We start from the raw sequence: 71,632 nt of genomic DNA, 5'->3' as shown, positions 1-71,632 counted from the left end.
ACAGAGGGATTCCTCACTCTCCCCTCCTGTGGGGGGCACAGGACACATCATAAATAGCACCATGACCATCACAACAGCCCAGTGGTCAGTGGTGACGTCACGGTGATGGCGGGAGCCTGGGTCTCCGTCTGCTCTGATGCTGAGGGCGTGTCTGAGGCTAGTTGGCCAGGGCTTCTCACTCCCATCCTACAGAACCGGACCCGCCCAGCACCCTGCTAGTGATGGCGCTGAGCTAAAAGGCAGGGCCCTTTGTCATCCCTCCAAGACTGTCCCCTCCTGACTGTCCCCCACCCCAGGTCCCTGTGCAGAGCCTCAGCCACAGAGACGACCTCCATTCCTCCAGCCCAGGGGTTTCGATAACCTGCTCAGGGCTGCCCCCTGTGGTGGATAAAACGCCGATCCCCAAACTGGGAGCACTTACAAGCCAACAGCAGGATTTGGTGTCCATAAATGACCATTACAACAACATTGTAGGAGGGACCTTCAAGATGGTGAAGGAGTAAGACGTGGAGATCACCTTCCTCCCCACAGATACACCAGAAATACATCTACACGTGGAACAACTCCTACAGAACACCTACTGAACGCTGGCAGAAGACCTCAGACCTCCCAAAAGGCAAGAAACCCCCCCACGTACCTGGGTAGGGAAAAAGAAAAAAGAATAAACAGAGACAAAAGGATAAGGACGGGACCTGCACCACTGGGAGGGAGCCGTGAAGGAGGAGAGGTTTCCACACACTAGAAGCCCCTTCGCGGGCGGAGACTGCGGGTGGCGGAGGGGAGAGCTTCGGAGCCGCGGAGGGGAGCACAGCCACAGGGGTGCAGAGGGCAAAGCGGAGAGATTCCCGCACAGAGGATCGGTGCCGACCGGCACTCACCGCCCGAGAGGCTTGTCTGCTCACCCACCCGGGCAGGCGGGGCCGGGAGCTGAGGCTCGGGCTTCGGTTGGAGCGCAGGGAGAGGACTGGGGTTGGCGGCATGAACACAGCCTGCAGGGGTTTAGTGCGCCACGGCCAGCCGGGAGGGAGTCCGGGGAAAACTCTGGAGCTGCTGAAGAGGCAAGAGACTTTTTCTTACCTCTTTGTTTCCTGGTGCGTGAGGAGAGGGGATTGAGAGCGCTGCTTAAAGGAGCTCCAGAGACGGGCGCGAGCCGCAGCTAACAGCGCGGAGCCCAGAGACGGGCAGGAGACGCTAAGGCTGCTGCTGCCGTCACCAAGAAGCCTGTGTGCGAGCACAGGTCACTATCCACACCCCACTTCCGGGGAGCCTGTGCAGCCCGCCACTGCCAGGGTCCCGGGATCCAGGGACAACTTTCCCAGGAGAACGCACGGCGCGCCTCAGGCTGGTGCAACGTCACGCTGGCCTCTGCCTCCGCAGGCCCGCCCCGCATCCGTACCCCTCCCTCCCCCCGGCCTGAGTGAGCCAGAGCCCCCGAATCAGCGGCTCCTTTAACCCCGTCCTGTCTGGGTGATGAACAGATGCCAGAGGGTGACCTACATGCAGAGGCGGGGCCAAATCCAAAGCTGAACCCCAGGAGCTGTGCAAACAAAGAAGAGAAAGGGAAATCTCTCCCAGCAGCCTCAGGAGCAGTGGATTAAATCTCCACAATCAACTTGATGCACCCTGCATCTGTGGAATACCTGAAAAGACACCGAATCATCCCAAAATTGAGGCAATGGACTTCTGGAGCAACTGTAGACTTGGGGTTTGCTGTCTGCGACTGACTTGTTTCTGATTTTATGTTTATCTTAGTATAGTTTTTAACACTTGTTATCATTGGTGGATTTGTTTATTGGTTTGGTTATGCTCTTCTTTTTTTAAATTACTTTTTTATTTTAATTATTTTATTTTATTTCATTTATTTATTTATTTTTAATTAATTTTTTCTTTCTTTTTCTCTCCCTTTTCTTCCGAGCCATGTGGTGGACAGGGTCTAGGTGCTCCAGCCTGGTGTCAGGCCTGAGCATCTGAGTTGGGAGAGCCGAGTTCAGGACATTGGACCACCAGAGACCTCCTGGCCCCATGTAATATCAATTGGCGAGAGCTCTCCCAGAGATCGCCATCTCAAAACTAAGACCCAGCTTCACCCAATGTCCAGCAAGCTCCAGTGCTGGATGCCCCATGCCAAACAACTAGTAAGACAGGAACACAACCCCACCCATTCGCAGAGAGGCTGCCTAAAATCATACTAGGTTCCCAGACACCCCAAAACACACCACTGGATGCAGTCCTGCCCACAAGAAAAACAAGATCCAGCCCCACCCATCAGAACACAGGCACCAGTCCCCTCCACCAGGAAGCCTACACAAGCCACTGAACCAACCTCACCCACTGGGGGCAGACACCAAAAACAACAGGAACTACGAACCTGCAGCCTATGAAAAGGAGACTCCAAACACAGTAAGTTAAGCAAAATGAGACGACAGAGGAATACGCAGCAGATGAAGGAGTAAGGTAAAAACCCACCAGAGCAAACAAATGAAGAGGAAATAGGCAGTCTACCTGAAAAAAATTCAGAATAATGATAGTAAAGATGATCCAAAATCTTGGAAACAGACTGGAGAAAATACAAGAAACGTTTAACAAGGACCTATAAGAACTAAAGAGCAAACAAACTGATGAACAACACAATAAATGAAATATAAATATAAATTCTCTAAAAGAAATCAATAGCAGAATAACTGAGGCAGAAGAACAGATAAATGACCTGGAAGATAAAATAGTGGAAATAACTACTGCAGAGCAGAATAAAGAAAAAAGAATGAAAAGAATTGAAGAGAGTCTCAGAGATCTTCGGGACAACATTAAATGCACCAACATTCGAATTATACGGGTTCCAGAAGAAGAAGAAGAGAAAAAGAAAGGGTCTGAGAAAGTATTTGAAGAGATTATAGTTGAAAACTTCCTTATTGTGGGAAAGGAAATAATCAAGTCCAAGAAGCGTAGAGAGTCCCATACAGGGTAAATCCAAGAAGAAACATGCCAAGACAAATATTAATCAAAGTATCAATAATTAGATACAAAGAAAAAATATTCAAAGCAGCAAGGGAAAAGCAACAAATAACATACAAGGGAATCCCCATAACGTTAACAGCTGATCTTTCAGCAGAAACTCTGCAAGCCAGAAAGGAGTGGCAGGACATATTTAAAGTGATGAAAGGGAAAAACCTACAACCAAGATTACTCGACCCAGCAAGGATCTCATTCAGATTTGACAGAGAAATTAAAACCTTTACAGACAAGCAAAAGTTAAGAGAATTCAGCACCACCAAACCAGCTTTACAACAAATGCTAAAGGAACTTCTCTAGGCAGGAAACACAAGAGAAGGAAAAGACCTACAATAACAAACCCAAAACAATTAAGAAAATGGTAATAGGAACATATCGATAATTACCTTAAATGTAAATGGATTAAATGCTCCAACCAAAAGACATAGACTGGCTGAATGGATACAAAAACAAGACCCATATATATGCTGTCTACAAGAGATCCACTTCAGACCTAGGGACACATACAGACTGAAAGTGAGGGGATGGAAAAAGATATTCCATGCAAATGGAAATCAAAAGAAAGCTGGAGTAGCAATTCTCATATCAGACAAAATGGAGTTTAAAATAAAGACTATTATAAGAGACAAAGAAGGACACTACATAATGATCAAGGGATCAATCCAAGAAGAAGATATAACAATTGTAAATATTTATGCACCCAACATAGGAGCACCTCAATACATAAGGCAAATACTAACAGCCATAAAAGTGGAAATCGACAGTAACACAAGAATAGTAGGGGACTTTAACACCCCACTTTCACCAATGGACAGATCATCCAAAATGAAAATAAATAAGGAAACACAAGCTTTAAATGACACATTAAACAAAATGGACTTGATATTTATAGGACATTCTATCCAAAAACAACAGAATACACTTTCTTCTCAAGTGCTCATGGAACATTCACCAGGATAGATCATATCTTGGGTCACAAATCAACCCTTAGTAAATTTAAGAAAATTGAAATCGTTTCAATTATCTTTTCTGACCACAATGCGATGACACTAGATATCAATTACAGGAAAAAAACTGTGAGAAATACAAACACATGGAGGCTAAACAATACACTACTAAATAACCAAGAAACCACTGAAGACATCAAAGAAGAAATCAAAAAATACCTAGAAACAAGTGACAATGAAAACACGAAGACCCAAAACGTATGGAATGCAGCAAAAGCAGTTTTAAGAGGGTTTTAAGAGTTTTAAGAGTTTCAAGAAAAATCTCAAACAACCTAACCTTACACCTAAAGTAATTAGAGAAAGAAGAACAAAAAACTCCCAAAGTTAGCAGAAGGAAAGAAATCATAAACAGCAGATCAGAAATAAATGAAAAAGAAATGAAGGAAACAATAGCAAAGATCAATAAAACTAAAAGCTGTTTCTTTCAGAAGATAAACAAAATTGATAAACCACTAGCCAGACTCATCAAGAAAAAAAGGGAGAAGACTCAAATCAACACAATTAGAAATCAAAAAGGAGAAGTAACAACTGACACTGCAGAAGTACAAAGAATCATGAGAGATTACTACAAGCAACTATATGCCAATAAAATGGACAACCTGGAAGAAATGGACAAATTCTTAGGAAAGCACAACCTTCTGAGACTGAACCAGGAAGAAACAGAAAATATAAACCGACAAATCACAAGCCCTGAAATTGAAACTGTGATGAAAAATCTTCCAACAAACAAAAGCCCAGGACAAGAAGGCTTCACAGGTGAATTCTATCAAACATTTAAAGAAGAGCTAACACCTATCCTTCTCAAACTCTTCCAAAATATAGCAGAGGGAGGAACACTCCCAAACTCATTCTACGAAGCCACCATCACCCTGATACCAAAACCAGACAAAGATGTCACAGAGAAAGAAAACTACAGGCCAATATCACTGATGAACATAGATGCAAAATCCTCAACAAGATACTAGCAAACAGAATCCAACAGCACATTTAAACGATCATACGCCATGATCAAGTGGGGTTTATCTCAGGAATGCAAGGATTCTTCAATATAGGCAAATCAATCAATGTGATACACCATATTAACAAACTGAAGGATAAAAACCAGATGATAATCTCAATAGATGCAGAAAAAGCTTTTGACAAAATTCAACACCTATTTATGATAAAAACTCTCCAGAAAGTAGGCACAGAGGAACCTTAATAAAGGTCATATATGACAAACCCACAGCCAACATCATTCTCAACAGTGAAAAACTGAAACCATTTCCTCTAAAATGAGGAACAAGACAAGGATGTCCACTCTCACCACTATTATTCAACATAGCTTTGGAAGTTTTAGCCCCAGCAATCAGAGAAGAAAAAGAAATAAAAGGAATCCAAAACAGAAAAGAAAAAGTAAAGCTGTCACTGTTTGCAGATGACATGATACTATACATAGAGAATCCTAATGATGCTACCAGAAAACTACTAGAGCTAATCAATGAATTTGGTAAAGTAGCAGGATACAAGATTAATGCACAGAAATCTCTTGCATTTGTATACACTAATGATGAAAAGTCTGAAAGAGAAATTAAGGAAACACTCCCATTTACCATTGCAACAAAAAGAATAAAATACATAGGAATAAACCTACCTAAGGAGGTAAAAGACCTGTATGCAGAAAACTATAAGACACTGATGAAAGAAATTAAAGATGATACAAATAGATGGAGAGATACACCATGTTCTTGGATTGGAAGAATCAAATTGTGAAAATGACTATACTACCCAAAGCAATCCCTATCAAACTACCAATGGCATTTTTCACAGAACTAGAACAAAAACTTTCACAATTTGTATGGAGACACAAAAGACCCTGAATAGCCAAAGCAATATTGAGAAAGAAAAACAGAGCTGAAGGAATCAGGCTCCCTGACTTCAGACTATACTACAAAGCTACAGTAATCAAGACAGTATGGTACTGGCACAAAACCAGAAATATAGATCAATGGAACAGGATAGAAAGCCCAGAGATAAACCCACGCACATATGGTCACCTTATCTTTGATAAAGGAGGCAAGAAATGGAGAAAAGACAGCCTCTTCAATAAGTGGTGCTGGGAAAACTGGACAGCTACATGTAAAAGAATTAAATTAAGAACACTCCCTAACAAACACCTTATGAAAAATAAACTCAAAATGCATTAAAGACCTAAATGTAAGGCCAGACACCATCAAACTCTTAGAGGAAAACATAGGAAGAACACTCTTTGATGTAAATCACAGCAAGATCCTTTTTGACCCACCTCCTAGAGTAATGGAAATAAACACAAAAATAAACAAATGGGACCTAATGAAACTTCAAAGCTTTTGCATAGCAAAGGAAACCATAAACAAGATGAAAAGACAACCCTCAGAATGGGAGAAAATATTTGCCAATGAAGCAACTGACAAAGGATTAATCTCCAAAATATACGAGCAGCTCATGCAGCTCAATAACAAAAAACCAAAAACCCAATCCAAAAATGAGCAGAAGATCTAAACAGACATTTCTCCAAAGAAGATATACAGATTGCCAACAAACACATGAAAGGATGCTCAACATCACTAATCATTAGAGAAATGCAAATACAAAACTACAATGAGGTATCACCTCACATCACCGGTCAGCATGGTCATCATCAAAAATTCTACAAACAATAAATGCTGAAGAGGGTGTGGAGACAAGGGAACACTTTTGCACCGTTGATGGGAATGTAAATTGACACAGCCACTATGGAGAACAGTACGGAGGTTCCTTAAAAAACTAAAAATGGAACTACCATATGACCCAGAAATCCCACTACTGGGCATATAGCCTGAGAAAACCATAATTCAAAAAGAATCATGTACCACAATGTTCACTGCAGCACTATTTACAATAGCCAGGATATGGAAGCAACCTAAGTGTCCATCAACGTAAGAATGGATAAAGAAGATGTGGCACATATATAAAATGGAATATATATTACTCAGCCATGAAAAGAAATGAAATTGAGTTATTTGCAGTGAGGTGGATGGACCTAGAGTCTGTCATACAGAGTGAAGTAAGTCAGAAAGAGAAAAACAAATACTATATGCTAACACATATATATGGAATCTTTAAAAAAAAGAAGGTTCTGAAGAACCTAGGGACAGGACGGGAATAAAGACGCAGACGTAGAGAATGGACTTGAGGACACGGAGTGGGGGAAGGGTAAACTGAGACAAAGTAAGAGAGTGGTATGGACATATATACACTACGAAATGTGAAATAGATAGCTAGTGGGAAGCAGCCGCATAGCACAGGGAGATCAGCTCAGTGCTTTGTGACCACCTAGAGGGGTGGGATAGGGAGGGTGGGAGGGAGATGCAAGAGGGAGGGGATATGGGGAAAAATGTATACGTATAGCTGATTCACTTTGTTATACAGCAGGAACTAACTCACCATTGTAAAGCAATTATACTCCAATAAAGATGTTTAAAAAATTGTAAATCAACTATATTTCAGTAAAAATTTCTTAAAAAAAGAAAAAAACACAAAACAAGGTGTGACCATTCTAAAAGCAGAACGTGGTACAAGAAGTGGGCCATGGGGACTGGGAGGGGAGCGACAACTTCTGGGTTCCTGGAGATGGCATCGTTTGAGAAAGACCGTGAGAGACGGCCGGGCAGGTGAAGACGTGGAAAGAGCATTCTGGGTGGAGGGGGCAGTGTGGGCAGAGCCCAAGGTGGCAGGTGGCCCTGCTGCATGGAGGGCAGAGCAGACCAAGAGCCCCAAGGGAGCAGATGGAAGGCGCTGGTTAGGTTGCTGGGAGGGTGAGGAGGGGCTGCAGGCAGCATGGGGGTGGAGTAGGGCACCCTGCTGTGGTCACAGGACCCGAGCAGCCTCAGGAGGAAGGACCAGAGCCCCCACCTCTGCTACTCACTCTCCTGCCTCTCCATCCACCTGGACTCACGTTGGCTGCTGTCCGTCGGGGACGCAGCATCTGCTCCTGGCTCAGGAGTCACAAGGGCCGCCCTTCCTGCAGGGCCCTCGCTCACCTGCTGTGCGTACTTCACCTCGGAGGAAAACCTCCACTCCCCTGATCAAATGGGGTTGAGGTGCGACAGGATCCCAGGCACTTAGCAAAGAAGGGAAAGCGGGCTTCATGTGGTCCTGTGAAATTAACCTTTGAAAGGGCTTTGGGAGACTGGAAACCCCGACTCAGTTCTTGTACTTGGCACTTTGATTATTTTGACCCTGTGACCATATCTTGAGAACAGACGTGCCTGTGAGACACCAGGTTCGAGTATTTTCATGGCTTACTAATCTAATGCCATTGATCATACCATGTGTTTCATGGACTGTGAAGAAATTAACTATTCCAAAGCTGAGATAAACCTTAATGTGATAGATTTAGTGATGATTTTTGGATACTTCTTTATGACTTTCTTTCATTAAAGATTGACATGATACGTATTGAAGGAAGTCCAGACACAGCAGGGTGACTGGATACACTCACATGTATCTATGTATATATCCAAGGGCCAACACCGTAGTCCTGAAATACTACTTCTCACTAAAAAGAACCGGAGCTCCGTAGAGAAACAGCTGATCTGGACCTGGACGTTTACCAGATGACCCGAGGACATTTCATCACACCACTAATGATGGAGCCAAGTTAAGGAGGCGTCCACTGACCAAAGAAGGGACAATTTGATCCTCCAAATATCATAACTGCAATGGATCGAAACACAACACATATGTTTAAATCCATGAGCTTTCAATGAAACTAAAAAGAATTAAATGGTACCACTGGAGGATGCTCATGAATAATTCATTATTTTGAAAATTCGTAAACAAAGGGAGGATATCAAATATTTATCCCACCTTTCCAATATAGAATATACCCTGGGCAGCCAGATACGATATGAGGAAATTCCCTCTTTATAGAATTAGAATAGGACCACGTTCCAACCCTAAGTGTATTAGTGTATCTTGACACGGAGCAGTGGCAGCCGCTACCATTACAAAGATGGACAGTCAGACATTCCCTGTCTTCTGACCTGACAGGTAGAAGAGGCACCCAGGAAGTGGTCTTGCCTTCACCCAGTAGACCGGAATCTGATCGCAGCCCCAGATCTGGTTACAATTTATAGGAAACACAGGAGTGTGTTGGACTAAACCACTGGAATGCAACTGGGAAAACCTCCGAAGTGGGAAACCCTGCAGATCAATGACTGTTTCCTAAACAAATAATAAGAAAAAAAGAAAGAAGAAATGCAGTGAGACAAACTGATTGAAATAGACTGAAGACACATCTCAACCAATCACAACATGGGGAGCCTTATTCTGATCCTGGCTCGAGCAAGTTTTATTTTTTAAACGGAAAAAATATATTTATTTTTGACCTCCATAAGTCAGATATATGACATTAAATGAGACAATTAGAAATTGTCAACCATGGCTAGGTATTTTATGATATTAAGGAATTATTGTTACATTTTTAGGTGTGACGGTATGGAATCGTCATTTTAAGAAAAATGATTCCTTAAATGTTAAAGACCCACACCTGGAATCTTTACACATGAAAATATGTGACATTTGAGGTTTGCTTGCGGACAGGAGGTGGGAGGATGGGAGGGATAGGCAAGACCCTCATGAACTGCCAATTGTTGAAGTTGGGTTGTGGGTATATGAGGGTCATTATACTATTCTGTCCACAGTTACATGTTGACGTAATTTAAAAAATAAAACATGTACACATATGTGTACAATCTCAGATTCTTAGAAAATGAAATCACTACTATTGCTGAAAAACTAAAGATTTTCTACTTGCAGCGTTTCCACGTGTACACACACCACACACGCGCGCGTAACTGTATGTCCCTGCCGACGTCCTGAGGCTGTGTACTCGAGGACAGCTGTCCTAACTGCTTTCCCTGCTGAACAAGATAATGCGTTCTGGAACCATGAAGTGAACTGAAAATTATGCTGTAAAGTTTAGGAAACTTTCAGAGGTTACATTTGACAAACTGGGATCTTGCCTTTAACAATGACAGGAAGCTGCACAGAAATACCACGTTTCAGCTGGTGTGGGTCTTTATCTTATCTTGACAGATTATTGCTGGTTAGATTGTAGTGCTGACTTAAAGGCAGGACTCTTCAAGGGAGTCAGAAATTAAGGCTTCACCAAATGGTAATAAAGCTATTAAAAATGCAAACAGAAAACAGCGACACTGTACAGGTTAGACAGCTAATCTAAACTAGCAGTTTAAAAAGCAGAGCAATTACACTTTTATTTAAATGCAAGGAATATGAGCAGGAAGAGAATGAGCAGCCTTGTTTAAATGCATTCTTTTGAATATTTATTAGAAATAATACATGTAGTTAAGCCACTTATCTGATTTCAGTGAATAAGTAAAATGCAAAAGATCAATTTTCATAATTATACCAAAGAAGTCTGTCTTTCATAAAAATCTCATTAATAACACCATTATTACTGAAAAAATATCTCGGTATTATTATTGTTATTCTAATTATCAGCAAAATGCTACTGATAATGTTGTCATAAAATTCCCTTTTAGTATCCTATTAAGAGAGAGAGTCTAAGTAGTGGTTTAAGTTAAATCTAGACCCTAAGTGGCATTATGAAAATCTTCTTTGTGTATTTGGTTAAAATACATTGTGTATAATTACAGAAATTACCACGAGTTTGGCAAACAGGACTGTATGTTCACTTATGTCTGTGTAGGGCGCATGGTCCCTGAGCCCACGGATCCCACACACAGGCCTCCCAGATGCCTCCAACTTGGAGAGAAGATGGGGCTGTTCTTGGAAGTCATGACATTGAGCATCTTTTCGTGAAACAGTCTTGCTTATTAACCAAGATCGAATATTATCCTGGAGAGTTCACGTATTATTTCTACTTTCGTTCCTTACCGATAATCCACCTGTGCTTACTGAACAGCCACCTTTAGCAGCAGCTCTTGCTTTTCCTAGTTTGAGAATCCATTGCGACTTTGGCCTGGATGTCGGGGAAACGACTCCACTCCTCTGGGCCTCCGTTTCCATCTCAGGGAAGCGGTACCCTAGAAGCAGGACCTCCACGACGCTTCGATTCCTGACTGTTTAGCTCAACGTCAAACAATGGTTGCCTGAATCTTTGGCAAATATTACTGCAACAAAAAAGACAAAACAAAACAAAAAGCATCTCGAGACTTCTCTTTGTGTAGTGAGCTCTATTAAGAAAAAAAGGATTTGAAGCAAAATTAACTCTGCAGTTATTGTTGGGACTTTGTTTCTAGTTCCAAAAAAAAAAAAAAGATTCAGCAAACTCAAGTGTCTTTGTTTAAGCTGCGTGTTTTCCTCCTAACCTAACCTATTCAACCCAATAATCTCATACACAGGCGATAGATAGCCCCGAAAATGTGCAGGACTGCCTGCATTGTGGAAGTTAAATTTCTCTTCTTACTAGACTTATGAAGACGTGAGCAAGGCCTTTTTGAAAATGATACAGATGACTGAATAAACAAACCAAATAAACCCTCTTTTTAAACTTGAAGTATAGTTGACTTACAATGTTGTGTTAGTTGCAGGTGTACAGCAAAGTGATCCAGTTATATATACATATATATTTATTTTTTTCAGATTCTCTTCCCTTATAGGTTATTATAAAATGTTGAACAGAGTTCCCTGTGCTGTACAGTAGAACCTTGTGGTTTATCTATTTTATATATAGTAACGTGTATCTGCTAATCCCAAATTCCTAATTTATCCCTCCCCGCCTTTCCCCTTTGGTAACCATAAGTTTGTTTTCTATGTCTGTGGTAAACCCTCTTATTTTAATACCTGTTTGCGAGCATATCTGAATATCTTTGTGCTGCTGCGACTAAAGGTTGTGAATACTTAAAGCATTTAAATGGTAAGCCCTACTTAGCAAATTAATGATAACGTAGCTCTTTGAACTGGAAGAAGTAATGCTTTTTTGAAGATGTAAATGAGTGGAAGAAGCCACAATAAAATAAAAAGCTTGCTTTTACCTTTAGCTCAAAATTGAAAACCTAAAGAAATTTTGGAAAACGAAATCACGAGGCCAATCCGTGGCCTGCCTCTCGTGATCATCCCAGGATTATCTCCATCCTTAAGCAGAAGGTGCCCTTGGCCAATGGCTGTGACACCTCCACGCCCCTCTCCAAGGAAGAAGCCCCAGCTCTGCTGCCAGACGGATGCCAGGGCCATCCTCGGGGCACAAGCTGCCCCAGGAGGTGGGCCAGGGGCTTCCCTCATTTCAGTGGGACGGGAGGTTTCAGGTGTAATTCCACACCGTGGAGGGCAACCTGCGCCACCCAGACAGCCCCCCTCTGGCATCCCCAAAGGACGCCTCTGGCCACTGCCTGTGCACCTCCAAGAACAGACCTGCTGGCAGTTGGGGTAGAACGTTCTACCCTAAACCAAGTGAAGTTGCATCTTAACTCTTACCTAGGGATTGTAGCTCAGCCCTTCCAAGCTATAAAAATTCCACCTTTGTTCCTACATGAGGGACTCGAAACCTCTGAAGACGGTTATTAGGATGCTCAAGGTTTTCTGTTTCTTGTGCTAAACTCCCCAGTTGCAGCTCCCGTCTTTGATGTGATCTGGTCTGATGTTCTCACCACATTCACTGCCCTGCTCTGCAAAGATTCAACTCGTCCCAGTGCCTTTCAGTTTGATCCCATTCAACTGAGTCTCTGCTGTGTACCAGACACAGTGCACAGTGATGGACTGACCGAGATGGGGGGGGAGAAGGAGAAGAGGGGAAGGAAGGGAGGGAGGGAGGGAGGGAGGGAGGGAGGGAGGGAGGGAGGAAGGAAGGGAGGGAGGAAGGAAGGGAGGGAGGGAGGGAGGGAGGGAGGGAGGGAGGAAGGGAGGAAGGGAGGGAGGGAGGGAGGGAGGGAGGGAGGGAGGGAGGGAGGAAGGGAGGGAGGGAGGGAGGGAGGGAGGGAGGGAGGAAGGGAGGGAGGGAGGGAGGGAGGGAGGGAGGGAGGGAGGGAGGGAGGAAGGGAGGAAGGGAGGGAGGGAGGGAGGAAGGAAGGAAGGAAGGAAGGAAGGAAAGGAGGGAGGAAGGAAGGAAGGAAGGGAGGGAGGAAGGAAGGAAGGGAGGAAGGAAGGGAGGGAGGGAGGAAGGAAGGGAGGAAGGGAGGGAGGGAGGGAAGAAGGAAGGGAGGGAGGGAGGGAGGGAGGAAGGGAGGAAGGAAGGGAGGGAGGGAGGGAGGGAGGAAGGGAGGGAGGGAGGGAGGGAGGGAGGAAGGGAGGGAGGAAGGAAGGAAGGAAGGAAGGAAGGAAGGAAGGAAGGAAGGGAGGAAGGAAGGGAGGGAGGGAGGAAGGAAGGGAGGGAGGGAGGGAGGAAGGGAGGGAGGAAGGGAGGGAGGGAGGGAGGAAGGGAGGAAGGAAGGGAGGGAGGGAGGGAGGGAGGGAGGGAGGGAGGGAGGAAGGAAGGGAGGGAGGGAGGGAGGGAGGGAGGGAGGAAGGGAGGGAGGGAGGGAGGAAGGGAGGAAGGGAGGGAGGGAGGGAGGGAGGAAGGAAGGAAGGAAGGAAGGAAAGGAGGGAGGAAGGAAGGAAGGAAGGGAGGGAGGAAGGAAGGAAGGGAGGAAGGAAGGGAGGGAGGGAGGAAGGAAGGGAGGAAGGGAGGGAGGGAGGGAAGAAGGAAGGGAGGGAGGGAGGGAGGGAGGAAGGGAGGAAGGAAGGGAGGGAGGAAGGGAGGAAGGAAGGGAGGGAGGGAGGAAGGAAGGGAGGGAGGGAGGGAGGAAGGGAGGAAGGGAGGGAGGAAGGGAGGGAGGAAGGGAGGGAGGGAGGGAGGGAGGGAGGGAGGAAGGGAGGGAGGGAGGGAGGAAGGGAGGGAGGGAGGGAGGGAGGGAGGAAGGGAGGGAGGGAGGGAGGGAGGAAGGGAGGGAGGGAGGGAGGGAGGAAGGGAGGGAGGGAGGGAGGGAGGGAGGAAGGGAGGGAGGGAGGAAGGAAGGAAGGGAGGAAGGAAGGGAGGGAGGGAGGAAGGGAGGGAGGGAGGGAGGGAGGGAGGGAGGGAGGGAGGAAGGAAGGAAGGGAGGAAGGAAGGAAGGAAGGAAAGGAGGGAGGAAGGAAGGAAGGAAGGGAGGGAGGAAGGAAGGAAGGGAGGAAGGAAGGGAGGGAGGGAGGAAGGAAGGGAGGAAGGGAGGGAGGGAGGGAAGAAGGAAGGGAGGGAGGGAGGGAGGGAGGAAGGGAGGAAGGAAGGGAGGGAGGGAGGGAGGGAGGAAGGGAGGGAGGGAGGGAGGGAGGGAGGAAGGGAGGGAGGAAGGAAGGAAGGAAGGAAGGAAGGAAGGAAGGAAGGAAGGGAGGAAGGAAGGGAGGGAGGGAGGAAGGAAGGGAGGGAGGGAGGGAGGAAGGGAGGGAGGAAGGGAGGGAGGGAGGGAGGAAGGGAGGAAGGAAGGGAGGGAGGGAGGGAGGGAGGGAGGGAGGGAGGGAGGAAGGAAGGGAGGGAGGGAGGGAGGGAGGGAGGGAGGAAGGGAGGGAGGGAGGGAGGAAGGGAGGAAGGGAGGGAGGGAGGGAGGGAGGAAGGAAGGGAGGGAGGGAGGGAGGGAGGGAGGGAGGAAGGGAGGGAGGGAGGGAGGAAGGGAGGAAGGGAGGGAGGGAGGGAGGGAGGAAGGAAGGAAGGAAGGAAGGAAAGGAGGGAGGAAGGAAGGAAGGAAGGGAGGGAGGAAGGAAGGAAGGGAGGAAGGAAGGGAGGGAGGGAGGAAGGAAGGGAGGAAGGGAGGGAGGGAGGGAAGAAGGAAGGGAGGGAGGGAGGGAGGGAGGGAGGGAGGGAGGAAGGAAGGAAGGGAGGAAGGAAGGGAGGAAGGAAGGGAGGGAGGGAGGAAGGGAGGGAGGGAGGGAGGGAGGAAGGGAGGGAGGGAGGGAGGGAGGAAGGGAGGGAGGGAGGGAGGGAGGGAGGAAGGGAGGGAGGGAGGAAGGAAGGAAGGGAGGAAGGAAGGGAGGGAGGGAGGAAGGAAGGGAGGGAGGGAGGGAGGAAGGGAGGGAGGAAGGAAGGAAGGAAGGAAGGAAGGAAGGAAGGGAAGGAGGGAGGAGAAAAGCAGAGCTCCTGGCAACAGGATGGGTTCCAGGACAAGGGAAGTTCAGGGTAGAGAAGGATCTTACCTGGAGGAGCGTCCAGGCATCAAGAAAATCTATCTGAGGAAAATGTCCTTGAGCCAAGACCTGGTGATCAGACAAAGGGAGGTGGGGTCTGCTAATCCAGCGGGAGGACAGAGGGCAGAGAGTCCACCCTCCTGGGACGTTCCCTCCAGCTCTGGTGAATTTGCCAATCCGCAGGGCAGGTGAGCAGCTGGGCAGATGTTTGGCCCAAGGGAGCCCAGGAAGGTGCAAGGCAGGCAGGTTGGGCAGAATTAGCTCAGAAACATCAAATTTAAATTAAATTTAGAGGGACTTCCCTGGTGGCACAGTGGTTAAGAATCCACCTTCCAAAGGAGGGGACGCAGTTCAATCCCTGGTCAGGGAACTAAGATCCCCCATGCTGCGGGGCTCAGCTACAGAGCTCACACCCTGGAGCCCGAGCGCCACAACTGGAGAGAAGCCTGCACGCAGCAACGAAGAGCCCACGAGCCACAGTGAAAGATCCCACATGCCTCAGTGAAGACCCCGCGTGCCACAATTAAGACACAACGCAGCCACAAAAATAAAATAAAATAAATTTAGAGCATAACCAAAAAAAAAAAAAAAAAGAACCCATACATCCCAATTGCCTTGGTACATATACTTTCTACAGCCCTCTCTTTTTTAATTTTTATTTTAGGGGAAATGTATGCTTAACATCAAAGAAGTGAAAATTATGGTTCCCAACCCTGAATAAAAAAAGAAGCAGCATCTCCGGCTGCAGTATGAGGGATAATCCGAGTGAGCCCATCAGGCTGAGGCAGTGATGGAGAGGTACCGTCAAACTTAAGAGGTATTTGAAATCGTTTTCCTAAAATATTTCTGTAAAACTTTAGCCACGTTATGGGTTAAATGGGCTTTGATAGGCTTACCTGGGACCCTAGTTTCACCGTTTAACGTTATTTCCATGCAAAGTATTCTAAGGTGCTGACAGCTAATGTAGACTCGTACGTGGGGTCCAACCCGCTTGGAAGCTGAGCACTGCGTATACGCCCACGCTGGGAGTGCTCAGAGCGGGAGGGCTCTTCTCCTTGGTACAAGCCAGCTCTCTCTTGGACCCGGGTCAAGGGCGGATCCTTTCCTCAGCTGACTGAAAACCTCTAAGACAGGTTCCCAGCCTGGAGCTTCGGGACAGAGTCTGTGAACGCTGCACGGGGGCCAGTCGTGGTAAGACCTGAGCTGGTTCCCATGACTCTCATAGTTAACCAAGAAAAAGGGACAGAAAAGCTAATGCCTGGAGATGGTCTCCCCTCCAAATTTTTTTAAAAGCCCTGATGGTAGTCCAACTAGGAAGGTAGGTCTTGTCTCACCATGGGTGTCGTCCAGTCTTAAGGAAGAACTCAAGGGTCCAGCCTGTGTGACTGAGATCACATAGCCCGCAGTGAGGGACCAGTATTTTATTTTTAATTTCCAATCTGTCATGGAATGACACTTCTGTAAAACATAATAAAAACAAATTACCGTAACTGAGCAGGACGCTGTGGGGCTTTCCCAGGAGACACCTCTCTCCGCCGTCACCTGCCCCTTGTTTGTAGGAAAGCTTTAGCCTCCTAGACCTTTTCCAGGTTCCAAAGAGCAAATTCAACTAGAGAAGTGAGAAAATTCAGAACCAAAGGAAAACAGTCAAGCAAAACAAAATAATCATAGTTTAGCGATAAAACAAAGTCAAGGACTTTTCGTTCCTCCTCAAGGGCTGTAGATAGCATCCTGAGCCATAGCCTTGAGCCGTTTTGCAGATACTAACTCCCCTGCCCACCCCCCCCCAAGGGGAAGAAGTTAGCTGCATGCTGACCACCACCACATAGACCCCAGACCGGTTAGAACCAGGGGTTGATGACTGAGATGCCCAAAACTTCCCCATTACCTCAACATCAGTCAGAGAACTGCAGGAGCTGAGCAAGCACCACGTGACCCTCTCCCTTCATTTGCCTTTAAAATCCCTTCCCTGAAAGCCGCTGGGAGCACGCATCTTCTGAGCATGAGCTGCCCGTTCTCCTTGCTTGGTCCCATGTGGGGAGCCTGCGGCAAACACTGCACTTCCCTTCACCACAACCCGGTGTCAGTAGATTGGCTTTGCTGCGGACCCAAGTTTGGTGTGATAACATTACTACAAAAGTGAAATAAAAATAACCATCAAGATACACTCTGATTTTTAAAATTATGAGACTCAACAGACATAGCGTTACTTGTGAAATTGCTACAGAAGTTCCTAACTTCTCACTCTGCGATCCAGCCCTCTCCTCCCACACACGGTCGCCCATCTGTGGGTCGGCTGCTCGACCACATTGGGGCTGGAGACGGTGTGGATTCCAACCTGCCTGTAAAACTGGTCCAACAGCCCGACGCGCACTGGACGCCGTGTGGCGCAGTAGTAGTTGGTTTGTTTTCCTTTTGCTGTGTTTCCCAGAAATGGACGTGAAGTTGTGGTCATTTTAGATCCAAAAACCAAGGCTTCAGTGTCCTTCTTCTTTGGGGGGAACATTGTTATTCCTGAAGACAAGCGGTTCCTGGGACATTCAGGGAAAAGGGAGAAAACGGTTGTTTCTTCAGTCACAGAGTGGTCTTCTGAGGGATGAATCAGGACGTACACACAGTACCGGTGACCGTGCAGATCTCCCCATCCCCGCCGGTGGGCGTGAACCCCTGGGGATGAGGTCACGATTTCATCAGCCACGGAGATGTCTTAGTCGGCCTCACGTCCACCAGTGCGGTTGAAACAGGCCTAGGGAGGCTCTGTTTTCCCTCTTCAGTGGGGCTCCGTTTGGTTTTCTGTTTGTCCAAACACCTACCATGCAGCTCCTGCATCTCAACAGAACCCCGAGAACAGGCTCCCTGGCAACATCATGAACACTGACCGGGTTTCTAGAACCAAGCAGAGATCTGGAATTCTTGCAGCATTTCGCGGGCAGCGGGCAGAGGCTTCCTCCACTGGGGCTGAGCCCGTGTCCTGGGGTGACCCTGGCTCCAGCCTGGCAGCCTCACCTGCTCCTTCCTATGTGGTTACTTGTGACGGGATGTACGGAATCAATTGGATTTTCTTTTCAAAGGAAGGACCTACTGACAAAAGTGACCCTAATGAGTGTCATTAAGGCAGAAGTGCTGTGCTCTCTGCGGCCACCGAGCCGGCCCTCAGGGCCAGGAAAAGCCCAGTGTCTCCATGGCAACAAGCAGTCAACGTTTAAGTTTTCAGTGTCTGAAGGAGGTAATTACTTTCTTCTTCACATTTGTATAGTTTATAATCGCAGTAACGCTGCCCCCACCCCCAGGCTGGACAACTCCGGGGATTAATGAGCACCTGGCCGTTTGCATCTACTTTTTTCCTTAAGGGGCTTTGATTTCCCTTCCGGGTTTTGAACTCCTCTGGTCACTTGCTAACTGCAAGAAGATGTCCTCCGCATGGGTCACGGAGGCCATCCCAGGCTTGGTTTTAAAACAAAGGCAAATGGACCAGCATCTCTTGCTGTGTGGCCCCAGGCTGGTTGGGTAGATGCTCTGTTTCACTCTCATCCTGTGTGTGTTTATGCAGATGGATTTGGGCGTTTGAGGAGCCGTGTGTAAGGATGTGGGTGGCACAACGGGTATGTGCTTTTAGGACCCGTTCTGTTTAATGCCACGGCACTCAGGCTCCATCACTGAGTACAGTTCTCTGTGTTTTACAAATGAAAACAGCAATACCTCCCTCCGCTCACTCACTGTCCATGCAGGGGCTTAAACTTTATTTATAACACAAGAAACATTTATCCATCACCAGCCGGGACATGTGCGCTAGGTGATGCGCGATTACAGAGTTCCTTTTTGTCCTTAATTGGAAATGCATCACGCCTTTGCTATGTACCGACTTCTTCACTTTGGGCTGCGCACAGGATGTGCTTATATAGTCCGTTGAAAGAGACAGGTGTAGACGGGAACTCATGCCACGAAGCACTCTAATGAGGCATCGGTGAGGCACCTTGAGGGCATCTAGATATGCCAGCACCTTTGTCATCTGCAACCACGGCACGGGCAGCAAGAGGACAGCACCGTGTACTGAATGTCTGACTGCACAGGTGCTCCTTAAACATCGAAATGAGGAGGCATTTGCCTGCGCTCAGGGCAAACTTCACAGTGTTTAAATAGGCAGCACTTGATACAGAGATCAAGGACGCTGAACAGAGGTAGGAAGCACACAATTCTCTGCTGTGTGTGAGCACAGGCTTTGCTGTAGCTGGTGGTTTGTGGAGGGGGAGAAATTTGTAACCCCAAAAGGACATCTGCTGTGACTTGGAGATGTGAGGGCCCCTGCTGACCCAGGCCCCGGGTCTGGACATGTCTGGTGAACCCGGTTTGGGTTCGTGTCGCCATCGCTTAGTACCGGAGGATGTTGGATAACACGCTCCTGCTGTAGTGGGTGCTCAGGGGTTTTTAATTTACTCAGTAAAGCCCTCTCTTCGGTTGTAACAGTCCTGAGATCCCAACAGAGTGACGTGCGAGTGATTACATCTGCCGCTTTTACTTTTAACTCCTTCAGTGTGTGTCGTGCGCCATGTGTAAGGTCTTCAAACGGCAATCGTACAAGTGGTCGCTGTCTGTGTCCAGCACGTGTGGCCAGCTGGCCGGCAGTGTGTCTGATGCCCTCATGCTGGAAGGTGGGGCGTGACTCAGCCATGACCTCTGTGTGGCCGTGTGGCTGACGGGACGGGAAGGCCCGGGTCCACCTGTCTGAGCTGGACTTGCTGTACTGCATGCTGATGGCTTTGCCCCTTCCCTTCACCATTCACCAAGGCTCATGGCTCAGAAAGCCACAATGGGAAAGGAAGGGTCTTCGATTCACTGACGCCGGGCGCCCACTCCCTGTGCAGCTGCCCAGCATCCGGCTGCCTCGCCGGCCCAGCCGTCGGTCCCGCCCTCAGCTTGCCCTTCAGGTCAGTCACTCTGTGTCTTCTGTCCCCACCCTGCAGTGAGGAGCCGCAGTCACTGCCGGGCCGCAGCTGCTCGGATGTCTGTCCTCCCAGCTCTCTACACACGTGACACCCTCAAGCGCTGAACTCTAGAAGCAGCTCGAACCACCCTCACGTGCTCCTGGCCGGAGAACGGGTCCCCCTGCCACGTAGGAAGCAGGGTTTTGCTTCTTTGACCCACAAGCATTGTCAGGCACCTGCCACATGCCGCGCCTGGTCCCGGGGTGTGAGCCTGTGTTGTCCCCTGCACACGGCAGTCAGACTCCAGGGGCGTCCACGGCAAGTGACACCAAGGCCGTGTCCCCTGCTAGGTGGCCTCTGCAGAGGTGACACTGAAGGCAAGTCCCAGTCGTGGACAGAGCACCCTGGGCTGAGGGACCAGCAAATGCAGAGGCCCAGAGGCTAAGCGAGAGTGAGCCTGGACTGACCAGGGTTAGGGGTGGTGTGGGCAGGACACTGGAGACCGCAGTCAGGGGAGGGTCTCACAAGGGAAGTGTCTTGATGTCACCGGTCATTCTAAAGGTTCTCTGATGCTCTATGGGGACCAGAGGGGACGCAGGCAAGGAGGGAGGGGAGACGAGTGGGGAGGTGATTGGGGAGATGGTGGTGTGGGCAAGTGGGAGGGGGGATGGCGGGATGGCGGGATGGAGGGATGGAGGGGGATGGAGGATGGAGGGGGATGGAGGGGGAGGGGAGGGGTGGAGGGGAGGGGGTGGGGATGGAGGGGGAGGGGAGGGGGATGGAGGATGGAGGGGGATGGAGGGGGAGGGGTGGAGGGGGAGGGGGATGGAGGGGATGGAGGGGATGGAGGATTGAGGGGGAGGTGGATGGAGGGGGATGGAAGATGGAGGATGGAGGGGGAGGGGGATGGAGGATGGAGGGGGAGGGGGATGGAGGGGGAGGGGATGGAGGGGGATTGAGGATGGAGCGGAGGGGGATGGAGGGGATGGAGGGGGAGGGGATGGGGAGGCGGATGGAGGATGGAGGGTGAGGGGATGGAGGATGGAGGGGGAGGGGGAGGAGGATGGAGGGAGATGGAGAATGGAGGGGGAGGGGGATGGAGGATGGAGGGGGAGGGGATGGAGGGGGATGGAGGTTGGAGGGGGAGGGAGATGGAGGATGGAGAGGGATGGAGGTTGGAGGGGGAGGGAGATGGAGGATGGAGGGGGTGGAGGGGGAGGGGGATGGAGGATGGAGGGGGAGGGGGAGGAGGATGGAGGGAGATGGAGGATGGAGGGGGAGGGAGATGGACGATGGAGGGGGATGGAGGGGGATGGGGGTAGGATGGGGGATGGGGGATGGAGGGATGGAGGTAAGTTGGGAGCCCTGAGTGGGGCGGGTGGAGAAGCACTGACTGGACTCATGCTGGCTGGGCACCACGCTGAGTATCTGGGCCTGTGGGGATCACCAGCCCTGGAAGGAGCAGCTGCACTGTGCTCACCAATAGCGGAGCACTGACCGTGATTTAATCCGATGGTAAAGAGACCCCTGGTGACCTTGCAGTGTTTTGAACAGCAGTTACCACTCTCCTACAGACAACAGAGGGGGCAGTTACTTGCAGTTCTAGAGTGACTCATGCACTAGCTTTTACCCCAATATTCCCCTAACTGCCATCGTATACTTTGAAAATGCATGTGGAGGAAATAATGATTAGATGTGGGTCGCTCTCGCTTGACCGAAAAGAATCACATGCAGGGCCCCACCTCCTTTCTGCTCTGGGGGGTTGTCTGCAGATAAAAGCCCTGCCGTCCACTTACCAGCCCTCCTGCAAAGGTGTCCTGGTAAATTTCCGTGGCCCAGTTTCCAAGAACTTAATTAACTTTGTTCCCTCTAACCAAGAGTGGAGCAAGTAAAAGGAACGCCTTTAAAGGAGCTTTTCTCTCAGCCCAAATTGTAGGTGAGCTTCTTAATTAATTGAACAATTTGACTGAAGGAGGCAGGAGTTTCTGGTGAGTCTTTCTGCATCGCCTGTGTGTCATCGGGATCACGCTGGTACTTTCTGTTTGGTTTTCACCATTACTCACCTTTTCTCAGTCTCTTATTTTGTGCTATGCCCCCTGCAGACGCCTCACCCACTTCCTTGCAGGTTGTCTGCTGTTAACTAGTGGCTGCCACTAACACAATATTCCTCCCCAATCTCACACCTATGGCTTCACACCCCTTTCCCTCCCCAGATAAAAGAGGGCATTGCAACCTTTATATCTATTCAGGGCCTTATTTACTTCTATTTGTCAAGTGTGTTTTTGTATAGCATGTTCTTCTATTTAAAAGAAAACGTCAGAGAATAAAAGCACATGTTTCAGGCAGGTTTGCTGTCGAGAAATGGGGAAAAGGAATCTATTTGGAGACAAGGAAAAGAGGAAGGAAGGAAGGAAGGAAGGAAGGAAGGAAGGAAGGGAGCACAGCGGAGCAGCGGGGCGTGGAGGGGCTGAGAAGGGGCCCTCCAGGGCTGGGGCAGCCGAGTGCCGCAGGGAAGAGCCTCTCCATCCAGCTTCAGGAAGAACCTGAGGTCCGGCTCAGGGAAACAACTATGAAAGCCCCTGCCCCAGAAGCAGTCATGGCATTGACTCTTCAGGCAGCTGGAAAGAAAGGAGAGTGAAACGGATGGGAAGGCCCCAGCTGCTTGAAGAGCTCGGAGCTCTGTCCTGTCACCTGGCCAGCTGGAGCCCAAGAGGTCTCTTCATCAGGACCCCATTTGGGGCATGGAGACCAAGGGAGCCCTGTGGTCAAAGGGTCAGAGCCCTTTGATGATCCCTTAGATGCCAATCAGCAGCTAACACACCCAAGGGATTGATTACCAAGGGGAGAGGGGAATCTGACCAACACTACGAGCCAACTTGACCTTGACATTCGTAGAGCGTTCCACACAGGACGTTCACCAAGATAGACCAGACTGCATGTTGTTAAACAAACCTTAACCATTTTAAAGAATTGAAGTCATAGATATTATATTGTTTGAAATAACGGAATGAAGAAGGAAGTCAATAACAAAAAGATACCTGCAAAATCCCCAATGTTTTGGATATTAAACAACACATTTCTAAATAACCCATAGGTCAATGAGAAAGTATCAAGGAAACTTAGAAAATATTTATTTGCCTAATAAAAATGAAAACACAAAATATCAGAATTAGAGGGATGTAGCTAGAGCAGTACTTAGGAAAAAGTAGATTTAAATGTTTACATTTGAAAATAAATCATGTCTCAAATCAAGAAGACTCTAGCTAGAAAAATAAGAACAAACTAAACTGGGTTTAGCAAAGAGTTATTAGATATGACATCAAAAGTATAATCCACAAAGGAAAATTAATAAATTGGTCTTTATCAAAATTAAAAATGTTGTTCTGCCCAGGTCATGCTTGAGAGAATCAAAATACAAGGTACAGATTAGGAAACATTGTTGTAAATCGCATGTCTGGCAAAGGACTTATATACAGAATATGTAAAGTACTCTCAAAACTCAACAATAAGAAATAAAGCAGCCCGATAATAAAGCTGCCAAAACATTTGAACACATTTTTACCAAAGAAAATATGTGGATGGCAAATAAGCACAGGAAATAAGTGTTCCACAGCATTCGTCATTAGGGAAACGCAAATTAAAGCCACAGCGAGATTCCACTCTCTTTAACAGACTTAGTATTCATAGTAAACAGATTAAAAAATTCAGTTACCAAGTGTCCATGAGGATACGGAACCTCTGGAATTCTCGTGTAAACTGGTTCAGGCATTCTGAAAGACAGTTTAGAAATTTCTTATAAAGAGTCTTATCATAAGAACTGGCAACTACTCCCTTGTATTTGTATTTGCCCAAGTGAAATGAAAACCAGTGTTCACAAAAACAAACAAACAAAAAACGAAAACACTTTTGCAAATGCTTTTAGTAGCTGTTTTGGTAATGGCCCCACACTGCAAAGAACCCACGTGACCCTAGAGTGGGAATGGAGGCTCCAACTGCTTCCTCCAGACAACGGAAACCTAGTCAGCAAACCAACGGGACAAGCTCCCTGGGCTCGCAGCTACACGGGTGACCTCAACTGTGCGTGCCAAGGTGAAGGAAGCCAGGCCAAAGCCTCCATTCGGTGTGATTCCATTTGTGTGACATCAGTTCTGGAGAAGGCAGAACTATGGGGTCAGAGGACAGAGCAGTGCTTGCCTGTGCTGAATGCAGGATCGGGGGTGACAGCAAAGGGAGTCAGAGAATTTGACAGGGGGCGGAGTGGTAATGATGGGACTGTTTAGTCTTTTAATTGTGGTCGTGGTTACACAGTACTTTGCATTTGTCAAAACTTACAGGGCGTGCATTAAAACCAGTGAATTTTAGTGTGGATGAAGTTTTTAAATGTTTTAATAAAAAGAGTGTATATTAAAAATTGATTTGTTCTTCCCATAAAAAATCTAAACATGATTTAAAAAACAAAACAGAACTAAAACTTAGAAGAAGGGAAAATGACGCACACCTTATCCAGAGATAACTACAATGGACATTTTGGTGGATTTCTTCGTATTTTTCTATGGCTGCGTAGTCTTAGTTTTCGATTTTTGTCTTTAGGTTGTCATGGATGTCATCCAGAGTCAGCCTCCTGGAGGCTCTAAGTTCTCTCTCTTTCTAGGATAAGATTGAGGTGTCTCGTGTCCCCCATCCACCTTGGCCCATCACACCCTTCCTTCACTTTCCGGGCTTCTTCACACAGCGGGTGTTTCTCCCGGTCACATTTGCCCCAGGGTCCTTCTTGACAATAACTCTTCATCCTCTCTCAGCAGCTTGATGTCAAGGGCCAGCCTCAACTTGAACTGCGTTTCCCACAGTGACGTTCCCTTCTTCCCTCTTCCTCCCCGAAGCCAGGCACACGGGCTCTGTGCGCATGACCTTCTGAAGGTTTGGAGTCCCAGAGCCGTCTTTTTTGGGTATTTCCAATGTTTTCTGGTTTATAATAACACCTCTATAAATATCTGTGGCTCTGAATCTGTATCTGTATCTAAAAGTCTCCCTTTAGAGTAGACTGTGCACAGCGTAGGGAAGGATTTGAAACTGAACATTGAGTATCACCTCCTCAAGCATCACTGGCCATTTTTCCCACGAGGAACCTCCCAGCCAAGCCTTCGGATGGCAGCAGCCCCACTGTCATCTTGACGATGACTCGGGAGAGACCCTGCCCGGAGCCACGGCGTGGAGGGCTTCCCCAGTGGTTGATTCACAGAGCCCGAGGGGACGGGTGTTTGCTGCTCAGTGTGGGGTGGCTTGTTACACAGCGATCGACAGCTAGTGCAGCGCTCAGCAAAGCAGGGCAGCCAGCCATCGGCTGATCTCCTGCGAGCGAGATACTCTCACTTTGGACAATGTGAGATATGAAACGCAAGCTTGGGAGAAAAAGACCCTTCTGCTATGTCCAGTACTGAAATACATGGGAAACTAAGACAATGAAGAAAATTTGACGTGGTAACTAATCAGGTGACTCACGTCATCTCCAGGAGAACGGAAGCCCTCCATTTCAACACCTGCTAACTCCTAGGAAACGGATGAAAGTGTTCAGTACCAAAGTACGCTCTTGGGTTTACAGAAAAGCCTTTATTCTAAGGAGTAGCTAAGGATTATTGTGAACACTCCATTTTGGTTTTAATCGTCATGTTCACTGATATGTATATAAACAGTGAATAATAACCTAAGGGTTGAAAAAGATGATTTTTTTTTTGAAGTCTCTGACTGGATTGAAAGAAAGAAATTATTCCATACATTATGAACCTTGATGTGAAGTTCTTAAATAATGGTGCTGCAGATTAACTAGAGATACTACCTTGGCAGCTGTCCTGTGGGCACACAGAACCCTGTGGAGAGGAGAGAAGGATGGGCTGTGGCTGGGATGGAAAAGGTGATTCCAGAAGGGAAGAGCTCCGTCCTCTGCACGCTCTTAAAATTCTGTCTTTGTGTCCCAGGTTTCAGCACAGTGCACACTCGTTTTGTGCGTCAGGGTGGGACCTGTCTCGGTCCCCTGGGGTCTCCAGTGGCCCAAGCTGTGCCCCTGTTCCCAGAAACGACAGGATTCTGAAGACCTGGCTCCGTGTCACTCATGGGACATACAGTCTCCAAACAGGATTACCTGTCTCCCTCCTTCTCCCATGTGATGCTCTCTTCTGTGATCAAAAGTGTTTAAGGAGAGGGGCTTCCCTGGTGGCACAGTGGTTGAGAGTCCGCCTGCCGATGCAGGGGACACGGGTTCGTGCCCTGGTCCGGGAGGATCCCACATGCCGCGGAGGGGCTGGGCCCGTGAGCCATGGCCGCTGAGCCTGCGCGTCCGGAGCCTGTGCTCCGCAGTGGGAGAGGCCACAACAGGGAGAGGCCCGCGTACCGCAAAAAAAAAAAGAAAAAAAAACTATTCCTGACTGATCTCATAAAATAAAAATTATCTTTAAAAAAAAAAAAAGTGTTTAAGGAGAAAAAGACTCCTGATTTCACTGCACGCACACTCATGCCCCGTAGAACGGAGCTTGCGTTTTGAAATCTGCACCAAAAAAGCCGTCGTTCATTATATTAGTCATTTCTTCCAGCCATTTCCCAAAATACCTGCAGAATGAGTCTGGTACTTCCTTTTTTGCGGTCCGCGGGCCTCTCGCTGTTGTGGCCTCTCCCGTTGCGCAGCACAGGCTCCGGACGCGCAGGCTCAGCGGCCACGGCTCACAATGGTACTTCTTAATTCAAATAACCGAACCCAGCAGTAATTATACTGTATTTCCACGTACCTTGATAAATTGAGCGTGATCACAAAGCAGTTTTACGGCCGTTTTCCCTTAAACAACTGTTTTCATGAAATCTGAAAATGACTATAATTAATCTTTCTATTTGGGAATTTCTGGAACATCCCTGAGTAATTATCTCCAACACCATTTCTCCGAGAACACAATGATGGCTCAGTTTGTTAACGCGAGCCGAGCTGGAGAAGAAGCAAATGCTGCTGATGCCCCAGAAGAGCAACAAGCCGGCGACCGTCTCCGCGTCACGGGCTCCGTTCACGTCACACACGCTGATCCCGTGAACACCCCGCTCGCCCACCTACCGCGCAAAGACGGCGACGTTGGAACCGTCCAGAGCTGCCTCGGTGAGCTTCCGCTGAACACAAAATATCACGTCTCCCTTGGTCAGGAAAGCTCTTTGCACCCAGACTCGGAGCTTTTTGGTTCAAGACTTTAAATAGGGGATGTTACAGCTCTTGTCACCAGATCGTCCAGCTACAGACCGGGTGCTGACCAGTCCATACGCATGGCAAGGCCAAGGGCCTTGGGCCTTGTATGAAGGTCACAGGAAGGCCTCACCTTTCTAGGAGTGTGAACCAGCCATACTGTCTACAGCACAGACACCTGCCTCTGCCCTGCACCTCCCAGGAGGGCTCCTTATGCTGGCGTCGTGCAGCCCGTGTCCGTCTGGGTCTAGAGCAACTGTGCTTAAAGCACGACCGGGGCTCCCAGAGGATCCTGCCATCCCATGGGGTGGGGAGAACCATTTATACACTGTTCACGGTCATTTATTTATTCAACCAGTCCTGAAAGATGGTCTTTTTTCTAAAGAATGAAATTCAGGGGTGGTAAAAATAAAAATGTTCACAAGTCGTGCCACCCAATCCCTGGATCAGCCCCTGACTTTTTTTTTTTTTTTTTTTTTTTTTTTTGCGGTACGCGGGCCTCTCACTGCTGTGGCCTCTCCCGTTGCGGAGCACAGGCTCCGGATGCACAGGCTCAGCGGCCATGGCTCACGGGCCCAGCTGCTCCGCGGCACGTGGGATCTTCCCGGACCGGGGCACGAACCCGTGTCCCCTGCACGAGCAGGTGGACTCTCAACAACTGCACCACCAGGGAAGTCCCAGTCCCTGACTTTGAAAGGGAGAAGCTGGTCTTCGCCGTGTCCAGTTGGAGGCAGGGACACTGGGACCGCGGTGAGGAAGGGGGCAGCCCTCGGCACCCCTGCCCTGGGCTCAGCCCCTGACCGCCTCTGCTCGTTCCCAGCAGTGCTCTGCGGACACCGAGGGGAGCGAACCCCATTCCTGCAGCTATTGGCTTCCTCCTCGCCTGCCCCCCAGCTCTTCCCTCCCCACTCCCACAGCCAAGTCCAGCTCAGGCCGGCACCGTCCTCAGTGCTGAAGACACAAGTCAGAGGCAGGGCTCCTGTCCCAAAGGGGTGAGAGGGACAGAGAAATGGACCCATGATTGCAGTGTTCCGTTACAAACTCGAGCTGGGAAATACCCTCAGGGAGCTTGGAGGAGCCTCTCGGGCCCTGGGGCTGGAGGGGACCGAACGGTCCTGCAGAAGGACACGGGCTCCGGGCCCCGAGCGCCGTGGTGGGGAGATCAGGCAGGGGTGCGGAGCCCACTCCCGGTGGCTGTGCGGGCTGGCGCTGCTCCCCAAAGGCCCCAATGGCGCTGAGTCTTCGCATCCAATTCGCTTGTTTTGAAACGTGTGCGTGAATCTGCGTAGCACCCTGTCTCCTGCCCGGTGGTGCGTTCGCTACGTGAGGAGTGTTTATTTGGCTCCTCGTTTATTCTTGTTCATATTCAAGTTCCAAGCATATGATTTCACCCTGAGAGTGCTGAGGGGGGCAGGAGTGAAAGGGGGACAGTCTGTCATCCCCAGCGGGTGCCGTTATCTGAACCAGCCCAGCGGCCTCACTTCCCAACCCCTCTGGGGCCGGGCCACGTGGCCGGCGGCCGCTGGTCTCGCAGCTGTGAGCCAGAGAGCTCCGGGGGTCTGCGGGGGACGCCCCCAGCTGCCGAGCCCATTAAGGCCCCTGAGGTCGTCCCGGCCTCGAGAGCAATCTGGGCACCGGGCAGCGTCGGATTGCCCCCTGACAGCCCCCTGACAGCCCCCTGATTGGGGCTCGTCGGCCCAGCAGGGCTCCAGGAGCTGAGAGTAAAACACGCCTGAGCCTCTGTGTCACCCCAGGGGCATCGCAGGGTCCTGGACCTGAGTGGCAGCGCCAGTGCTGCCTTAGTTTAGAATAATTGCAAGGTGGGATCCAGCTACGCCGATGCGGCTTTGAATCTAATCTCCTCCCGGACTGATTGGCAATCACGCTGCCGTGCGTTTGTCGGTGCAATCAGATCTGAAATCATCTCCATCCCGAACGCTGCCGGCGCCGAGGCCTCTCTTCCTGCGGCCAATGCAGCGGCCTGCCAGCCCGAGAAGCGGGGACGGGGAGGCAGCCTGCAAACTCAGGCCCTGGACCAAGTGCAGCTGAGAGATGACAACGTGGGAGGGTCGGGACCCCAGCTGTAACTGGCTGGGTCCATGGGAAAATGAAAAAAACAAAACAAAACCGAGAAGGAAACTTGAAAATTCAAACCAAGTGGGGAGCTGGGCCCACTGGGTGTTGCTTTTTTTTTTTTTTCCCCGGGCCTCCCACTGCTGTGGCCTCTCCCGTTGTGGAGCACAGGCTCCGGACACGCAGGCGCAGCGGCCATGGCTCACGGGCCCAGTCACGGGCATGACTGGGGGCTGGAGGGGTGGAGGGGTGTCCACTCCCCTGGCTGTGGCCCCGGCTCGCGCCTCTTTATACCACAGCCTGCCCCGGGTTCGTTTGATGACACGGCCTCCTTTGTGCCTTTGGGCCTAGGGGTGAGAAGGGCTCCGGGGTCATGATCCCCGAGACCCACGCCACAAGCCCCAGGCCGTGCTGGCCCCCAGTGCCCCCAGCCCACGGGCTGTTCTCTGGTTGAGGACGTGCCTACCCCCCAGGCGCGTGTGGGGAGGGTGGAGGGTCGGTTCCCCTGCAGGGCTTGTTCACGGGGGAGACTCCGCACCAAAGGAGCGCACACGGGGCCTGCACAGCAGACGGCTCCCTGGGAGCTCTGGACCCAGAAGCCGGAAATCAAAGGTCGGCAGGGCCAGGCCGCCCTGAGGTCCCCGTGGGGGGTCCTTCTGCCTCCTCCTAGCCTCTGGCTCCTGCTGTCCGTTTTCGGCCTCCCTTAGCTCCTAGGCCTGTCCCTCCCATCCCTGCCTCAACTTCCCGAGGCCTCCTCCCTCTCTGCCCTTCTTATAAGGACGCCCTACTCCGGTGTGACCTCATCTCAGCTAAGTGCCTCTGCCATGACCCCATGTCCAAATGAGGTCGCGTTAGAGGTTCTGGGGGTGAGGGCTGCAGCATGTCTTTTAGGGACACAATGCAACCCCTGGTGGGGCTGTCCGGCCAGTCGGCCCTTCCCAAAGCCCGGTCTCCCATTCTTCTGCTCTCTGCACACATCAGGCCTCGGTCACCCAATGCCCAATGCGGTGTGGCCAGAGTGCGGTGTCCTCCCTGTTTCAGGGGTGTTCCTGACCCCCTATCCCATCACCCTTCATTTTCTTTCCCTTCTACCAGGTCACCTCTGTAATCAATCATCCAAACCAGGGGCCTCTTGGCGCTGGAAGCAGGAGGGGCCGGGCAGCAGGCTGGACGCTGGCAGACTCGCCCGCCCGGGCCCTTTCTCTCAGGGACCCACCTTATCAGGACTGTAGCATTTACTGGTTTTTTAATTCATAGGCATGGACAGCTGGCTGCATATTTTTTTCAGAGCATCTGTACTAATTTGGGGAAAAGGTCGCATGATTTCTCAACCCCCAAAATGTGAAGGTCGTCACCGTTTTTTCTCACTAATCAGAGTTGAGGGATGACAACATCTCTTTCTCTTCTTCATGTTTTTCCGCAAAGGCCCAGTGGGGCAGGGCAGGGCGGTTGAGAGCGGGACTGGGGCCGCGCCGCCACACCCGCCACTCACGCAGATGGTGCATCAGGTCACACCCGGGACCCGAACAGCCTCCTGGGGCTGCTTTGGAGATTGTGCGAGGTGATCCCGGTGGAGGCGGGGTGTGCCGGCGCCCCCCGGGGCCCTGGCGGGCTGTGTGTGTGACCCGTTAGCCCTTTTTGTGTTCTGTCCTCCCACCAGCTCAATCTGAAGGGAAGAAAATATCCTGTATCGACACACGACCTCTGTACAAATTAAGGATGTGACATAATTTTCTCAAAGTGTGTGTTAACCTTTAAGTCTTGGGTATTTCAAGGGCCACTTTAACAAGATTTAAAGTGGAAATAATCAGGCCAGGATAAGGAACATACAGAGATTCTCTATAGTTTCATTTTCGTTTCTTTAATTCTTTGAAAAATTGACAGGAAACGACATCTATACATATGTAAGCATCAGTTATGTGTTTGTATCTTTATTATCAACTTTTAATTAAAGGCTCATTATAGCGGGAGAAGCACTTTATGTTTTATCAATGTTGGCAAACCAATTTTTAGTTTTAAGAAAAAGTGCCTGGGAAACTATCTTCCCCCAACAAGCCTTGTGCGCGTAGCCTGCTTGCCTTTAGCGCACAGGCTGCCCCTTGCCTTTGCTCCGCTACCTCTTCGCTGCCCCGTCCTCCACGGGCATCTTCTGTGGATCCTGGCCATCACGCCGACTCCCCTAAGGTGCCCTGGACCCTGGCATCCCAAGGCCCGGCCTCCGTCCCGCCTTCCTCTGCGCCCAACACTGTGAGGAACACACGTGAGCTGGCCTCCTCGTGTGGCATTTAAGTGCTGCCCACCCGCTTCCAGCGCTGCCTGGACTCGCGTTGGCCTGGTCTGCTCACCCCCAGCAGCTCCTGATTCTCTGTGGCCTTTATCTCCATCCTGCCCTCGGGCACCTACTCTTCCCCCCCTTCCTTCAGCAGATACCCGTGAGCACCTACTACGTACCTGGCCTTGTTCTAGGCACTGAGGATATTGCAACAAACCACACGGCGAGACCCACGTCCCGGAGGCTGACATTCTGGGTGGGGAGACAGTCATCAGAATGAACCAGGCGTATTTTGGGGTGTCCCCTGATGGAAGCGCCCTGGAGACCAACAAAGAAGACAGAAGGATGGCGGGGGGTGGTGGATCCAGAGAAGGCAGCCCTGACAAGATGGCCTTGGAGCAAAGAGCTGCCTGAGATAGGAAGTGAGGCTGCCTAAGGGAGAGGAAGCGGCTAAACCAGGGCCCTGAGGGGGACCAGTGCGGAGGTCACTCTGGCCAAAAGGGACTAACCAGAGCGGAGTGTGAATCCAAGATGCGACCAGAGGGGTAGCAGGGGGCCAGATGGTGGTCCACGCACAGCCAGAAAGGGGCAGCCCACCTGCTCGCCACCCGCTCTGGTCCCTCTGTCTCCGTCTCCGATTGCCTCTCTGTCTCTCCATGTGTGGCTCTCCGGCTCTCTTTCTCTGTCTCTTTCTGTCTGTGTCTCAGATTCTTGTCAAGGACAGTTGGATTCTCATGGACCCAGGAGCAATGAAGCAAAGCCGTGTAGAACCCTAACTGTCCACAGCCACAAACCCAGACCTAACCGCAAACCCCTCATGTCTCCTCCAGCTCAAAACATTCGCTGGGTCCTCCTCACGCAGGGAATCAGGTCTCCGTTCGCTACCGTGATCACCCGGACCCCTGCCCAGCATCGTCACCTCCTCTTCAGGTGCTGTTCTGCTCCGACCCAAGCCAGGGATGCCCCGCCCCAGGACGCTTGAACACCCACCTCATCCAGCAGCTTCTGCCCCGGGATGCCACCTCCCACTCGGCCCCCCAGGTGTCGTCTTGTTCCAAGATGCTGAGCAGCTCCCGCCTCCCTCTGGGAGCTCTCCTGACTACCACCCCCGCTGCTCCTCCCACATGCTCCCGGGCACAGGCGCTGGCAACTCCTGACACCACTTCCTCTTTGTCAATGCTCTTCCCCGCCAGAACGCCTTTCCCCTCCCCTCGTCTTTCTCCAGGACTGAGGTCCCTGGACACCGTGATCTCAGCAGGCACAGATGCCCACGGAAGGGCCACACTGTGCGCTACTCAAGCATTCACGTGCTCTTCCCGCAAGGTTGAGAATTTCTTAAGAGCGTAAATCATAACCATTATCTCTTGTAGTTTTGTCTCCTGTACCTTGTAAAGTACCAGACGGATAACAGATACCTAACAAATACCTACTGAGGTGAACTCCTACCCCACTGCCGTCACCTTTCTTCTGAGAAGGACTCTGTTACTGTTGCTGCTTGTGAGGGTTGGTTAGTTTTTGCAGAGACTAGAAACGCATCAGATCTTCAGAAAGATGCGCTCATGGGCTGAGCTTGGAGAGTCCTTCCCTCCCTTTGTTCCATCTCTTCTCCTCAAGAGAGACGGACATGAAACAGAAGCTTCCAAAAGCCACAAACCCCGGGCATGCTCAGACCCAGGAGGAAGGAGGTATGGGGGAGGGGTCTGGGTCGTGATCGGGAAGGACGCTCCCCCATCGTCCGGTGTCACAAAATGTGGCTTCTCTGGGGCAGTTCCAAAGGGGCCACAGACGTACTATTCTTCAGAGGGGACAGGGCGCCACTGGAAGGGCTGTTCCCACTCCCCAGACACGACCCTGGCGCTGGGCACGTGGGGGTCTGGCTGGATGACAGCCAGCAAGCGTGTGAAAGGCCATCCAGACACAATGCCCAAGGTAGTGTGAGCCTGTTAGGTGAACCAATCCCCCAAACGCTAAGGTCAGATCATCCCAGCGGGAGCTTCTGAGACTCAGGTAAGGAGGGTGAAATACTAAGGGCCACATCTGTCCCTGTGACCCCATCTTCCCATGGACACGAGTGGCCCTGGCATCTGGAGCGCTCTGGTGGCCAGCACAGATGCTGGGCTTTCTAAACAGACCCCGCACCAAGAACACTGTTGGGATGGGGGTCCTGGCAGTTCACCCCGACATTCACCCCAGACCCGCGAGCAGACCTGGGTGGTCTTCAGCCCTCATTTTCCTGTGAAATTTACTATCTTAAATTGTGAAGAATCCTTTATTCCGGACCTCAGACTCCGACTTGTTTTGCTTTTTTCTATTTCTGTTCCGGCAGCTGCTTCTCCAGAGTTCCTCTCTGCCCGCAGCTGCTGCTTTGCTGCAGTATTTGAACGACCACGATGTTCTTCGGCAAAGCACTCACTTTCCTATTAGGACGCAATCAGGAATTTTCGGGTTTAGGCCGCTGGATTTTCTCCTTGGTTTTATCTCATTACAGTTTATTGCATGCCTGAGCCAGTGCGTTTGCATTAGAAATGAAAGTTAAACCCGAAGATAAAGGCTACCACAGATATCGCCACCCAGAAATACGTTCTAAATACAGTCAATTTTAAAAGGGTGGCATCGTCTAGGTGTTAGACTAGTCCGTGTCTATTTTTGAAATATATTTTCTAACAGCCATTCTGTTAATCATACCAAATTATCAACGTATTAAGTATCTTTTGTGTTAATAAATAGGTTGTAATGGTAACAGAAAGGACAAGTCAGTGACCTTTGATAAAAGAACCATGACCAAGGATCGGATAAATGTAGCACCGCCACCCCCCAGAAAGCGGCTGCAGAGGCTGACTGGGGAAAGTAAACTGAGTTACGCTACTGACTTTAGCACATGTGGTTTCTGTGTGAAGGTCTCAAGAACCTTCTTTTCCAACCCTTGGTGTCTTGGTCTCGTCCTAAGGAATTTCATCAGTATCAACAGCAGTTATCAGAAGGAAAGAATGTGTGAAGTTAAACAGTGAAGAGGCAGGAAGGGGCCCTCCCACGATGATTCTTGGGTGTCACTCTCCGGGACCCTCTCCATCTCAGAACGCAGTAGACTGTCCAGACGATGTGCCCCTGAATTTGATAAACTTCGGGCTTCCTATGGAACATATCCTGAGGAAAAGAACAATGACCCCACCAGCAACGGATGGGTGTGCAAACCATCGCGCCTGGCTTAGAATTCTAGAAACTTTAGAAACGCCTGCTTTCCCATACAAGTTGCCTAACTTGCAAAAACCTTCACAATTTGCTTACGGCCATATTAAAATCTAGATAAGACCCCTCATTTACGAGCAGGCGCCATCGCTTTCTTATCTGCTTTTGAGACATGTTGTAATAAGTCTTGTATTTTTTTTTTTTTTTTTGGTCTGTGGTGCTTTTTCAATCACTGTCGCTGACACCAGATCATTTCAACACGAGGGACGTATCGCACTAGCCCTGTACGAACGTTGACCTAATTTTGTTAACTTAGATTATTTATCCAGAATATCTTGCCTGTGAATATTTGAAAATGTATAATCATTATGGTCTTTAGGGGAAAAAAGAAAACTGGAGGAACCAATGAAAGTGTTGTCTCCAGTTTTATTACACGATGAAGCACACGAGGCCACACAGCACATAGATGAAATAAGCCAAAGAATGGGTTCCCTGGGACCTTTGTGGGCACGTGGAATTCCCACAGTGCCGGTCTGGGCGCCATGAGCCTGAGCCTCTACGCTTGTTTATCGTATTTTGTTCTTTTCCTTTCAGGTGGTTCTGAGAAAGTACAAGAAGAGTGGAGCTGACAGTCAGTGGCTAAATTTTGAATTCTGGCTCTTCAGTCCTTACAGTTATGTCAGTCAATTTAATGAGAGCAAACATGGGTCGTCTCAGAAATAAACCACCTCACCTACTAACAACGACACCATCCTACGCATCCTAAGTGAGATGACTTGAGTCTCTAATGGGATGCTGCTGGCTCTTCAGCAGGCTGCATGCTAAATTTTCAGTTATTTCCTTAGAAACTCTGAAAAAAAAACCAGGCAGCCCAATTAAAGAATTTAAATTTCTATTATTTTCTTATTAATTGGGCACAAGCCTTGGATAACAAGAATGACGTCTTCCAAGGAATTAATACAAAGAGTAAACCATTTCAGTGAGCTTACCCACAAAACCTGGAGCATTTTGGGTATTCTACAACATTTCCTTTTTCCCTTAGTTAAATTTAATTTAGCCAAAAATAGAACAGTAAATGAACGTACTAATATTGAGTAACAGAAAGGTTCTTTTAATGATAAAAACAAATTTTATCCAAAATTATCATGAGATACTTCCAGTTACTGGCGACATAGACCCATCTCACATTTTTGCTGAATTGGTTTTTCACTACATATATAACTCTCAAGATAAATATGTAAAAAATATAATGTGTGTATAGCAAATATATAGGCATGCAGATTTTTCATGTTACAGTTATACTGAGTTTATTATAAACAATAGTCTTGGGGCATTCTCTTATCTCTTGCTGTCATCAAAAATGAAATACAATTTCTAGGTTTTATAACTTTATTTTTAGAACTCTTGTCTCTAAAGTGTTAGACTATTTTGAAGAATCTTATTTAAAATTTAAAAAGCTTGCAAGCAGTGTATTGTAGTCTCCTCAACCGAGGTGTGACTTCACAGATTTTTAAACCTATGGGTCAATCATAAAAAAAAAATCTGGAAGGAATTTCCTTCCTGCTTAGTAGAAAGCATTTTCACTGGGTGTAAATCCTGGCTCAAGCTTTCTGTGTTGTTTGTTTTGTTTGGGGTTGCAGTGGTGGTGGGTGGTGGCGGTAATACCTGGCAGGGGTAAAAAATAAAGCAGATAAGTACCAAAATGCTGACCTGAAATTTGAAAACAGCAGGAAAGGGTTTGCTTCAACCTGTGTAGACCTCAGCGGATAACATGCTGTAATTTACATCTCATCACCACCCAACATTCGTAGCACGATTCTTCCAAAGTTACTTGAGAGTTCATTTCAGATTGCTGACTGAGATCACAATACAGTAATTAGACGGGATTAAAGTTAAAATGGAAAGAAAATGAATCAAGCGATAAAATACAATGCGTGATGCCACCCCACCCCCACCATGAGTTCTCGTGAAAGAGAAGAAGCTTGGAGAATACGTTATGTGTTCTAGAGTTACAACTGCAACTCTAGCATAGGCGGTCCTGGGCCGCCTCCTGCTGAACCACAGGCCCAGCTCCTTCCGCCATTTTTGCTTTTCCTCTTCCACTTCCTGAAGGATGCCTGGGAAAGTCAGAGGCTGCTCTGCAGCAATGCAACGCGAGCCACAAACAGGGGCCATGTAACTCAGGCTGAACTTCCCAACAGCTACATTTTTTACAAGTAAAAAGAAGCAAGTGAAATTAATGTCAAGAATGTATTTTATTTTACCCACTATATCAAAAATATAAACATTTCAGCATGAAAACAATATTTTAAAACGATTAGTGAGGTGTTCTGCATGCTTTCTTTCACACCACGTCTTTAAAGCCTGGTGTGTGGTGTGCGCTCAGCATGTCTCCACCTAGGCTGGCCACATGCGAGGTGCCCAGAAGCCACACATGGCCCGTGGCTACCCTGTTGGATCAGAGCAGTGTAAGCAGCAGCCCAGGGAAACATCTTGGGGTAAAGTGAACTTGGACACAAACAAAGTGATGACTCAACCCACTCTAGCTGGGGACAGGAATCCGGCTCGGAGAGCTCAGAGGAAAAGGGTCGGAAATAAACTGCCCGGTCCCTCACTGCTGTGTTTGTTGAGTTCCTACAAGGATTAGCTCACTCGTGCCGTGTGTACCAGGCAGAGCTGTGTGACTTCTCCCCCAGCCACCAGCCACCCCCAGAATCAGCCAGTCTGTGACGGTGGGACCCCAGGGTGTGTGTGTGTGTGTGTGTGTGTGTGTGTGCGTGCCCGCAACTCAGGTGTGAGAGTGAGCATGCGTGTGGTCCTGGGTAGCATGTGTGTGTATGAAGGAGACTCTGGGTGCTTGTGAGGGTGGTGAGTGCACAGTGTGTGTGGGTGCATGAGTGTGTAAGAATGCACATGGCACGTGTGAGTGAGAGCTGAAGACGGAGTCAAGGGCAGGACCAGGCTCCCCAGCTCTGCGGACCTGGCCCAGCGGGCCCTGGAGCCGCCTCTGCTGGGAGGCCCCCCACCTCCCCTCGAACTTGACCAGGGCCACCACCTCCAGCCACACGAGGGCCCCTTCAGGGCCTCAGCAAACGTGCTTTGGACGCCCACCATGAACCAGGTGCTGTCCACACCCTGGAGAGACACTGGTGATCCAACCCGGCAAAAACTCTGCTTCCCTGGAGCTGGCAGCATCCTCCGGCAGTGGCCCGGTCCGGGGAGCCCCCTCTGGCCTCGGCCGCGCCCCAGCCGGGCTGGTCCCGCTGCCCTGGGCGCCGGGGCGGGCGCGGGAGAGGCCCGGCGGGCTTGGGGGGTTAGTGGGAGGGGAGGGGTGTCCTAGGCACGAAGAGGCTTGGAAGAGCAACTGTAGGGTCCAGGCCAAATGCATACAATTTTCCGGGGGAGAAAAAAAGAGTGTTCTAGTCCAATTCCCTCCAAGGTGTCCGCACTCGGGCAAAGCCCCCTACAGCGTTTCCCTGGGGGCCGACCGCGGCCTCCACCCGCACCCGCCCCCCACCAAACAAGACACAGCCTTTGGGGGCTTTTCTCCGTCTACTTCCCTGTCCTCCTCGTTGTGTTTACAAAACCTTTATTTGGTTGACTCTCCGTCAAATCCTCCCCGCCCAGTTGGTCAGGAGACTGGAAGGCGCCGCCGGCCTAGGGCTCGGGGGAGACCTCGGCCCCCCGCCGCTCAGCCTCCGCCATCATCCTCAGCTCCGGGCTACGAATTGACCTGGTGGCTTTCTCTGCGTTGACTGCCTTTTCCTGGGGACAATTTCCAGCCCACGGATGAGAGAGAGGAGAGCGGGCACGGAATCCTGTTGAGAACAGCAGGACAGGTTGACACCGATGGGGGGGCTGCGCGTGAGAAGCGGAAAGTTGCCTCAACCTGCGCCCTTGGGCCTCCGGGAGCACAGCCCCGCGTGGTCCCCGCGTCCCCACGTGCCTGCACCCGACCCGCCCGCGCCGCACGTGAGCCCAGGGCGTCCCTCCGTCGTCCAGTTTCAGAAAAACAAGGTCACCCTGGAAGATGGGGGGCGGGGGCGCGCGGCGATGGGCAGGGAGGAGTTTCAGCAGTCGGGGCGGGACAGGTACACCGGTCCTTAAGACGCGTGTCGCGTGGGCGCCCAGAGTCACGAGCCGTTTGTAGCGGCGCCAAGGGGCGTGCCCTCGTGTAACCACCTTGTCGCTTTAGGGCACACGGTGGCCCTAATAGGCATCGTTTTGAGTTCAATCTGAAGAAAAGAACTTCAAAACCTCTCACTGGTGTTATCATGAGAGAAGATGGGGTTTTGTTAAATTCACTCCATTTGTTACTTTGGTTGCTCTCAGGAATTTAAAACTTGCAAGCGACACTTAGGAGAAAACGCGGAAAGGTCGACATCTCAGAGGTGCTTGAGTCACACGTCCAAGCTCAGAGCTCCAAGGATGGGGGGTTTACAGCCCTCAAATCCACCAGAAAGAGGAAATGACGGATCATCAGCGGTTGTCACTTGCAAAACTCTCCCCCTCCCTTTGCTCCCCCCAACAGAAGGGGATCTGGAGTTTGCAACTTGTCACGGAGAAGAGAAACCTTTGCTGCGGAGGCTGCTAATGAATTCGGATTGTATAGTTTTCAAAATCTGATGTTTTGCAATGATGACATTAGTGTGGCAACCGAGGGTCCGAGACGACACGTCTGCGCAGCTGCTCAGCGCTTTGAAATGCTCAAGACAATGGGGCCACTGTTCCCGGCCCTGCGTCTCTGCGCTGCATTTGCATAGTCTGTTCTGCCTGATTGACCATCGGGGCTGTCGCGGGGATCAGCTTTGTTCCCAGATCACTTCGAGATGCCCCGGATGACAAGGCTCAGGTGAGAGGCTAAGTGGGACGTTCCCGACCGCCGCACAAAAAACAAGCCTGGGAAACCCGGCTGGGCCGCCGCCGACCTCAGAGTGGATTTACTTGTTTGCTTTTAAAGACCTCATCAAGTTGCTGGAGAGGAAAGGGAAGGCGTAAGGATTTGAACAGTAATTTACAACGCCTTATTTGGGGAGGGGGTAATTTGGGGTCCCCCTTTATCTAAAAATCCATTGATTTTACGGCACTTTGTTTCCCTGTATTCTTTCACTCTAGAATTTTAAGAGTTTTGCTGCCAAAAGGGAAACAAATAGTTCCATTCCGCGTGGCCGAACACTGTCACCAATTGAGAATGACTTTTTGCTCTTTTCCGGAAACGCCATTTTGAAAAGTTGCGATGCTGGTCCCTTGGCCAGCCCACCTGAGTTGCAGCAGTGACTGGAATCAAACGGTTTGCTTCCAAGCGACCAGCCACACCAAGTGCTTGGGTTCAGAAGTCAATCGTTTTCACTTCATCCTGCACATGGCGGTCACGCGCTGATCACCGCCACCACCGCCGCCCGGATTTCATCTGAACTGATGTTCTGACTTCAGGTCAAAGGCAAAACCTTTGCCACGCAAGTGCCTCTCCCCGCGAGGCCTCAGATCTATCTGCCACCGTGTTTTCCCCCTAACACGGGAGCGCCCGGGGGACTGAGGCAGTGGGACGTGTTTCCACACCCAAGATCTTCTCTCCCGGGGATTTCAACCTCAGGGCGTGTAAATATTGCCTATAATTTGCAGAGATGGGGATCCCAGAGGAGGGGTATCGTGGGGGAGGGACTTAAAGCAGAACGGGTGGGTGGGGCAGGGGATGAAGCTGGAGGAACCCAGGCCAAGAGAGGGAGAAACTTTTCTGGAGAAGGAGCGGAGGGCATCCTTTTACCCAGGTCAGAAGACCTGATTCTGGCGCTGACAGCTCCTGGGCTGCGTGGAGCCGGAGGCCGCGTCGGGATTCGCGAGGGCCTGACGAGGTCCAGTGGGGCCCCCGGCCGCCCTGCCCCGCAGCCCTGCAGGTCGCCCTCACCCCTGCCCCGCCCTTCCTCTGCCTCTGCTTCCCCGCGCCACCCACGCGCGCACAGCAAGTGCTGGGGCAGGCGCCCTAGCCGCGCACGTGGGCACCACCCCCCGGGCCACCGGGTCCCGGGCAGTAGCCGGAATGGCCGGCACGAGGGCCCGCAGGCGCGGGGAGGCGTTTTCCTGTCCCCACCCGCGTTCGCTGCGCATTACAGCGACGCTCATCTCGGGAATATAACGATTAATCCAGCCGCAGGTTTCCAGATAAGTGATTGTGATGGAGATTGTTGGCGAGAAAATAGACAATTATCCGCTGTTAGCTTTACATAAAGATCGCATTAACTCAAATTAGTTATCAGACAAAAGAGCGTCGGCGCGCGCGCCCTGCCCGCGGGGACCCCCGGGCGCAGCCGGGTCCAGCACGCGGCCGACCGGGCCGAGGCCGAGGGGACGCGGGGCGAGGGGGTGCGCACGAGGGGGACCCCCGCCCCACGCAAAGGCTGTAACGCTGCGCTCGCCGGGACACAGCGCCGGGCTGCCCGAGAGCCGCCGGCGCGCCAGCTCCACCCCACAGCTCCGCCCGCGTTCCCCCACCCCCCGCGCCCCCCTCCCGGGCCCTCCTCTCACGCGCGTTCCCCGCGGCGCTGCCCTTCTCTCTCCGCCGCCCGCGGCCCTGGTTTTCTGTCCTCCAGCGCAGCCGGGGACGTCATTCATCCCCCGAGGGGGGCCGGCCCTCCTCCCCGCCGTGGAGTCCGACTCGCGGTGCAGGCATCCTAGGCCACGGGGAGCGCGCTCCGACGGGGCGGCCCGGTGACCCGCCATCCTGACTCCCCGCGCGGACACTGTCCCTGCCACCTTACGGCGTCGGGGTCGCCCTACGCAGGACCCGGCTGCCACGAGGACAGATGGGGAAGGCGGGCTGGGGGAGAAAGGGCGCAGAGTGACCCTCGGAGCTGACGGTCGGTAGCCTGGGGGAGTGGCCGGGCCCCGGAGCGCCAGGCTGGGACAGGGACAGGGCGGTGCGGTCTGGACGCTGGTTGAACAAAGGTTGCGCACAGTCCACACACCGGGCTGCGTCCTCTGTCCCTACTGGTGTTGACCCGGGCCTGTCCGAGCACGGATTTCACTGGCGCCATCGGTGCAAATGCACAAGTCGCGGGCGGCCAGCGTCCCAACCCAGCCGCAGGCCCGTCGGGGTCCCCACGGCCGCCGGCTCTCCCTCGCGAGCTGGCCTTCCGGGCCCCCAGGGTCCCCGGGCCCCGCTGAATAGGGCGGATAATGACCCCCGGTTCCCAAGGCAGGCTTTCTGCCGCCTGGTGCGCTTGGATTTGTGTGGTCCAAGCCTTTCCCAGCTTGTCCCATTCTGTCACCGGGATAAGGGGCTCCCTCGGCTCGTTTGCACCTGCGTCGCTTTTGGCTCCTTCAGGAATGCGCTGAAGCTTGTAATCAGCTTTGTGAAGCCATTGAGTGCACGGCTGAGTGAAACTTGCAAAGCTCGAGGAGAGCGGGGCGCTGAATAGCGGCCAGCATGGGGCTGCTCTCCAAGCCCACGGGCTGCCAAATTCCAGCAGAGCCTCACAATCGCTCCGCGCGGGCGCGCCGCTTCCCCGCACTGAGAAGAGTGAGAAAAGAAAAGCGAAAAGCCCAGTCACCGAGCTTGACCGTTTGTTCCCAGATTAATGGCAAACGGCTCCCTCTCACCGCCCCGTCCCCCCAGTTTAGCTTCAGGAAATATGACCCAGGGAGTTACTAATAACACCTCATCTGATTTCACACTTTGGGCTGGAGCTTCCCCAGCTCCGGTACCCAAGTCCCAAGTGCGCCTGAGCCTCGGCCTGGCCGTTTGCTGCCTCTCGGCTTTGAACCGTCCTAGAGCGGGGACTTAGATGGAGCCACGCCGAAGAGCCCCCGTCTCGGGAAAGGAAAACAATGCGGTCCTGTTTCTTCTCTAGGCCCGCTTGCCCCATTCATCAGGACCCCCGGCCCCCTTGGGTGGATTGCAGTGGCTTTGGAAGGGAGGACGATTCAGGGAAAGCAAAGCAGAACTGCCCCGACATCAGTGTGGGGAAGATGTATTTGCTCGTTTCTGGACAGATACTAGGATGCGAGGCGCGGGCAGCGTGGAGCTGCTGTGTTCGAGGCTGCCGTTCTAGCATGACAGGCGTACTCCGAGCCACTGGTCCTACAGGGAGTGTAGCTCCTCAGACTAGGGCCTCCCCGAGCCTGCTCGCAGGCCTTGGTCCCTCTCTCCCTCTCAAGTGAGGGAACGAGGTTCCAGTCTGGCTCCCTCCAAAAAAGGAAATCCTTGTCAGCCAATAGATGGGCCGGGTTGCAGAAGGCAAACCCGTCCTCCTCAGCGTCGGACTTCCCAGCATCGTAACTGTCAGCTGGTCGGGGCGGGCCCCTTTCTTTGTGTTGTTACTCGGGGGCTCCGTGTTAGAACAGGGCCTGGCACACGGGAAACACTCGGACACATTCCTTGTACGAACGTTGTCCAGTTTTGACTCTGGACTCCAAGCCTGGAAGCGGGTCTTCTGAAATGTGGGATCCTTTCTTTCTCCCCGTCCTGCCTGAGGCCCTAACAGACAACACCTGGAGAAAGCGAAGTACAGGCACATCACAGTAAACACTCTTCACAACGGCTGCGAGTCTCTTTAGCTGATGAATTCTTCGCACAAGGACTTAGCCTTTCTTGTCTGCAAGCGCAAACGTTTTGAAGATTTGATCTGGATTTCCGTTCCTGCCAGGAATCATCACCGCAGGCCTGTAGGGTTCTCTCCTGCCGCGGCACCTTGATTTTGTGGGTGCATCTGAGTGCCTGACTGCTGCTCTGGACGAGAAATAGTCCCCTGGTGGATGGAAGGGCTTAATGAGTCTCCTTAAACAAGTCAGAAAGAGAAAAACAAATACCATATGCTAACACATATATATAGAATCTAAGAAAAAAAAATGTCATGAAGAACCTAGGGGCAAGACGGGAATAAAGACACAGACCTACTAGAGAATGGACTTGAGGATATGCGGAGGGGGACGGGTGAGCTGTGACAAAGCGAGAGAGAGGCATGGACATGTATACACTACCAAACGTAAGGTAGATAGCTAGTGGGAAGCGGCCGCATAGCACAGGGAGATCAGCTCGGTGGTGTGTGATCACCTAGAGGGTGGGAGGGAGGGAGACGCAAGAGGGAAGAGACATGGGGACATATGTATATGTATAACTGATTCACTTTGTTATAAGCAGAAACTAGCACACCATTGTAAAGCAATTATACTCCAGTAAAGATGTTAAACAAACAAACAAAACAAACAAAAAAATACCTAAGTATTACAAAGCGCGGGGAGAATGACCTTAACAGGCAGAGGAGCGAGAGAAAGCCCCAGTGTGGATGCCCAGGGACAGGTCGTGGTTACACTCTTGTGAGACACGGCGGAGGGCGGGGCGGGGGGGGGGGCAAGACTTCTCCCGTTTATACAGGTTGACGTGCCTAAGAAACTATAACGTGTCAGCCCCGGGAAAGGGGGTGGTGGCGCTGATTGGGAAAAAGGCAGTTTGAGGGGGGAGCCTGTTCTCAAAGGGGTCAGGTGACCGCCCAGGGTACTCAGGGCACCACGGCTGTCATCAGCAGCAATGATAAGAAAATCAGTGAATGCTTTGTCCTGTTTTAAAACGCATCAGATCGTTTAAGAGAAGATAATCCTCCCATTCATCCACTTCTGAACCCCCAAAGTGGCCCGTGTGGGAATCTGGGGCTCAGAGGGCAGTGAGTGTCTCTCTAGGCCACAAGGCTTAGTAGCAGCTAAAACGCTGAGCCATCCCGAGCCACGCCGCCCTTTCCGACATTTCAAGTTTCATGCTTTATTATAAAGTTGGGTGTGTAGTTTTCGGCAGCATTTCTCCTTCGAACCATTCTCGGGAGTGAGTTGGGAGGCGATGCAGTAATTCAGAAATTAGTGAAATCTTATTCTTGGTGGGGCGCTGGATTAAGAGGCTGGGAGAGTGTGATGCGAGGCAACGTGTAATTGCATGATAAGGCTCTCGCGAGGAATTTATTGGCCAAGTTCCTGTTTCTATTCCTTCCTAATCTCGCAGAGCACATTCATTCTCTGCAATCCGTCTCCATAATCTTCTGCGGCCCAACAGCAGCCGATAGAAGCGTGCATGTTTGGAGAGAAGAGAAAATATGCAGAAGTGTGATAAACTGATGCTAATTATCCGTATTTAGGACACCGAGTGCAGAAGGATCAAGGCTTACAAATAACGAACCAGAGCCGGTGATGATGGCTTCTGCGCGCGGAATATGTCGGAGGGGCCCAGATAAGGCTTTCACGGGCAGGAGAGATTTATTGGTCAAAGGGTTCACCTTCCACTTTTCCACCTTTATATAGCAGTAAATTATTTAGGCTAAATTCACCAGAACATTACTCTTTTATTTGGCCACATGCCATGACGTGCTCTTTCCTTCTGGCCTTTGAATACGAATCCTTGTAGTGTAACATCAGTTGATAAGGGACAAATAATTGAAGGAATAGGTAATTCCCTTTAAATCGGATGTATAGGACGATGAGGTGGTGCTCGCAGAAAGAGCGAGACGAGGGAAAGCACAGGGGGCCGCGAGTAGAGCAGTATCATCTCTGCCAGAAAAAAATGAACACGGACGCTCACTATATGCCCGTGTGTCCACATCTCTGTGTCCCACAGGCCAGCAAGCTTGTGCATAGAGGCTGCTGCTGGAGCACAGAGGCGATAGGTCCATTTTTCCTGTCTAGAATCCTTAGCATTTAAAAATTTAGAAGTCGAAACAAATTCTTTCTCTTCTCTCTTACTGTCCCCACATCACCTCAGACTGACCTAATATTTAAGATTGGCTCCCAGGGCTTCCCTGGTGGCGCAGTGGTTGAGAGTCTGCCTGCCGATGCGGGGGACACGGGTTCGTGCCCCGGTCCGGGAAGATCCCACATGCCGCGGAGCGGCTGGGCCCGTGAGCCATGGCCGCTGAGCCTGCGCGTCTGGAGCCCGTGCTCTGCAACGGGAAAGGCCACAGCAGTGAGAGGCCCGCGTACCACAAAAAAAAAAAAAAAAAAAAAGAATCGGCCTGCCAATGCAGGGGACACGGGTTCGAACCCTGGTCCGGGAATGTCCCACATGCCGCGGAGCAACTAAGCCCGTGCGCCACAACTACTGAGCCTATGCTCTAGAGCCCGAGAGCCACAACTACTGAAGCCTGTGTGCCACAACTACCGAAGCCCACGCACCTAGAGCCCGTGCTCCACAACAAGAGAAGCCACCTCAATGAGAAGCCTGCGCACGGCAACCAAGAGTAGCTCCCGCTCGCCGCAACTAGAGAAAGCCCACGCGCAGCAGCGAAGACCCAACGCAGCCAAAAATAAATAAATAAATTTATTAAAAAAAGAAGAAAAAAAAAGGATTGGCTCCCAATCCTCCCCAAGACGTCTGGCTCCAAGAAAAGACGCAGAAAGACTTCGGGCTGGAACGATCGCGTGACATGGCTGTGGGCTCAGTGGTAGAGATTTTCCTGCATTACAATAATTGCCTTGTAAAGGTTCCAGAAAGCAAGCACAAGTGTAGCTTAGTATTTTGATGCACAATTTGTGGGCTCATCTTGAAATTTAAAATATTAACTAAATCCCATTCAGTGGCACTAAATTTGATTTTTCTTTTCTGACTCATCATCAGCTTGGGTATCAATTGGGAAACTGGCCTCCTTCCTTCACCCTTTGAGAGTCTTCTAGAGTTTTCACTGGGAAATTTTTCAGTTGGTGTTGGACCACCTCTGGTCCAAGGCACTAAGGCCCCTCTGTCAAATGCACAGAGCGATCTAGTACGAACCACTTATTATAAATACAAGACTTATTAGAATAAAAAGAGCCATGCTGACATTTGGGCATGTAATTTATAATCTCTGTGTAAGGAAGTGTCCAGGAAGAATAGCTGATCTTGGGGCTTCCCTGGTGGCGCAGTGGTTGAGAGTCCGCCTGCCGATGCAGGGGACGTGGGTTCGTGCCCCGGTCTGGGAAGATCCCACATGCCGCGGAGCGGCTGGGCCCGTGAGCCATGGCCGCTGAGCCTGCGCGTCCGGAGCCTGTGCTCTGCAACAGGAGAGGCCACAACAGTAAGAGGCCCATGTACCACACACACACAAAAAAGAATAGCTGATCCTTGACCACACGGATAAGAAATTATCTGTAGGTTACGACCACTCACATGCACTTTTTCTTTTCAACAAGCCTAAGATGCCAGTTACTGTAAGATGCATCTTTATTTTACATGCCACTGTGAAGGAAAAAACTCTGCCACTTATAATCGTGAGCTGTCACTGAGGGTAATGGCGCACTTAGATTCCAGAGATGATAAAACTAAACACGTGTGTCTTAGAACCAAGAAAACGCAGTGTGCACAGTTGTTAGTCAAATAATGAATTTGCACCATTTTGCCCCAAATATTTTCACAATTATCCATCATTCTACAGAAATTAACTTTCTTAAAATGAATGGATGTGTTAAAATAATATGCAGTCAACACAGGCAACAATTACTCTACGGTTCTATATAGTTTAAAAATGTAGAATCAGGACGGTTATCCATTCAATTCACCAAAGAAGAACAAAAAAAGAGAAAAAAGACAAATGTTCTTTCATCAGTAATACTCCAGTCATTGAGGCTAACTATGTAGGTTGCTGGCATTTCTAGAAATTACCTATGCTAGAGAAAGAACCCAGTTCTTCAATTTATTTGATTCCAAAAAATCAATGTGTTACTTCACATACATACATGTCCTGCTAAAGTAAAGTGACGAACTGAGGCTGGTTTCGTTTGGTTGGGTTGGGTGTTGGTTCTAGAGGCTGTTAATCTGGATACTTTGTTTCCCAGGATCAGGTTTTCTTCCCGAATTACAAAATTTTTACCGAAGTGATCTGAATAGTGTCTAAACTCTCTGCCTATATATGCTCTCCTGTCCTCAAAGCGCCCTTCTTCCCTAACAACCAGTAACCCATCTACGGAAATTAGCGGTTATGATGAAAACAGGGTTAAATTCAGAGACAAACCAACAACTATTTTTAAGGTAACCAGTTAAGGGCAAGGAACTAGTTAAACTGCGTATCAGTTTGAAGGTAATTTGAAAATGTAATTTCTCGTTAAGATTAAATTCAGTGTTTTTTAAAATTAGCCTGCGTTCATACACTTGGACAGTGGCAGGTTTTCACCCCACTAGCAGTGGGACTTGGCAGAACGTGGAAGAGTAAAAAAGGGGCAAAGTTACCCAAACAGCAGACCTAGGGTTTCTGAATGTAGCTGCTGTCCTTGCTGCGCCCTTCTGGGCTGTGGGGTGCGCGTGTGTGCGCGCGCGCGTGCGTGCGTCCCGCGTGTGTGTGCTTGGCAGGTGAGGGAGCAAACGTGGAAGGTGGGGACACCAGGAAGAAGACAGGGGAAGCGGGAGGTATTGCAGCCCTGGTTAGTGTCCTTCTGGAGACCAGCTCGGTCCTTCCTCAGAGCTCAGGATGACAGCACAGGTGTGAACTTGAGCTCCGTGCCCAACTCCCACTACTGGTGGAAAAGGCGAGTGGTTAGTTTGGTGCATGCCTACGTTCTCTCACTCCTTCTCCCCAGAGCCTTCCCCCCACCCTGCATCAACCGACATCAAATATCTATTCAGTGCATGCAAACGTCATTAGGCAGCTCTGTCCGAAGTACCTTGCTGCGACCGAGCCTCCCGATAAGGCAGCAGAGGGATGGCTTTGCGTGCTCGTCTTCTGGAGTCGTACACCCGGACCACCTCCTCGGGGGCGTTGCAGCCCCTTTACCAACGTCTCTGAGCTGGATTCCTATCTGCGGGTAGTATATATTGAGGTATCTGAAATAAACACAGAATTCCAATTATCGTTTGCCTGCGGACTCGTTAGCAAGATGATTACAAGATAGCGTCAATACGCTTGGCATGTTGAAACATACTTTCAGCTCCAACGACTTCAAATAGCTTCTAAGTAAAACAAATAAACAGAATAATGGTGGGATTTATTTGGAATTATTCATTATGAGGCGACCCGAGCCGTGACACTTCCAATCACGTCTTAATTGTCTTTTTAGGAGCAGGAAGGGTTTTCCTATCTTGACACACACCTCACCCCGGGCCCCAGGCAGTCTCTCTGCCTCCTTCTGTGGCTCCCAGAGCTGAGGGGAGGCTAGGGGTCTTTTGTGGATCACGCATAGTTTGCTCTGGTTTCTACACATTAAAAGTGAAATAAATACCCAGGCTGACTGTCCTAGATTATGATCTCTGAGCTGATGTGTTAAATGAGCCCGTTGCTTTAAAGGTTCTAAATGACAAGATTTTTACTATTACAAGTAATTTATAGCTATTTCTTGTTTGACATGACAGATCCTCGTGGAGAAGTCCAAATTTGCTTGACATACATTTATTTTAACACCTTCCCCTTCTCCAAATTCTAGCGTGTACTAACTACTGTTTTCCTAGGTGTCAATTTGCACCTGTGGGGTCTACCTCTTGAGGCTTCAGTGAGGTCCCGGGCCTCCCCTCCAGATGGCTGCCTGCATTTCAGCAGCTAATGGGGGTGATTACTGCATATTTACTGTAATTTATAAAAATCGCAGGAAATGACATTTTTATTAGTCACTGACTCCACCATCACCAGCTGCAAATGGATGTTATGCATACAAATCCGTTTCTTAAAAACTGTTCTTCCCAAATCACAAGCTACCGGGCGCCGTGCTGTGTTTTTACCCTCACTGGCTTCTTGCATCTTCCTAAGAATCCTCTCCCCTTTCCAGAGTTGAAAACCACACAGGAGGCGTCAGCCTTGGGATCTGGACCCAGGCTGCTCTGACTCCAAAGCGCGGCATTAGCCGCTGCCTGGGAGCAGCTGGTACCAGGAGGAAATGACCTTAGAACCAGGCGGAGGCAGAGCCGCGACCTTGGACAGGGAGAGAGGGAGGGGGCCCAGGGACCCAGCGGGGTGTACCCTCCGAGGTGTGTCAGCCACCCGCGCGCCCAGCACTGACCGCCACTAACGAGCCTCAGAACAGAGAGAGGCAGGTGCTCTCATGTCCGTTTCAACCAGGGAAACTAAGGCTCAGGGGACACGGCTGATACACGGGGATGCTCACATCTTAACTTACATCCGCACAACCGAGATGCGCCAGGCTGCCCACCACGCCCCCTCGGTGAGACCTCTGAGGGCTGAGGAGAGACACGAGGCCCGAGAACCGATGTTGATGAGAGACGGTGGATGAGACACTGGTGAGAGATGTGCGTGAGATATTGCTGAAGGGCATGCAGGCTGTGAGCACGGGGACTATATCCCGAGGGGCAGCTCTGCTTTAGAGAAGCCGCTACGTCATCGAAAGGGAAGGGAGGTGTGCATGGGGGTTGAACGGCTTAGGGGGGCAATTGAAGGGCCAGGGTCTCAGCTCTTCAAATGGAAGAGGAACCTGGCCAGGCTGGTGCACAAAGGGAAGCCTGAGGGGCTTGGAGGGCCCAGCTGATTTTTCGGATGAGCCCCCTGAGCGTATATGGATGGACCGAAACACAGCACAGATACTCCCGTTGGACCGGGGGTTCGAGCAGGATACAGGCATTTCAAGCCCAGGATGGGGGGGATGCCAGCTGTGTTGCAAGGTCATGAAGAAGGGAGCTTATGGGACCAAGGGAAGAGAGGGGACGTGTCCTGTCGTGGGTGGGACGTGGTTCACTGCAAAGAGCATTTCAGAGACGGGAGGCTCCCACCCCGCAGAGCACCCTGTGCCTTGAACAGGAGAGAAGTGAATATGGGAGCGTGTGAGAGAGAGGGTCAGAGAGAGAGAAAGACCAAGACAGAGAGAGTCCGAGGGGGAAAAGAGGAGGCGGGTGGAGGAGGGACGGGAAGACGGAGGGAGGGAGGGGAGGAAACAGGGGTAAGTCAGACAGGGAGACGGGAGAGAGCTGGGCGGGTAGGGATGCGCTGTGACTTAGGGGTCTAAGTCAGGGGTATCTCATGGTCAACATTTTCTTTTTACTCCTCTGGCTGCTACCAAAGATCTAATTAACAAGCCCCTGCTTTGGGGGAACTAAGAGTCAGGTTTAACAAATACCTGCTGAGGGCCAACAATGTCTCGATCTTTCCGGAATGTTTCCCTCTTTAGTTCTCAAAACAATTTCTTCCAGTGAGGTATAATTTTTTGCCTTTTTTTTTTTTTTTTTGCCATCTGCCTTATGAAGAAACTGAAGCTCAGAGGAGTGGAGAACGGGCCCAGCTAGTAAGCGGCGCAGCCAGTGTCTGAACCAGACCATCGAATTTAAAGTTGGTGGCCCCTCCGACACCACAGCTGCGGCTGCAGGATTGGTTTCCGTGTGTATATCACAGCACAAGCCAGGGTGGAGTCTCACCAGACACCAGCATGCGTGAGATGGAGAGTAAGGGTGTGCTGGAGGAGAAACGGCCATCACTGTGGCTGGGATGACTGGACAGGAGCCCAGATCACCCTCTGCATCTCCCGGGAGGGTCCACGATAGGAGGCCTTAACTGTTCTGTGACATCAGCCCGGTTGACCTTTGGGTGAAGCCCACAACCCCTTCTCAGGATAATGTTTTTAAATGTATAAAAAGGAACTGACTCATTATCTGGAAAATTGGTAAACGAGGGGAAAGAATCTAGAGTGTGTATTCCATCTTTCTATACTAACTGTATCACTGGGTAACTAAACAGTTGATGAGGCATATTTTTTTCTTGAAGAAATATTACAGATAATAAATTATAAGAATGATAGAGTTAAAATAAAGCATTGTGCAACCCCCACTTAACTAATGGATCTAAACATTGAAAACCAATGGCTTCCTTCTGCCCCCAAACCTGATGGCATCAGGCCTCTAGATGAACTCTCAGTTGACAGGAAACAGAGGAAAGAGGGACGTGATAAACTATGACCCGGGGATGCAACCCACAACCCAGATGGGGAAACTCTGCAGGATAAACAACCTCTCCCCATCTTTTTTTCTTTTTTGCGGTACGCGGGCCTCTCACTGCTGTGGCCTCTCCCGTTGCGGAGCACAGGTCCGGACGCGCAGGCGCAGCGGCCATGGCTCACGGGCCCAGCCGCTCCGCGGCATGTGGGATCTTCCCGGACCGGGACACGAACCCGCGCCCCCTGCATCGGCAGGCGGACTCTCAACCACTGCGCCACCAGGGAAGCCCTGCCCCCCTTTTTTAACTTCAAGAAATAAATTGCAAGAAGAGAGAAGAGATGAGGCAGAATCTAGAAATTAAGGGACTTAAAAGACATATCAACTAATTAAAAGTGTGAACCTATTTGAATTCTAATTTAAAAACATTTTTTTAAAAGCTAACACTTATGGGTGTTTAGAAACTTGAACACTGATGGGCTATTTGATGCTATTTAAGGATGTGTTGATTTTTTAAAGTGTGAGAATGGTATTACGATTATACTTCAAGAAAAAGACCTTATATTTTAGAAGTACACACTGAAATAGTTACAGATGAAATCATATGACATCTAGGGTTTACTACAAGATAATGTAGCATTGGAAAGGATTTGGGGGTATAGTTGGGTGATGGGTATGTGCGCTTCTATATATCATTTAATCTACTTTTATGTATGTTCCAAGTGTTCCGCAATAAAAGGTTAAAACTAAGATTTAAGATTACCAAGGAAACAACTCATATTGAAATGCAAATATCAGAATATATTTTTAAAATATTTTGTGATATAGTAATAATTTTCCTCCATAATGCACTAAGTAACAAGTTCTGTAGCAGGTCCAAAAATGACTGCAGTTTCAGAGTGGGTGGGAGTGTAAATGATATTTTGAAATATTTGTAACAAGTGTACCGTGACATGAAAATACTGATTATTTCAGTTGGTGACAAGGTCATAGGGAATGCCGATACTCCTGTGGTTTGTGGACTTACATTCATAACCAAAGGAAATGTTCAATTTCAGTTAAAGGTTAATAAAAATAAAGGTGACTATTTTTCTGTCCAAGTTCAATGGACATTCTGAGTTTTCCCCATGGAGTCCTTTGGCCCCAGGTTAGCGTGGTGGCCCCAGGTTAACGGCCGTGTTCTCAAGGTGTGGGAGTCTTCTGGGGTGGATACCATGCTTTTTTCTGGATTAGAGCCAGGCCATGTCTGACGTGGGGATTGGAACTGATTTTAAAATCCTGGTTCTTAGCTGCTTGAGACACTCATGGATCTGTCTTGTCTCCCTCTTTTTCTAGGAGCCATGGGGACCCTTGCTTCAGACAAGTTGGGAATCTCAGCATTTCTTCTTTCCTCCCCCGATGGAAAAATGGCCAAATTAACATTCCACATTCAAGGGACCACTTAGGAATCAGCTGTCATAATACAGAAACAGATTCCTAAAATGTTAGAATAAAAAGAGAACTTGAGGACAATTTACCACAACCCTTGCATCTGCAGGTAGGAACAGTGATGCCCAGACAGATGAGCTCTCTGGTCCAGAGGGCCCCAACTCGCCCAGGTCATGGTGCCCTTCGTGTCTCGGGAAAGTTCCCACAGCAGCTTCGTCCAAAAGAAACTCTTAAGTGTTTGTTTATTAAGAAGTTAGGTTCAACTTAAAAAATTTTAGGTACTAACAGCTCTGTAGCCAATTGAAAAAAGTAATACATGTCGGCTGAAGAAAAAAAATGATATTTTAATTACATTCTTAAATAACTATACTGTATTACTAAAGGCATGCGTGTCTGCTACTGGAATCAGATTTAGTTGCCATCACCTTCATTTCATGTTCTACACGGATTTTTCTGTGGGACTTTGCTTTTTTAAAAAGCCAGTTTGCATTTTATTTATTTATTTATTTTTACCACGGTGCATCCGTTTGATGGTATAGTGCAATACAAGGGGGGCCCACATAGAACAAGGCAGTCCTGCTGAGCTGCAGGGACGGAGACTGGAGAGTAGGACCAAAGAGAGAGCTGGAGGGTAGGATATAAGGAGTGCCTGGAAATCTACCCAGATGTCCCCTGAGTCCTTGACCGGACACTTGACTCTGCCTGCAAAAGGCAAGGTGCTGACATAGCAGGCAAACTACCAAGGAGAAGCGAGCTGAGTGGAAATCCCAGAACTCACGTGGGGCTGGGAAACAGTGCAGTAGTATGAAGAGACCTCGTTGAACACACCAAGCACTCAAGTGACGTCCCAAAAGAGATATGCCTTAAGAACAGGGCTACTCTAGCCCAAGAGTAAAGACTACTGCAGGCGTGCCCTAACAAAGCTTAAAAACAAGACTTAAAAGATCAAGCTGAACTGCCTCAGAATTACACTTAATTCTCTTTAAATGAAGGCAGTCATGTTTGGACATTCAACAAAGGAGCAGCTACTAGCCCAGCAGACAATAAAAAATCACCAGACACATAAAGAAGAAAAAGTGAGAAAAATATGAGTAGGAGAAAAATCAGTTAAAAATAAAAAAGACCTGAAATGGCAGACGTGACAGACTTTAATATGATAAAAACAAGCAGTTTGAAGGATATAAATAAAAATATGAACACAATGTGGAAACAGATGGGGAATATCAATAGAGAAGTAAAAATGATTGAAAAAGAACACATGGAAATTCTAGTACAGAAAAGCACAATCTAAAATGAAATATTTACATTCATCTGTACATTCTCCAATCAGAGTATCTGTCTTGTTCCTAAACATAATAAAGTATACAAAATGTATTGTCTCTATAAACAAAGTACAATATTAGACCAGTAACACTAGGTTTTACTCCAGCACCTCTTCTGCAAGGAAGTCACGGAACTTTATGAACATATCCAGCTACCCTTTAATCAACGGGGCACCACTGGACACCGTTTTCACGCTGAGAGAGCACTGTTTAATCACTTTCTGTGATAATGGAAGCAATCAATATCTGCACTGTTCAGTATGGTAGCCACTAGCCACAGGCAACTACTTAAATTCATTTTAATTAAAAACTGTGCTCCTCAGTAGTCAAAGTTTCAGGGACTCAGCACAGCTCTAAGCTCTTAAGGAGGGTAGTTATGGCCTCACACTCAATTTTGTTAAAATCTAATTTTTTGTATGTTAAAGGAATTAATTCAACTTCCTAGGCTTAGCATAATTCAGTGAATCCATTTATGCCCTGTAGTAGTTTATGCCCTGGGGAAATTCAAGTGGAATTGTTTTCTCATTTTATCGTGGTATATCTGTGCCCTATATATGCTATAATATAGACATGTCCAGATTATATAAGGACCACCCAGATAGTCCCAGTATCAATCATGCCATTTTGTCTTTGCGTGTGTGTGTGTACATCACGTACTGGTGAGGACACAGTTAGACTTAAGTGTAGCTGTAAATGTGTATTTTGAGAAGACAAAATATTTTCCTTATTTATTCTTTATCCAAATTCTGAACCTTATAAAATAGCCTGTCATAAAGTGCATTTTTGAGGGTTTGATTTGTAGGCTCCTGAATCCATTCCCTGTTTTATGTTCGAGAATTATATATACTTTTTTGTTGACCACAACAGCTCCATGAGACTTGATTTGGGGGGACATTTGTCCTAGCTACAGCCTACTCTTTCTGTGATAGAGAGGAGATGAATGAATTAATACCTTAATAAAACCTGTGTGTATTTTCCTTTTTCTCAGCGTTTCTGAATAGGGCCCAGGAATCACTTAATAATTCTGTGAAATGGTCTTTCCACGGCAACTCTTTGGCTATCCCTAACGAGCCAGTAGATCAAAGTCCATGTTTGTGGAATAAATGGAATAATTACCCTAAATATCTGTTACATAATAGCTCTCAGATCATGCAGCTCACTGGGGAATCACACCGGGCGGGGGAGGGCGGGCATGGTCTCCTTCTCACCTTAGTCTCAATGGGTGGCTGACCTCGTCATTACTGGTCATTACTGTTCGTGGTGGTGGTGGGGTGGTGGCTGTCATTGTAGTTTCACTTTTCTAAGGATTCGAAGAAGGACTCTTTGCAGAAATGCTTCCAGATTCTGACTTAGTTGCAGTTCTCTCCTCCTCAGTCTGCTCAGGGGTGCAAGGGCTCCCATCATCTCAAAAGGAATTACATTCCCTTTCCTTTCCCCATGTCAAATGGATAAAGTCTTCAGATTGAAAAGGGAAATGATGGGGTCATAGGTAACTTTAAACCGTAACAGCAAACTAAAAACAATCACAACTGGTACTGGAGCATTTCATCTTTTGAAATAAGAACCCCACCGACCAGGAACTTCTCAGTGAGCATTCACAGCTATCTAAAACTGTGAATCTAGGGGCAGAGACGAGAAAATGCAGGAAATCAGTATATTCAAAACCTTTTTTCACGTCTAGATGCCCATACCTCTAATGTACACCATAATTGTCTCCTAAAAAGTTCAGGAAAAATGGAATTCACCGAATGTATTTTGACTTTGCAGAATTCCACTCTTACCTCTTAACTCTCCTTACACGCATCCATTTGACTGTGCTCAAAACTCAGTGTTCAGTACAATCAAGTGTCACTTGATGTTGGAACAAGAAAGAGGTTTGAGGAGCGAAATCTAGCTCTGCTTTCCTATAAGAAGCCAACATAGGGAGGCAAAGCAGAAAAAGAGAGAATTCTGTGAGACAAGACAGCGTGTCCAACACCTGAAAAAAGAGAAAATTCCAATCTCTTTAGCAATGTGAAACCGCAAGCCAAGGAAGGAAAACCGCAGAGGTATTCTTTAGGATTCCAATAAGGGAGTATTGTCACTGACTGGGAGCCCAAGAGATCAATGTAACTGAATAAGGAGTCAAAGTTAGGCCCAAACATATACAGTTAATTGATTTTCAACCAAGGTACAAAAGCGAGCTAATGGGGAAAAAATAATCTTTTCAAAAAATGATACTAGAACAATTGAGTAACCACATGCAAGAAATATTAACCTTTACCTCACACCACATACAAAAGTTATGCTCAAATGCATCACAGACCTAAATGTGAGAGGTAAAACTATAGAATGTTAGAGCATTATTCAATAGAACTTTCTTGATGATGGAAATATACTTTGTATTTCCCAAAATAATAACCACATATGACTGTCGAGCATTTGAAATGTGGCTACTGTGATTGAGGAACAAAGTTTAAAAAAATTCATTTTATTTGATGTTAAATTCAATTAGCCATTTGGAGGCAGTGGCTACTTCATTGGGCAATGCGTTACCAGAAGAAATCATGAGGGAAAATCTTAATGACCTTGAGTTTGGCAAAGATTCCTTCAATGCAACACAAAGTGCATGAACTGTATGAAAGAAAAACAAAATCAATAAACTGAACTTCATCAAAATTTAAAACTTTTCTTCTTCAAAAGACATCGCTGAGAAGATGAAGAGGCAAGCCACAGATTGAGAAAATATTTGCAAGACAGTGATCTGAGTTGTGTCTGGAATATATAGAATTACCAAAATTCAATTAATACAAAAAAATAATAAAAATGGGCAAAATGTTTTAATAGACATTTCTCCAAGGAAGATGTATATTTGGATGGCTAATAAGTACCTGGAAGGATGCTCGACTTGATTCGTCATCAGGGAAAGGCTAATTAAAGCCACATGGGATCCTACCACACACCCAGTAGTACGGCTAACAATGAAAAGCAAGTGTTGATGTGGATGTGGAGCAACTGGAACTCTCATACTCGCTCGTAAATTCCTGATATGTTTAATCTTGCAAATCATAGTGTCAAAGGTGTTTATGATAGTGACGTAGAGCATGGAAGGAATGTGTGGTAAGAACAGAGAAAACGAAGTGTATGAATAACAAGAACTCTTGCGAAACAAGACCATTAATAACTTCAGGGGGAACAAAAGTTTGGAACGAAAGGAAATGTAATCGTAGTTTACCACTCTTCTCAGCCATGACCAGTACTTCCACGTTCAGACTAAGGTATACACTGAATATTTAACAGAAACAATGACATACGTACTTTGGGAAAGAGGGAAGTGGGGAAGAATGTAAAAGAATGTGGAAGCTTTATAGTTGCTAATGAATAAGGTCCAAATAGATAATGTCTAAAATTAATAAATCAAGAATAAGCAATATAAAACTATAATTCAGAAATACGGAGATAAACAGTGGGAAAACAGCCAGAAGGCTTATAACAGGTTGCTGCTGGGGAATGGGACTGAGAGCTAGGGATGCCTGACACTAGGGAGGGGGGCTATTTTCCTTATAAGCCTTATAATACTATTTGCCTTTAAAAAGTACAGTATTCAGCAAAACTATGGAGACAGTGAAAAGATCAGTGGTTTCCAGGGGAGGATGAATAGGGGAGCACAGGGGATTTGGGGGGCTGTATGATGCTGTAACGGTGGATACATAACATTACACCTTTGCCCAAACCCACAGATGTGCAACACCTAGAGTGTGTGCAAACGTAAAACTGTGGGCTCTGGGTGATAATGACGTGTCAGTGCAGGATCACCAATGGCAACAAACGTACCATCTGGTGGGGATGTTGATGGTGTGGAAAGCTGTGCATGCTGGGAGGAGGGGGTACATGAGAACTCCCTGTACTTTCCACTCAGTATTACCGTGAACCTAAAATTGCTCTAAAAATGAAGTCTATTAAAACTGTTCCTATGTACTATATTAATTATAAATATTAGAATCTGTCAGCACTAGATTTTAATCCTGAATTTTATGCTCATTAATGATACGCCCTTTTGTAGATAACTTAACCTCTCAGGTTCTTAATCTATAAAAGGGGGAAATATAATAATTATAAATTGGAGATGTCGTGAGGATTAAATGAGATTATATATGTGAACTTCAACAGTGATTAATCTCTTTATACATTGCATTCTTCGCAAAGAGATAGATGGTTTACAAAGATGCATTTAATATAGCAAGATAAAGTGAATTAAAACTAAATAAGAAAAGTAAGTCTGGCACCCAGGAACTGTTCACTTTTCTTTCTCCTGTAATTGGAGCAACACGTTTTGGGTAAACTTCATGAGTTCCTGTGCCTGCTACGTGCTGCCTTAAAGCGGCGTCAGTAAGTTCCCTCCACTACTGTGTTTTTACGTAAATGATTAGGTCAAGATGGACTCCTGCTTGGTTGCATTAAAAGGTCCTGTTTAGAAATAGCTTTGGGGAATAATTGCACATAGAATATTTGAAAGCCCGCAAGACTAAACTATTCCATTTTCTAGTAAACCAGGGCCTTCAGAATGTGCAATATTCACTAGGCAAGAAAATTTATTGGTGTCATGATCAAAAGAGTGAGTGTCATGGCTTGAATGGTGTCCCCAAGAAGAGGTTGGCATCCTAACGTGACCTTATTTGGAAATAGGGTCTTTGCAGACAAACAAGTTAAGATGAGGGTGTCGGTGTGTGTGGTGTCCTTGTAAAGGGCAAATTTGGATACAAAGACACACGGGGAGAACTCCAGGTGAAGGTGAAGACAGAGATCGGGTGATGCTTCTTCAAGCCAAGGGACGGCAAGGATGCCAGCAAACCACAGAAAGCGGGGGGGGGGGGGGTACCTGGGACAGACCCTCCCTCGCGGCCTCAGAGGGAACCAGCTTGCAGGTACCTTGATGTCTGACTTCCGGCCTCCAGACCACGAGGCGATACATTTCTGTTGTTTGAAGCCACGCGGTCTGAGGCACTTTGTACGGCAGCCCCGGGAGATGTGCTACAATAGGGACTACGTAGTTCACAGGAAGGTTAAAAAGGATTCCTTGCTTAAAAGAATCCGGCCCGAGTAAAGGGTGTGATCTAGCAGTTGCGCCCCATCTCTGATCCTGGCACCGCGCACAGTACACAGCACTTCTCTGAGGCAGGGGCTGGAGGGCTCCTTGCAAACTCTTGTCTTTTTCATGCTTCGGTCTTTCCAATGTGACCCCTCTCTGACCCCCTCTGCTTTGGGTCCACCTCCAGCTTCCGGGTAACCCCTCGTTCCTAATCATTTTCTTAATGCTCCATGTATTTCTTGGGCTGAATTATGTTCTCCACTTGTTCCCATGTTCTAGTCACTGTCATGAATACATCCAACCGAAACATTTCAATCACATCCAGTTCAACTGCAATCGTATGTTTATAACAGAGCCCTGGCTTCCGCGGGCGAGAGGCTGTGTAGGAGTATTTTTATAGTGAACTTGAAACGCCCCTCGCGTATCTCCCCTGAGCTGGGTGAGAACCGCATCGAAGCCTGAAGTCCTTCCTCCGTGGCTCAGCCCACGGCTGGTCACAGGCAACCTGCCTTCCTGCACTGCCGGCTTCCTTTCCTTATTGCTGTCCAGAACTTTCCTTGGTCGTTCTCAACTTCCTCAACAAAACAAAAATAAGAAAAATGAATTTTAAAATAATAAAAAACTTTAGAAGAAAGTAGCTTAACATGCATACTTGAGAGTTTTCTCTTTCAAAGGGAGCGTTTTCTCCTATTCATAGATATTGAATAAGCCTACAAGATAAAAATAATTATTTGAAAAAATAAAAATGGTTATCAAATGTTTGGATTTCAGAGTAACAGTAATAACTCATACTGACGCCCTCTACTTTCTGAACTGCCACCTTCAGACACTGAATTGACCCGCCCCTTCCAACATTATCACGTACTGTTAAGGCCATGGCGGCTAGGATGATGATTACATGCAGACGTGTTCCTTGTACGTTGTCCCCCAACACCCAGGACTATAGACATTTTGTCACCATGTGGTTTACAGAGAGAAAAGGAAATCCTGTACTAAGATAGAAAAAATGTCCTGGGACAGAATAGTTGACATTAAAGTGACTTAAATAGAGAAATAAAATCAAGGGCGACTCTTAAAGCAGTCTTGTCCTTGGTCAAAACTAGTAGACTAAGCATCTTTTTAAAAAGTTGATAGAAATCCTGGTGCTGGGAGCATTCACAACGAAAATAGACAAAAAGCTGATGAACATGTTTTAGCAAGTTTTTGCATATGTTTACATGTTCGTAGTTTACCATCTCTAATTCTCTCTGAGTTGCATGAATTTAAATTTGGTTATGTTAATCTGAGGAAGATATTAATGTAAAACCTTTCTTCTCATTTAAAAAAAGGATAAATCGTTTATATTACTCTTTCGAACTGAGATTACTAGCAGAAATGTATTCTCAGTTTTAAAAAATGTGAAATCTGGATAACAAGCTAAATTACCCACTTACTAAGGGAAATTATACAAAATTCTTAAAATAATTAAACCAATACTTTATTATCTAAATGGATACGTCACCTGTAGTAACTATTTGCAGAAAAATAAGATTGTATTTAAAGTCGCAGCTCAAATTAAATGATGCCATTGTAGAGACATAATATAAGCAAAAATAGATCATTTAAAATCAATCTACAAGCTGCAAATTCAGTGCCAACCTGAATCGTGCACGTTTTTACCATACCCTTAGTATTCTGGTAATTGTTTACTGTGCCCCAGGCCAAAAGAAACATCTAACAGTTCCATTTGTTAAGTAGCTATGTTCACTTAATATATGTTTATATCCTAACAACTTAGCAGCCATTTAAAAAAAATTACATGAATTGAATGAAAAAAATAATACTTTCACTTCATTCCCTGACTAACCCCCATTGCTGAGTAAGGCTCAGCGGTACGAGGTCCCCTCTGCACAGCTCCTCTGACCTTGGAATCACGTGGTCCCCAACACCTCACTCCTGGCCCACCCTGTGTCTCCCACGGGAATTGCTTTTGACTCAGCGACTGACAAAAACCCAATTTCGTGAAGATATGATGTCATCAGGAGGGATTCAGCTACAAGCAAATGTTGAGACTGGGAGCTACCGTAAGGTACGGCTCCCAGGGCATCTGACCAAAGTCCAGCATTGCTGTGTTTCCCCCCAAATTCACAAGTATCCTGAGCTGTCTCTCTGAGTTCTGTGGGGCCCCTGGGGAAGCACAGGACGGGGACAAGGCTGGGACAGGTTATCTGGCACTGCCCTACCACCCAGTGGAGCTGCCATGTGCTTTCCTCTGCTGCCGTAAGAAATCAACGTCCAGTTTTATACATTTCAACCATACAAGCAAGTTACACAGTCCAATTCACACTAGAACGAGGAGCATTACAGAGAAGGATAATAAGGCAGCATCCGGAGACAGACCTGGCTGGGACTAACTGTCAACCTATTTCCACATCAAGGTCACCACCTTCAGACTTATCCCCCTTGCGCTCCCTGCTAGACTTCTTGATAGTTCTACGATTAAGGTGGAAGAGGTGAATTCCCACCCTGTGCCTCTTCACAGGTCCCCCTCCCAGTCTAAGAGGGTGGCCCCTTTCCCCTGCCCACCTCCTCCTGTGCAGGTGGCTGAATCATCTCTGTGCACCAGAGCTGGCTTTATCCTTAGGGTCCTGGGAGGAAACTTACCTTAATATCATATGAAACAGCTGGGCTTGGTACCACACCGCACCGTATGATACACTATAATGCAACAGAGCACAACTGTAACACTTCACTGGCAAACCAAAGTTCCTTGCACCCCCACGTGTCAGATTATAGAGCAGGTCTTGGGGAATTGAGAGTTGGAAAACAAGTTCCCCCAGCCCAACAGTCCCTTGGATTGGGGCTTGTGTATACGAGCTCTGGGGTCCACTCGCCCAGCCACAGGAGGAGGCCTGCGTGCCACTCTCAGCGCCGGACTTTGCTTTCCTGTCTCCTTAATCACCACCAGGACTGTAGCCAGGGAAGCACGCAGCGGCCAGGGCTCTGGGATATGCACCAGGCACTGTGCTAAGCCCTAAGGTGCCGGCTCCCCGCACCGCTCCCCGGGGGTGCGCGGGGGGCCTCCAGGCGGAAGCAGGCTGGCTCCTCTGGGCTGGTCCTTGACAGCAGCATCTCAGCAGCCCCCCGAAGCCCCTGCATCTGCTCCGCTGTATGGATTCAGTTCAGTAAACGGCTGTTGGTCCCCACAAGTTGCCTGGAATTGTGCTGATGCTTGAAATCAAACTTTAGGACAAACAAACGGATCAAGCCAGACACCGAGCCTGTTCTCCAGGAGGCTGGGGGCTACTGGGCACGCTAGCTGACATGCGGTCTCTGCCCGGGGGCACGTCTGCTCCCCGGGAGGTGTTCTAGCAAAGGCAGGCCTTCACCTGCACAAGTCTGCAGGTGGCCCAGGCTTCGCAGAGACTGCACAGGGAAGCGGGAAGGGCCGACCCCGTTCTGGTTACGTTTTTAAAAAATCCTCAAGTGAAGACTTCGCCTTAAAATGTTGTAAATGTGCTACTTTCCTCAAACCTGATTTAATATAATCATAACTGTTTCAAATTCATTTAAAACTTAAGCTGTTTAAATTTATATTGAACTTGAAGCTTATAGATTGATTTAAATTATCTGTTTTTAATGCAAATGCATGATTACATTTGAGCTGAGACTTTAAAGGCAATTTTAGTTTTCTGCAAATAGTCGCTACAGGTGATGTATTTATTTTAGACGATAAAGTATGGTTTAATTATTTTAAGGCTTTTATATAATTTCCTGTAGTAAGTGTGGAAATTAGTTCGTTTTCAAAACTTCGTGGTCAATGTTTTAAAATTAAGAGTATATTTCTTGTAGTCATCTCGGATTGAAAGACTAAAATAAATGATTTATTATTTTTTAAAAGAGAAGAAAGGTTTTACATTAATGTCTTCCTCAGATTAGTATAACCAACTTTAAATCCATGCAACTCAGAGAGAATTAGAGATGGTAAACTACGAACATGTAAACTCATATGCAAGGATTCGCTACAACACGTTCATCAGCTTTTTGTCTATTTTCGTTGTGAATGCTCCCAGCACCAGGATTTCTATCAACTTTTTAAAAAGATGCTTAGTCTACTAGTTTTGACCAAGGACGAGACTGCTTTAAGAGTCGCCCTGGATTTTATTTCTCTATTTCATTTCATCCACTGTAACTTCCCTCCTTCCTTCCTTCCTTCCGTTCCTTCCTTCCCTCCCTCCCTTCCTTCCTAGTACAGGATTTTCTTTTCTCTATGTATGTAATCACGCGGTGACATTACGTCTATAGTTCTGGGTGTTGGGGGCAGTGTACGAGGAACACGCATGTAATCATAGTAACCAGAGCAATTATATTTATAATTGCAATAATGATCAAAACAAGAGAGTTTAAGAAACTCTTCCCTGCCCACTGTTCACAGGGGCCTGATTATCTGGATTGACATCTTATCCATTAGAATGATGAACGATTTAGACAACAAAAACAGTGTCATCTTCTCCAAAAGCTATAGTTAAAATGCATAGGTTATCAGATCTCCTGAATGATGCCCAGTGTCCTGAAATTAGCTAAAAACCCTATTGGAATTCCTGTATTATCAAGATAGCTTTGATTCTTTCTATAGAATATTTTCTCTCACTTTACCCTGCTTAAAAGTTATTTTCTCGCATGCTACTCAAATAGATACGGATCTCTTCCATGACCACACTTTTATCTAGATCTGTATCTATAAATACAATGAATGCTATCTTTATTATGATCTGAAGTAACAGTCACACGCGTCATGGGGAACCCTGTGCTTTCTAGATAAAGCATTGCTGATACGTAATAGCTTATTCTCTTTACAACAGCAGCCTCTCTATTTGTCCAACCTCTTCCTCTCAAAGACACTTAAAGTACTTAATGTATTTTGTACTTAAGGTTTTTGTTTTTTTAAACAAGATACTCCCGTTCTACAGATGACAATACTGAGAAACTTGATAGTTAAATATTATATTATTATGATTACAATTATGATATATTCAACAGAACCCATTTATTCCATCTCACATGTACTATTAAATGCCCTTCTCCTATTTTCAAATACCATTAAAATAACGCTCAACTATTTATGTGACTGTTTCGGCCCACACTGCATTCACGAGGGCTGTGCAGACCTAGTCTACATAAATACAAATTAGTTTGGTAAAATTAGAGATTGATAAGGCACAAGGTGACATTGCTTCGTCCTTTGAATCGCCCATCTTTAAAACAAAGATGCGGGTGTGGAGTCTGCCTCCTGTGTCTTCCTGACTGCCCTCCAGGAGAGGCCCAGTGCGTCCACGGGCAGCCAGGACGGCCGGTCCAAAAATGGAAAATAAAATCAGTAAATCGGTCAGTCCGCTCTACTTACAAGATTCTACTGATAGAGCTTAAGTTTTTTCTTCTCCCACTAATTTAATTTTTTCAAAAATAATCTAAACTGAACAATTAAGTGAGAGCACTTTATAAATAATAAACTGCTACTCAAATTTAAGTGATCTAGACACGGTCTTAATAGCTACTTACCGTAAAATTGTTGGGGCCCGTGTCCTATCACGGGTCTCCCGAGAGCCCTGCTGGACCTGCCTCAGCATCTACTGGAGGGTGCCCAGGAGAGGGCCAGGTCCCTTGGAATCTCAGGAGCAGCCTGCCCGGGGCGCTCGGTCTGAGAACCTGCGTTGGTAACAAGCTCTCCTGGTGTCCTGTGCACCCGGATGAGAGGCCGCCGCCCTCGTGAACCTCTAAGTCTAAACCTTTGCCAACTCAAAGCCGTGATCAGACCTACTCTGCTCAAAGTTATTCCAACCTTCCTCCACGCAAAAAAAAAAAAAAAAAAAAAAGAAAGAAAAGAAAAGAAAATACAGTGTGTGTGCACGCCCCATGGGAGGACCCTGCCGGACTCAGCTTCCAGCCGAGCTTTCACTTACTCCGAGGCGTCTTCCCTGACCCCCCAAGATGGGCGTGCACAGTCTGTCCCACAACTGTGGCCCTCAGTGTCACACTTTTTCATGTGATGACCAGGTCCACCCACTGGGCAGTGAGGCCCGTCATGTCCACCACTGCATTCTCAGCACCTGCGCACAGGCCACACATACAACAGGTGCTCAAGCAGTAACACGGGCCCACCATGGACTTGTAATAAATGTCTGCTGGGCAGATGAACCAATGATGTGACGACCGTCAGGTAACTCTCAAGAGAAACCGTTATTAATACGATGGAGGGGAGACGGGTTTGTATAATTATCACTGTTTCCCAGCCAGGCCACACTTGGCAACTGACGTCACAATTCCCCACGTTATCCCTGCCTGAACGGACACAGGCTTACGTGTCAAATCACCATTTATCGGGAGGTTACTATTTGCTGGGCACACAGCATACCCTTAGATCCTTAATCCCAACTACATCCTTCTGAGGTTGGCTTGATGATTTCTGGTTCACATGTGAGAAAATGGACTCAGAGGCAAAGACAGTTACCCAGGACATAGGGCTGCCATGTGACCAGCCATGATTCAACTTCAGTTCTGACTCCAAATCTTATATCCTTTCCCATCTTGCTGGACAAGGCTCGACAGAGATTAGAAACAATATAAATATCATCTCACCTCACCATGATTCTTCCTTTTCTTTGAGCACAGGTGTCGTTTCTCCCTGAGGTGAAAATGCAAACGGCCAGTTTTTAGAAGGATAAACGTCCCTCTTCAGTTCAATTGCTAACACAGAGAACAAAGCCCCTACTTTTCCATCTGTGTGGACACTCAGGCTAAATCGCCTGCCGAGGTCTGGCCTTTCCCACATACCTACATTTCCCCCTATAGCATGGATGAATTAAAAGCACGAGGTTTCTAAACCCTTGCCCAGGTTACAACATGCTCACCTGGATTTCCTCCTGTTCTGTTGCTTAGAAAGAAAAAGGAGAAGTTGGCTTCTGCTTGGAATGTCTTCAGGCCGACCCTACCCTGCTACTATACTGTTTATAGGTGTTCTGTACCTATGAGGTTCTGTGCCCTACGCGTTCCAGTTTTCCTCCTGTGAAACCCGAGGCCAGGCTTTTCGAGGCTAAGACTCTCATCCCCACGTCTGTGAGCGTGGAGGACTATTGCTGCCACTAGATACCGTCTCTACTTAGCGTTTCCGGGGTGCGCGAGAGAGAACAATGTCTGGGTGATAACTCTTGTCAGTCCCCCCATTGTCAAACCCAATCTTACATTCCTCCACACTCTCACAATATTTCCCCATTGGGAACACGCCTGACACTGCAATTTCTCAAAACTGCAGCTCTGCAGTGAATGCCTAATTCCTGAAACTGCAAAATCTAACAAAAGCTGATTTTTTCCACTGATTTGACTGGCTGACTATTTCGAGGCTTTGCATGTGATGCCCTGCTGTTCTTCACAAACTGCATCTTTAATGTCCCCACGCGGTCGTTCTGAAGTGGCTGTGGGCAATGAAGTCCTCGCGAGGGACCTGCGGGGCGTTCAGACTCACTCACGATGTCCGGCCTTTCTGCCGCAGACAAAATTTCCCCATAGGTTACATTTAGCAGTTCAGGAGTAGCAATCGGTTACGTGCTTTGAACCCGGAACCCATTCACCAGGAGAGTCCAGTGTCACCCAGGGTGGCTGTGCAAACACAGCAGCGCACTTGGAGGTATCTATCTGTTCGTGGTGTTTTAAACACTGCCTTCTCTCCCTCTCTCTCTGGTGTTGGTGTTTTCACATTTAAAGATGAAAAGCCAATTTAGAGGAAAATATGGCAATTCTGTTTTGTTTTCACTATCAAAATAGATGATCTTTTTCTATCTTTGGATACACCACTCGTTTGGGTGCTTTATCCACTTTTCGTATTTGTTAAAGCTCCTCGTGCTGTTACTGCAGCGCAAATTCCCAGCTTGACTGGTGAGGAAGACAAATTTATCCTCCTCCTTCCTTCTCCCCCGACCCCCGACCCGATCCTTCACCGCAAACTCCAGTTTTCCTGACTTGCCAGATGAGCCATGGGGATTTCGCTCCCTGATGAGCTACGCGGGTTTATCACCCAGATTAGCGCCTCATTCCTCCGCCCTGCTGGAGAATGGGGTCTGACGACAAACAGCCTGAATGTATTCCATCGCCCACCTCCCAGTACTGCCCCCCCGCCCCCCCCCCCACACGAGGTTTGCAGGAGCCCAAGCCAGGCAGTGATTCCTGCAGAGCCTAGGTGAAATCGGAAAGGCAGGGCGCCCAAGGACCTGGTCTTTCAGGTTTGGTTTCTCACGCACACACAACTGCCTCGGCAGGACGGGCCTCTCCGGCCTTCTCCGCCCGGGCTCGCGTGCGAGGGAGCCGCCGGAGGCGGCCCAGGAAGTGGAGCCGGGCGCTCTGGTGACGGAGAAGGATTCGGCCCGACCCGCAGTCCGCCCTGCGGTTGCAGTCGCCTCGGCGCGGGCCTCCCGTCTCCCCGCCCCCAACTTGTTGCGGCCGAGCCGGGAGACGGCCTGTTCCGCTCGCTGATTGTAAAAGGGTTTGACTTGCAGCTGACCCCGGGTCAGGACTTTCTCTGCACTAATCCCGCTCTCTTTAGACACAAAACACGCTGCCCTCTTCCCTCGCATCAGTCATCTTAATCCCCCCGGCGGCTGACACCCCGCGCGGCCCCCGGCTGCACCGGAGTGGGCTGGGGGTGGACGCCCGGGACCCCACGCCCCTCCCGCGCCGAGCCCGCGGGGACGCGGTGGAGCGGAGGGGGGACGGGCCGCCCCCGGCACCTGCCGATCCCGACCCGGACTCCGGGGGAGCGTCCCGGGCCGGGCCGCGGTGGGGAGGCGGGCCGCGGCGAGAAAAGACAAAGGAAAGGCCGGGAGCGCAGGGCAGGAAAGCGGAGGAGACGGAGCGGGAGGGGCGGTAGAGGGGAGGGGAGAGCGAGGCTCACGGGACGGGAAGGGACGGCTGGAGAGCTGCCGAGAGAGGAGTGAACGGGAGGAGAGGCGGGGGCCGAACCGCGAACCCGGCAGGAGGAGGGCGACGGCGGGCAGCCGGGCCCCGGCCCGGAGGGGACCGGGACCCGCACGCCGGGCGCCGCCCGTCGCCGACGCTGCCGGGCTCCCGCGGGCGGGCGGAGCGGGGTCCTGGCGGGCACGCAGCTGGGGAGGAAGGGCCAGGAAGGAGGGGGGCGGCGGGGAGGGAGAGGAGGGAGGGAGGGAGGGGAAGGGAGGGAGATAGGGGAGGGAGGAAGAGCTCCGCACCCCCCGCGGGGCCTCGCCGTCGGGCTGGGGGAGGCGGGCCGGGGGCCGGGAGTGGGGGGGCGAGGGTGAGGGGTCGCAGGTACCCTCCTCCAGGGCTCGGCCTCCGCGCGCGCGCCGTCCCGACCCTGCGGGGCTGGGGGGGGCGGGAACCCGGGCCCACCTCCCTCGGCTCCTCGCTCCGGGGGGCCCGCGCCCCCTCAACCCCTCCCCTCCCGTCCCGGCCTTTCAATCCCGCCAACTAGTCATGCTGGGAAAAGGGCTGCGTCAAGGCCAAGTCTGCTTTTCACTTGAAGTTTCCAAGGAATCAAACCTATTATTACGTTCTGTCGCCGACGTTTCTGGAGCCTCTGCCCCGCGGGCCGGGCTGCGGAAGCGGGGGAGGGGGCGCGGGCGAGCGGGGTCGGGGCCGCTCCGGAGCGCGCCTTCCCGGGGCCCGCAGCCCGGGAGGGGCTTCTCGAATTAGCTGGAACTTTTCGGAGACAGAAATCTGCGTTGGCCGCTCTTTGTCGGGAAAATGAAACGCGCGAATACGCGTGTTGTTCTTCTCCCACATGCAGGATTTTAATAGACCTCTCAGTCACCGCCGCCCGACGCGCATCTGCACATCAGGCGCGCTCTACGCGCTACCCGTGTTGAAATTAATTCACTTCTCCAGCTACCGGTGGGTTTCTTTGGCGGGGAGGAGAGGGTAGGGTCAAAGTCTTAACAACAACGAAAGGGGCCCGTGAGTTTAAAATAAAACAGGGGCGGGGGGCGGAGGACAGAAACGAGCAAAAAATTCCTCCAGCAAACAAACCGTGCTACCCTCAGCCTGGAGAGCCGGGCGGCGCACCGAGGCCGGTTCCTGAACTCCCGCGGTCGTCCCGGCACGAAGTTGTGCGAACTTTGCACAAGGCCTCCAAAGACCGTCCGCGCTCGCCACACGGTTTTCCTACAAAATTGGAATAAGCGATAGAAGTACCGCCCTGGGATCTGGAAGTGGATGAGGCCATCACAGTATAATGATGGTCACATAACATTTTCAGTTCGTGAATAGGGTGAGGGGTACCTTGGCAAGAACGGAATTCACAGTTGAGTGAGGCGTCTCGGGAGCCTTGTGGAATATTCTCACCGCGAATTTAAATCGAAGAGACAGTGCTGGAATGATAAGATCTCAATCCTGAAGGATGAATCCTAGCTAATTTCTACTCCCCCATCCCAGGTTGTTTTAAAATTGAATCATTAAAAAATTTATATTTGCTTTCCTTCACATTGTTCTAGTCAACAAAACTGCTGGATATCAGGAGTTCCCTCTTTGAAGATCTTCCTGGGTTTTTTAACAAAGTGGCTTGGGCCACCTGGCATTGACTATTTCTGCTGACTCTGTATGAGACAGACAGGGGGAAATGCCACACTGTAAGTCCACCTTTCAGGAAATCGACAGACAGCTCTTCCCAGAGTCCCCCGCATCCTGCTAAGCTTTCTATAGTCAGAAACGTTTCAGGTGTTACCCACATTACTAATATTCTTATGCCAATAGTCGAGCATAGATACAAGTTTGGTCACACATATATTCGAGCACAACCCCACATCTGTCTGCCACCTTAGTAAGTGCAGGGAGATGCTGCAAAAGAGCCAGCCGGAGTCCACTGAACTCTGTATATTTCAGAGTAAATGAGGCCTGCACCTTAGGCTGCATGTGGAGTTCACAGAGCGTCACAGAATTTCCTCTCCCAGAGGGGATTGTGTGTGGCATTTATTCCCAGACTATCTCACTATCTGAAGATGCTGTTCTACTCAGCAGTCCCTATGTATCCAAACACATCAGATTGCTAAAGCAAAAAAAAAAAAAAAAAAAAAAGAGGGAAAAGAAAAAAGAGGGAGACTTTATTATCTTGTTAGAAAGAAGCAATTGACGTCGTTCTTGAAATTTCTGCAATCACCTTAAGGAATGAGTGGTTGAAGCAAAATTATCAGTGACTCCAAAAAATTACACACGTCAATTGTCAGGTGAGCATTTTACTTAAAACTATTCCCCAGCATAGGCTGAAAGTACTTCTCATTAACCTGCCAGCATAGGCCCACGTTTGGAAGTATAGTCTATACTCACTCCAGGACAAAAAAAAAAAAAAAAAAGATGTTAAGAAAATGAGGGGTTGATGAAATCAACATATTTCCATCTGGCCTAAAAGTTTGTTCTTTTCAAAAATATTTCATCTTTATGCTGTGACTAATGTCAAAATGTATTTGCTACAGTATAATTTTAAATGCAATATTTAATGCTGTCAGATTACTTGAAGACAAAGTTTTACAGAAAACTTTAAAATCCAGAAAAAAACTGCAAGGTACCAATAAACACCTAGAAAAAATATAATTAAAAAATTTAAAGCATCAAACAACCTCAGATCTCATTAGAATAATAAACACCGCATTTTGCGTTCACATCGGTTAACAGCTTGCATCCCAGTGTCACGGCGGGGCATGTGGGGCGGTCGGTTCTGTGTGTGTGAAAATCCAACGAAATTATTTTGTCCCTTTCCAAGGAGACATATACCAGAGGGAGGGGCTGAGGACAGACGGAGGGGCCTCGGTTGCAGTACATTTTGGTTTAGAGAGTGCGTTTCTCCTTGAGCCAAATTCAGAAAATTTCACTCGCAATCCTGTTAACTGCCCGGGAGTCGGGGGCCCCCGCGCCCCCGCCGTGGTCTCTGTCATCCATCCTTGGCCTGGTCCCGCCACTGGGGTCTTCTCTCCTCCCTCCTCCGCCCCAAACTGCACTCAGGTCCCGGGCCAGCTGCAAGAGGCAAAGCCCGAAACCAGGGATCGAAAAGCCCGCCGGCAGCGGCCGGCAGCTAAAAACTACACACCCAACGGCCGGACTACAAAACTATAAATTTTTTTTTTGGGGGGGGGGAGCAATTATTTCTCGTTCCGTAATAACACTGTAAACGCTACAAAATAATCTACCGATTTTAACTTCCCTCCGTTCCTCTGAATG

General features: G+C 48.9%; 1 protein-coding gene and 1 long non-coding RNA gene across 3 annotated transcripts in view; both read right to left on the bottom strand.

Annotated features, from left to right (window-relative positions):
• Window positions 1-42,763: 42,763 nt before the first annotated feature.
• On the bottom strand, window positions 42,764-67,465 carry LOC132508652 (uncharacterized). 2 transcript variants are annotated; one of them, XR_009536725.1, is made up of 4 exons: window positions 66,310-67,465; window positions 66,038-66,083; window positions 48,403-48,562; window positions 42,764-43,541 (listed from the first exon to the last, which is right to left on the bottom strand). It is a non-coding gene; the product is annotated as an uncharacterized LOC132508652 (long non-coding RNA). The 2 variants fall into 2 exon arrangements; XR_009536724.1 differs by lacking the exons at window positions 66,038-66,083; window positions 66,310-67,465 and adding exons at window positions 55,563-55,809; window positions 56,136-56,444.
• Window positions 67,466-71,591: 4,126 nt separating this feature from the next.
• SOX1 (SRY-box transcription factor 1) overlaps window positions 71,592-71,632 on the bottom strand; it is a 2,631-nt gene continuing 2,590 nt past the window's right edge. The window contains exon 1 of the mRNA XM_060129226.1: window positions 71,592-71,632. This exon is cut by the window's right edge and continues 2,590 nt beyond it. The gene's annotated coding sequence lies outside the window, so the exon portion shown is untranslated.

The sequence above is a fragment of the Lagenorhynchus albirostris genome, chromosome 18 (genome assembly GCF_949774975.1).
Source record: "Lagenorhynchus albirostris chromosome 18, mLagAlb1.1, whole genome shotgun sequence".
Lineage (NCBI taxonomy): Eukaryota > Metazoa > Chordata > Mammalia > Artiodactyla > Delphinidae > Lagenorhynchus > Lagenorhynchus albirostris.
This window is presented reverse-complemented; position numbering and strand designations above follow the sequence as displayed.